Source organism: Mustela putorius, unplaced genomic scaffold (genome assembly GCF_011764305.1).
Source record: "Mustela putorius furo isolate JIRA1106 unplaced genomic scaffold, ASM1176430v1.1 tig00000139_pilon_pilon_pilon, whole genome shotgun sequence".
Classification (NCBI taxonomy): domain Eukaryota; kingdom Metazoa; phylum Chordata; class Mammalia; order Carnivora; family Mustelidae; genus Mustela; species Mustela putorius.
In genome coordinates, this window is record NW_025421293.1 from 7,852,403 (window position 1) to 7,921,305 (window position 68,903).

Consider the following 68,903-nt stretch of genomic DNA (forward strand, 5'->3'; position numbering starts at 1 on the left):
GTTCAGTTTTATGACTTTAAAGTTATCGTCAACCTGTACTTATCAAAGTCCTCTTTATAAATTTCCCTAAAGATGACGTACTTCGGGAGGGACATTATTGCAAAAGCACTTGAGTCAAACAATAACGATCCGTAAATGACCGAAGACAAAAAAATGCCTACTACTGAAGATCGGATGAGAGCTCCTTATAGTGGAATTGACAAGGAAACTTGGTCATTCTTGGGGCACACGACATTTTTAAATGAACTGGAATTATGATGATAACATTATACCAGGACGTATCAGACTTCAGGAATTTCTTATAATTTCTGGAACACTTAAATTCCTGTACAAATGCAACGTAAGGAAGGCTTAGTATTACTTTTTTTTTTTTAAGATTTTATTTATTTATTTGACAGACAAATCGTAAGTAGGCAGAGAGAGAGAGAGGAGGAAGCAGGCTCCCCACTGGGCAGAGAGCCTGAAGCAGGGCTCGATCCCTTAGTATTATTTATTTGATGGTGCTTCCCACGTAATTTAACTTGATGCATACATCTTACTAGTGTAACATCTCTTTCTACAAGGAGAGGAAACAAATCTTTTGAGATGCTCCAGGACCCTTCCTAAAAATCTCAGAGTTAATTTGGGGTCAGAGGGGGCGCCTGGGTGGCTCAGTGGGTTAAAGCCTCTGCCTTTGGCTCAGGTCATGATCTCAGGGTCCTGGGATCGAGCCCTGCACTAGGTTCTCTGCTCAGCGGGGAGCTTCCCACCCCCTCCCCCCCACCCCCGCCTTCCTCTCTGCCCACTTGTGATCTCTGTCTATCAAATAAATAAATAAAATCTTTAAAAAAAAAAACAAAACAAAAACACTTGGTCAAATAGTATCCCGGATTACTCTGAACCAATATTTACCTGTTTAACCATAGTGACAATTGAAGACTTTGCAATCAAATACAGAGAGTTAAATAGTTGTGTCTTTTAATTTTTTTTAAAAGATCTTATTCATTTGACAGAGAGAGAGAGAGACAGCAAGAGAGGAAACACAAGCAGGGGGAGTGGGAGAGGGAGAAGCAGGCTCCCCACCGAGGGACTCTATCCCAGGACTCCGGGATCATGACCTGAGCCGAAGGCCAGTGTTTAATGACTGAACCACACAGGTGCCCTGAATTGTGGTTTAAAAAAAAAAAAAAAACCTCAGCTCTTTTAATAGAGAAGACTCAGTTTTCTTAAGTAATCACCGATGTGATGAGAAAGGTGCCATGATTTGGTGAGTGCTGTGAAGTGTGTAAACCTGGCGATTCACAGACCTGTACCCCTGGGGATTAAAATATATGTTTATAAAAAATAAACAATTAAAAAAAAAAAGAAGGGTGCCATGAAACAGTTAATTGTTTTGGTGGACACAGAATCTTTACTTTCTGTGCACATTTGCTTAAAAGGTAAAGAAACTTTACAGGCTGTTGCCAAAAGCAAACTGAAAGTCCAAGAAAACTGTTTTTTCCGACCGTGAGAAAGCAATTCTAATTTTGCGCTAATGTACTTTTGATATTAAAACTCATCATTCTTTTTACTTAAATTTAATCCAATCTTAGCCATCCTGACTACACATAAAAGTCCTTCTCCAGGGACGCTTAGGTGGCTCAGTTGGTTGGACAACTGCCTTCGGCTCAGGTCATGATCCCGGGATCCCAGGATCGAGTCCCGCATCGGGTTCCCAGCTCCACGGGGAGTCTGCTTCTCGCTCTGCCCGTCTCCTCACTCATGCTCTCTCTCCCTGTCTCTCTCTCTCAAATAAATAAGTAAAATCTTTAAAAAAATAAAATAAAAAGTCCTCCTCCCAAGATTTGTTTTCCAGAGACCTCCTATAGTTTTATTTTTCACATTCAGATTTTTGTCCTGTGTTTCCTCCTTTCCATTCTGAAAAAACCAGCCTCACTTTCAGACAACACTATTCCTTTTTCCCTCAACAAAAATGTGTCTCTGTTTGTCATACCTCCTCTTAACTGAACACACACAGCCTACTTGTCCTGCATACCGAGACTTTTCCTTTGTTATTCCTAGCCGTCATCATTACTTATATGAGAATTCTTAACACTTTTAAAAAATCTTAATTTCAAGTGAAGATTAAGAAGTAAACAACTATGGACGAGCTCTTATGATACGGGAAACAAAGGCAGGAGAAAAAAAAAAATTAAATGTCCTTACCACTCCCAGCCCATTGACGAGTCCTTGAAACAGGCAGAGTGACATTCTTCTAGAAACTGCAATACATAAAAATTCCTTTGGGGGGAGGCCTGGGTCATTCAATCAGTTAAGTGTCCAACTCTTGGTTATGGCTCAGGTCATGATCTCACGGTTCTCGGATCCAACCCTGAGTCAGGCTCCATGCTCCGGGCAGAGTTTGCTTGTCCCTGTCCCTCTGTTCCTCCCCCACTTGCTCTCTGTCTCAAATAAATAAAATCTTTTAAAAAAATCCTTTGGAAACTTCCTTTATGGGCGCCTGGGTGGCTCAGTGGGTTAAGCAGCTGCCTTCGGCTCGGGTCATGATCTCAGGGTCCTGGGATCGAGTCCCGCATCAGGCTCTCTGCTCAGCAGGGAGCCTGCTTCTCTCTCTCTCTCTCTCTCTCTCCCTCTGCCTGCCTCTCTGCCTACTTGTGATCTCTCTCTGTCAAATAAATAAATAAAATCTTTAAAAAAAAAAAAAGAAAGAAAGAAACTTCCTTTATTTGTACCCCCACAAGATACAGGTTGGCAATCAACCTCCAAGCATATGGCCCACGGAGATACATCTGAGGGGTCTCATGACTCAGGTTCTATTAGACAGTAATAAATGACCTTTTCTTAACAACAGCGAGGCCCCCTTGAGGTCCTGGAGACCTTGCTTCCAAAATTCCTTAGAGACGTAGGCTCTCCTTAACCCCTTCCCAACTTGAAAGTATGTAATCAGTCACCCATCACCAGCCCCGTGCCGCTCTTTGGCTCATGGGTCCCGTCCCCAAACTTTAATAAAACCACCTTTTCTTTAAAAAAAAGATTTTATTTATTTATTTGACAGAGAGAGATCACAAGTAGGCAGAGAGGCAGGCAGAGAGAGAGAGAAGGGGAAGCAGGCTCCCTGTTGAGCAGAGAGCCCGATGTGGGACTCGATCCCAGGACCCTGAGATCATGACCTGAGCTGAGATGGAGAGTTATACACTTAAGAGCCATTGTGGGGCCCCAACATTTTATTTTTAAGTGATCTCTACACCCAACATGGGGCTTAAACTTACAACCCTGAGATGAGTCCAGGGTCACACGCTGCACCAACTGAGCCAGCCAGGGGCCCCGCATTTCCCAGCCCCGTAAACTTTTAAATACCCCTCCCCCTCTTCCCCAGAAGCCGGGATCTTAGGAGACTGACCAGCTGCCTACTGAGCTAAGAAGGTGCTAGAAGCCGGAATCTTAAAGGAATGGTCTAGATAAGAGTTCCAGCAAGGTTGAAGTAGAACATTTACATTCAAAGACATTGAGAATGAACGCAAGTTTTTCCGGTTAGGACACTGGTTTCCTAAAGGTAAAATTTTCACCATACTTATGAGACTTTTGAGGTAAATCGAGGAGGTTTGGGGATTGGGGAGTGGGGGGGGGAGAAGAAAATGGACTTTGAATTATTTCTGGAGCTACTTTTGGTCTTGTAAGGATTTGTAAGTTAAGGACAGTTGATTTTAATTCCTCAAGAAATTGGGTTGCAACTTACATGACCTCATAAACTGACCCACCAAAAATCCTTCCAAAGGTTTTTTATTTTCCGAATCCTTTCTGAAGGGCTTCCAAAGATTTGTTTTTGCCCCCCCGCCAAGTACACAGTTTTATTTTAGCTTAGGTGAGAAGGTCTAAAAATAATTTATCAGGTTCTGATTATCAGCTTTGGACCAAAGAGATAGTAACCTTAGCTGACCTTGAAACATTTGGGTAGGGTCTTTGAGGACACTTCCCATCCCCCCCCAGCATCCTAATGGATTACAAATGAAATATTGACCCTTGGGCCAATGTTTTGATGGTGGACCCCCTAGGAGGGTGCGATGTGGGTGCTCAGGAGTTATTTTCGGTGCCTGAACTTGGAGCTGTCGGGCCGTAAGGCCAATAGCTTGGCAAACGCTTGTTTGTAATCTTGTTCCAAAGTCCTTTCAAAGTGCTCAGGGACAGTCACAAGCTGAGTCAGACTGGTGATTTTCTGTTCTATTTTCTGCCTTTTTATCAATCCACTAATCTCAGAAGATAATCAGTTTACAGGAAGAACAGCTAGAGCAGGTTCAGCGACCTTTTTTATTGTATGGGACCTGCGTGCTTTCGGAAGACAATTTCCAGTTGGGTTTATTTGCCACAAATACATCTTTCTTGCGGTTCTGTGTTTAAATAAGAGACCCATACGGATGGGTCAGGGAAGGGAAGGGAAAGGTTTGGGGGGAGGTTTTAGAAGATCAGTTGCTATTTTGCAAGCCTTTTTTTTTTTTTAATCCACAAGGGGACATGTTGAAGGTCGATGATCTTGGATATCTTCCTCAGGGTTATGTCAGCCTGCTTCCTTGCACCATTTTTTTAAAAAAAGATTTTGTTTATTTATTTGAGAGACAGAGCTCACAAGTAGGCAGAGGCAGGTAGAGGGGGGTGGGGAAGCAGGCTCCCCGCTGAGCAGAGAGCCGGATTGGGGACTCGATCCCAGGACCCTGAGATCATGACCCGAGCCAAAAGCAGAGGCCCAACCCGCAAGGCCACCCACTTCCTTGCACCATTTTTGGGGTTCACTGGGTCCCACCAGCTCGTGCACAAGCTGGTAGAGATCTGGCAGCCTGGGGTCAGGGGCTCTGACGAAGACTATAAAGTTTACAGAAAACTTTCGGGGATCTTCCCTGGGTTTAGGAAATTCTTGAACTCCGGCTATTAGCTTGGTCTTTGACCAAGAAGGCAAAGATACCTGAGGAGGGTCTCCTGAAATCTCAGTGGTTTTAGTTGATAAGGTAATTAATTGATCAACAGTCTTTTCAGAATGGGAAGGTAGTTCAGAGACAGGATGAGGAGAATGTGAGTCCTCCGGTAACTGATGGAGGGGACAGACCAGTTTTATCATCTGTTGTTTGAGGTATCTCGTGTGTCTTTAATTTTTCACTAGCCTTGGCAATGAATTGTTTAAATGGAGGAATTTTGGAATCTTGAAGGCTTCTGGAAGCTTGTGCATGCCAGTTAAAACGAATATCCCATTCTGGCGTTGAACTTGGCAATGCTTGCTTTCCTTTCAAGTGCATTTCTTAAATGATCTTGTCTTGCTTGAACGTTCCCCGTAATGGCCATTATGATTCTAGTTAACTTTTGTAAGATTTCGCCACTTTTGTAGTTACTTGGAGCTTCCAGAACCATAGTCGTTGGACAAAAAAATAAGCAGGTGTGCCAAAGGTAGTGTGTGCGCTCCGCTTCGGAATTGGGGGATTACTTACTTACTCACTTACTCAGGCTAAGCCTTCAGGTTTCTCAGAGCCAAACTGATACCTGAAAGGGCTGTGCGGCTGGGCTAGGGATTCTGTGGTGTTTTACAGTGAACCTCATCGCACAGAAATTTTTCTGAGTTTGGTGGGTAACCTAGGGTGCATGTAACCTATTTCATAATCCGCTTATCCTAACAGGAGTCTTTTTTTTTAATTAACATACAATGTATTATTTGCCCCAGGGGTACGGGTCTGTGAATCATCAGTCTTACATAATTCACAGCGCTCACCATGGCACACACCGTCCCCAATGTCCGTCCCCCAGCCACCCCATCCCTCCCCCCCATACCCCCAGCAACCCTCAGTTTGTTTCCTGAGATTGGGTTTCCCTCCTATCTTCTTTAATTCCCCCCCCCACGACCCTCCCCGCCCTGCCTCTCAAATTCCTCATATCCGAGAGATCACACGATCATTGTCTTTCTCTACTTATTTCCCTCAGCATAATACCCTCTAGTTCCATCCACGTCGTTGCAAATGGCAAGATTTTGGTTTTTTGATGGCTGCATAGTATCCCATTGTATACATAGACCACATCTTCTTTGTCCATTTGTCTGCGGACGGACATCTAGGTTCTTTCCATAGTTTGGCTATTGTGGACGTTGCTGCTATAAGCATCCGGGTGCACCTGTCTCTTCGGATCACTGTATTTAGATCTTTAGGGTAAATACCCAGTAATGCGATTGCTGGGTCGTAGGGTAGCTCTATTTTCAACTTTTTGAGGAACCTCCATGCTGTTTTCCAGAGTGGCTGCACCAGCTTGCATTCCCACCAACAGTGGAGGAGGGTTCCCCTTTCTCCGCATCCTCGCCAGCATCTGTCGTTTCCTGACTTGTTGATTTTAGCCCTTCTGACTGGTGTGAGGCGGTATCTCATTGTGGTTTTGATTTGTAGTTCCCTGATGCCCAGTGATGTGGAGCACTTTTTCATGTGTCTCTAACGGGAGTCTTTGGGTTAGGTGATGAGCCCTCTAACAGCTGTGAAATGCTCAACCAGTCCTCACCAATTTTGTGGCTGTTTCCAAGATCCCCATTATCAATAGACTTTGTACAAAGCAACACAAACAAACTTGTGCACCTTAGTATGTCGGCGGTAACCAAGAGATGCTGTGTCCTGGCCCAAAGGAGGCCCAAAGAAGGGCCTGCGTGTGCCCCCACCAATTCCCAGTGTGGAATCTGGGGACAGAACCAGGACTGGGGTTTTCCACTCAAAGCAGGTAAAATACTAGGTAATCGCCGCTTCAATTCTAGCAGCTTCCATCATGGAAGTGACCGCAGAGCCGATTAGTTCAGGAGCCCAAACCAAAGAGAGTGGGGCTCAGAACTGAGAGGAACTTGGCCCGGCCCTTGGAAATGGCAAGAAAAGGAGAGAACTCAGGAAGGTTCGTACGTGCCAGGCTTGTGTTTCCCGTTGTCCTCGAAGCCCTTGGAAGTTCCCATCGCGGCCACTAGGTCTGATAAATCACAAAGCTCAGCCGAATAGATTTAAAGATCTAATTGGCTTTATTCAGCAATTCATGGTCCGGGCAGCCTCCCGGCTGGCAAGCAGAAAGGTGCTCGGAGGAGCTACAAAATGGGAAATTCTGCCTTTTTATAGGCAGAAAGGGGCAGAAAAAGGAAGTTTCTAACAAAGAGTGGATTGTTTTGGCAAGGTCACCCTGGGCTGGGGGAAGGCCAGGGGTCCGTCAGGCAGAGGACCTCACTAGTGCTGACCAGGCAGTTCCAGATGGACGGCTTAAAGGTTATATTCCTGGAAGAAGCCGAAACTGTAGTTCGGCGAGCTAGTGAGTCTGTGTAGTTAGCACAAGTGACTCCATTTTGGGCCTGTTGTCTCTTTTTTTTTAAATTTAACCCTGATCACTGGGTGTTAGACTCATTTTCTCCGGGTTCGCTGCCCTACACACTTCTCTGGGCCCCGGTTCTTGACCTCAGCAAACCCTAGCCTCTGGGCCTCCACCTTCCCACTGGCTGACCCGTCCTTCCTGCCCGCCCCCGCCCTGCCTCCCCCCCCCCCCGCCCTGGGCTCTCTCTAGGAGGCCCCGAGCTAATCAGGCTGATGATCACCCAGGTCCAATTCCACTTTCTCTGGCTACGAGACGCAGTAAATTTCCTTCACTGCTTGGCTCCCCAGCGAGCCCTGCCTCTTGTCAGGCAGCCGCCAGCTCCCCCCGCCTGCTGTATCCTCACAGATGAACCAGGCCTGCCCAGCCCGGGGGTGAGATCTAAGCGCCAGAGTCACACCGCCCTCAGCAGCAAAATGCAACTGTCACGTCTTCCCAAGCCAGTGAAATCTCTGCGGATCTAAATGCCTTAGTGTTTTCCAAACGTCTGTACTAGAATCTGCCTGCAAGAGAGCTGAGCCCTGGAGAATGCCTTGGAAAATTATTTCCAAGGGTGGAATAGTGGCATTAGTCTTAGCTTCTCATCAGGGAATGGCCCTTCCAGTGTCCAGACCCATTTCACACTTGCCCCACCGCCAGGGTCTTTGGATGGCTGGAAGTGACTCGGAAAGACCCAGAGAAGGCCACAGAGAGAGACCGGGATCTCCTATAGATTCCAGAACCCAGGGCCCTCTGCTGCCTTTCTTCCTGTCTTGATCTCCTCCAGAGAGGGAAAGGCTTAGTTAGCCATGACAGGGAAGGAGAAAACCAGGATGTATGAGAGGCCGTGGTGTGCACAGTCTGAGCTAAATTCTCCGGCTCTAGAGTGTGTTTTCCAGGGCACCCGGCTTGCTCAGTCTGAGAGGCATGCAGCCCTTGATCTCAGGGGTCACGAGTTTGAGCCCCACGTTGGGTGGAGAGATTGTCTCTTAAAAAAAAAAAAAAAAAAGGTGCTTTCCATAGGACTAGAAAATGTTTTTTTAAAAAAAAAAATCAGCTGAGTAAATTTGAAGATCTAATTGACTTAAGTCAATGATTCAGAGCTGGGCTGCATCCCATCTGGCAAGCAGAAAGGTGCTTCTGAGGAGCTATTCAAAATGGAAGGCTTCTGTAGGCAGAAGGGGACAGAAAAAGGAAGTTTCTAACAAAGAGTGGATTGTTTCAGGCAAGGTCACCCACACTTGCGGGAAGAACAGGGGTCTGTCCGGCCGATCACCTCCCCAGTGCAGATCAGAGAGTTCCAGATTGGCCAGTTAAAGGTCATAGTCCTGGGAGAGGCTAACACCGCAATTACGCAATTACGGTAGGCGCTAAGTCTTCGTTTGACAGGGGCTTAGCACAAGTGACTCCATTTGGGGCTTGTTTTTCTTTTCTTTTTTTTCCTTTGTCAACAGACATAAGCGTGTACGAAGCAATCAGAGAACATGAATCCCATTATGTCATGTTGACCCGAGCCGGAAGGACAGCTTTGTGAAAATGAGTCTTGATTCGGTTAAGTTTAACGGGCATTAATAGCGTCTTTGATGTGCAAGGCACTGTGTTAGGCACTCGGGGGTGGGGGGGATGGAGGGGAACAAAGCCACATCCTCCCCCTTTGGGGACAGATATGTCGGGAAAATTATGAGGATGACGGAGGTATGCACAACAGTGTGAAGGTGCGATGGACTGTGTCTGTGTCCCCTCGAAATGCGTATGTGGGAGCCCCCCCTCCTTCCCCACCGTGTGACAGTGTTTGGAGGCAGGGAGTCTGGGAGGTAGCAGTTAGGTGAGGCCTTGATGATGGGGCACCGATCTGATGGGATTAGTGCCCTCCTAAGAGGAGACACCAGAGAGCTTGCTTTTTTTGTGACCTGCCCCCTCCCCGGTGTACTGTGTGTGTGTGTGTGTGTGTGTGAACAGAAAAGCACTCATGTGAGCACACAAGAGGTAGGCCGGTCTGCAAACCAAGAAGAGATTCCCTCAGCAGAACATGATCTCGCTGGCACCCGGATCTTGGACTTCCAGCCTCTAGAATGGTGAGAAAATTAGCGTCTGCAGTTTAAGGCACCCAGTGTTGGCATTTTGTTATGGCAACCCACACGGACGAAGACAGGGAGGCACAGATGGGAGAGGTTGTGAAGGGTTCTATCACGGGGGGCTTCCCGGAGGAGGTGAAGTTGGTGTTGCAAGATGAGTCAGGTTCTACAGAGGAAGGTGTGAAAGGGCATTGCAGGCTGAAGCAGCAGCCACAGAGTGGCATTTCATCTGTCCATGCGGTGAGGTCGTAGAGCTCCTGGAGGTGAGGGAGGGATGGTTCTAGGGAACTTGAAGACACTGAGGAGCATGGATCTGGCTTTACTACGAGGGTGGGAGCATCCGGGTTCTTGAGCAGGTGAACAGCACAACTGGGAAGGAGCCGCTGGCTGCGCAGGAGGGAGGAAGGACTGGCAGGAGGGGAGGCCCAGGGGCATCAGCCATGGCGCCGACCAGGCTACGGACTGGGCCAGAGGTGATGCCTAAAGACCCACAAGTCAGGGCAAGAGTGGCCCCCAAGGGTAGTGGTAGGACGTGGAACCATGTAACTGTGGGGGCGATGCCGGCGGCCAAAGATGAGCCTGGAGGGCTGGTTCCCAAGTTCCTTTTTGCCTTTAAGCCCCCAACAGCCCCTCTTCTTCACACCCGGTGTTCCCAGCCCCAGTCTTCTTTCATGCATCTCTGTGCCCTTGTGTTTCTGCAAGATGACAGAGCCTGCGTTTCATCTGCCCCCAGTCCAGCCGATGGCTCTCCTATGGCTGCACGACGAGAGGAAGGGGAGGGAAGGGGCACTGGGGAGAGAACTGTGAGGGCGATGCTGATGGAGCCGTAACCAACGTTCCTTCCTGCCTGCCGAGAAACTTCTATGTGCCAGGCTTTGTTCCACGCACTCTACAGGCATTAATCTGGTTAGTCCCGAGAGTGGCCCCGCAGGGAGGGCGCGTAACTCATGGTCAAGAACACAGGCTTGATGGCCAGACTCCCTGGTCTGTAACTCCTCTTTCACGCTGACTACACGACCTTGGGCAAGTGACGGGGCGTGACCTGGCCTTGACCCCTTCCTCTGTACAATGGGGATAATGACCGTTCCCACTTCATAGGGTCCTAGGAATAAATGCGTTCAAAAGAGTATACAATGGTGACATGGTGATGGGCGCGAAGGGAGTGGTCAGTTTTTTCAGATAAGAGAACTGAGGTCCAGAGAGAAGTTACTTTCCCAGGTTCGCTCAGGCAGTAAGTTGGACCCAGACCAGCCTGCTTGTCCACGAAGCAGATGTGACAAGAGCAGGAAGGAGTTGAGGTGGATAATGTGGTTCTAGATGGGATACAGGGTCTCGGTTCTTTTAAACGGTCCCTCCCATGACCATGGACGCCTTGGCCTGTGTGAAGCAGGAAGCAGGTCTGAAAAGGAAGACAGCTGGATTCTGCCCGGGCTATAAAATGAATGTCTGTGCCCCCACCCAACACCCTCACACAAATTCATAGGTTTAAACCTAATCTCCAAGGTGATGATGCTAGCAGGAGGGCGGGGGAGGGGGACACTTGGGAGTTGATTAGGTTGTGAGGACGGAGCCCTTCTGAGTGGGATCAGTGCCCTTACAGAAGACCCCAGAGAGCTCCCTCACTCCTTTTGCCCTGCCAGGACACAACAAAGAGCTGTCTGTGCATCAGGAACCCAATCTGTCAGCACCTTGATCTTGGCCTCTAGAATTGTGAGAAATAAATGTGTGTTGTTTACAAGCCACCGAGCCAAATGGACTAAGCCCGGTTTTAAGAGCTGGGGATTTCGATGGCTTTCTGATTGGGGGTTGGGGGAGGTGGGGGTGGGGAGGAACCAAGAGGGGGATGGTGGGGGGGTGCCGACTGGTGCCTGCAGCTGCTCCGAGTGACCGTGAGGGGGCAGCAGAGGCTAGGCTCTGTTTTCAGCTTAAGGTTTAAATGGGGTCTCCTGTGGGAGACACCATCCAGAACAAACTAAGTCCTGAGCTGCGTGGCCCGAATCACGATCAAGCACCCTGAACATGTGAAGTGGGACAGCAGTAAGGGGACTTTAGGAAGAACCTAGTCCTTTCGCAGCAAAAGGCGAGTTTGAGTCTGAATGATCAAATATGCTTTTTCCCCAGATTTAACACAGCGCGTGGATTAGAAAGCTGGAAATAAGACCCAGGACTCCATCTCTGCAAATCTACGGGAAGAAACACAAGCCCATTTCCAGAAGAAGAAGCAAATCCACCACACCCTGCATCCTGAGGGAGAGGAGGTGAGAGAGCTTTGCAGGGGAAAAACAGGGGCCAGTGTAGGGTATCAACTGCAGAAAGGACTGGGAACCATGCAAAATTTAATGAATTTGCTTTCACTGTTTTTAGTTATTAGAAATATATATTATTATATTGACTAATAAAAAATCAGAATGGACAGATAAATATTAGAACTTTAAAAATACTTATAATCCTATATTTCAAAGAAACTGAATGGTTTAAAGCATTTTCCATGAAAATGAAGTACAATAAATCCTACAAGACATTCTGTATAATGTAGAGTCCTGTGTTTGAGCTGTCGTTGACGTAAGGGGTGGGTTGGACGCTGTCCTTGGTGCTGAAGTGGGGTGGGCAGGAGGGGTGCCTCGCCTGAGATCATAACAAGCCCATCGGAGTTTCCATGGTTTCCTGTTTGTGAGTTTCCCAGCGCTATACTCTCCCCTCTTCCTCCTTGGTATGGCTTTTGTTTTTCATCCAGTTCCATGAATGCTCTCAATGGGGAAAAGTTCCACCAGGCTTGGCCAAAGTGAGCTCTGCTCACTCTCACACCCCACAGCTCCATGTGGGAGCTGCCTTAAATCGACGTCATCATCACCTGAGGCCTCTGAATTCTGATCTGGAAAGAGAGACAGAACCAGGTGAGGGCTAGGCTTATAAGGAACCTGGGATTTGGAAACATAAGTGTTGGGACTGGGGAAGTGCTCAGCTTAGAGTCTAGAACAAATCAACTGTCTCCCCCCACCACCAACTTAACTCTCAACTTCGGTAGCTTTAAAGGCATTCTAGTGAGGGAGTGTGTCTTTGCCCCAAGGCTTTCCCTAGGGAGTACAGTGCCTGAAGCCAACACACTCCTTCCGAAGTGGGAATACTATGAGCTCATTTCTTCAGCCCTGGAACATTCATCCAGTTGGAATGAAATCAAGGTCGCAACAATGAGTGGTCACCTCTTGCCAAGTGACCAATCTTGGTCTCAGTCCTAGTGAGACATCCTGACTTTATGTACCTCCTGAGGTGGTGCAGTAGCTTTATTTTTCCATGACGGATGTTTAACAGAAACATCTAAGCTGGGGCTAATCAAGCCTCTAGGCCTAACTGCCAGTTCACAGGAAGAACAGAGGCTTGAGGGACAGCATGGGGAAATAATCAGACTCAAAATGTGGGACGTTCCTTAAGACAATCATCCTAGACTCTTAAAAAAAAAAAACAATAAATGTAAAAGGTAGGAATCGGTTCTAGATTAAAAAGACCAACGTGACGCAACAAAAGTCAGTGTGTGAAATTTGTTCATATTCCAAAAACTAGTAATCGCTCTTGGATTCATTGGAAAAATGGATACGGGGTGATACTGTGCAATTATCATCAACTTGTTGGGAATGCTAATGGTATTTGGGGTGTGTACCGAAGTGTTTTATGACTTCTATCATTTTATCAAATGTCATAATGTTTGCAACTGACTGCCAGGTGTTCCAGCAAAGTTTGATGAGAATGTGTATCATAGTTGTACACGCTGTGCCGTAAGACGAAAACGTGGCAGCACGTTAAACACTGGGGATTTAGGTGGGGTGTTCAGTGCACCACTATTCTGACTTTTATGTGGGTTTGAAAAGTAAAACAGTTAAGGGGCGCCTGGGCGGCTCAGTGGGTTAAAGCCTCTGCCTTCGGCTCGGGTCATGATCCCAGGGTCCTGGGATCGAGCCCCACATTGGGCTCTCTGCTCAGCTGGGAGCCTGTTTCCCTCTCTCTGCCTGCCTCTCTGCCTACTTGTGATCGCTGTCTGTCAAATAAATGAATAAAATCTTTAAACTGTTTTCCTTTTCCTTTTTTTTTTTTTTAAATTAACTAAGTTGGCCATCACGACCTACTTGACATGGAAAGAAATTTCTGCACCTAGAGCCCCAGGGGTCTCGGGCAGGTCGACCCCACCTTGCTGCTTAGTTCCTTCTCCTCCCCCTGCTGCCACCCCAAGTTACTGCTCACTTCCCGGCAAGGCACACCTAGATGTCACCTGGACGAGCAAACCGTAAACACAACTTTGCTTTCCTCAAGGGCCCCCCGTGGTAGGAGAGGACACGGGGCCTCAGTGCAGAGGGAGGCGAGCGTCTCACCTGGGTTTCCGAGTCTATGTGGTCCAGGGAGGGCTGGAAGTTGCTATAGATGGAGTCCAAGTGCACGGAGTCGTCTCGATCTGGAGGGAAGGGAGCCCATGGAAGCGGCCGGTTAGAAGACAAGCCCCCGTCTCTCCCTCTGACGTCACCCGCCTCAGGGCCAGAATTTCTTTGTGTACTTCCCCATGCTTTTGCCTTCGTCCTGGCTCTGCCTTCCATGCACAGGAAACCGCCAGTTTTTTTTTTTTTTTTTAATTCCCTCTTTTAGCTGGAGTGTTTAACCCACGTATAATTGTCGTTGTTGATGGGGCAGATTATGGTCTCCCTTATTTTATGCTTCCTGTCTGTCACCCCTTTCCTGATCATCTGTTCCCCCTTTCTTGCTTTTTGGTGGGTTCACGAAAATGGTCTCCTCATTCTACATTTCGCTTCTTTGGAATGTAAAGACTCGATCTGTAGGAATTTTAACACGGACATTTAACCTGACAAAATGTGCAGTTCGCCACTTGGCGGAGAGGGAAATCACTGCTCGGTGAGCCCCCCCACTGCCAGGTGGGGCCTGTGCGTGTCCACACAGGCAGGTTTGAGTGCTGGAGAAATCTAGCCCATCGGCAACCTCGCGTCCCCCCGTGGTCGTGATCCAGGGCCTAACGGAAGCCACGGGTGGAAATAGGGGTACAGATGTGGAACCCACTGTTTTAGAGATGAAAATACTGTTCTCTCTGCTCTTTTACGTCTTCCCATGTCCTCTCATGTGTGTCTCCACACTTTGAGACATTTTGAGCGCACTGAGGACTTCCAGTACCTTCATTGATGTCAAAGCCAATGTTTCGGAAGGTTCCAGGTGTGGGCCGTCCGTCTTCTTCATGCCACATGTACAACTGAGACACTCTAGACTTTTGCCTGTTGACAGAAACACCAGAGAGATTCCACGATGATCAGGGAACCAGGATTTGGGGCCTGGTTGGGTCCCTCTTAGCTCCCCCAGTGTCTACCCCGAGGACCAGTGAGTGAAGGCAGAGGGACCAGAAAAGGAGCGGGAGCTGGAGGCCAGAGGAGGAGGCGGCAGCGGCGACTCACCTTCTCAGCTCCCTCTTGGAACGGAACATGAATATGGAGAGAACACCCAGCACGAGGAGCAGGACGGCGCCGGCTGCCCCCACGAGCCCGTACACCAGGCTCTTCTGGGTGCTGAACTCACAGGTTTCCCCACTGTACCAGTGGGTGTCCGTGGTCAAGCAGCTGAGAGGGACAGAGGGGGCAGATGGAGGGGCATTCTGAGTGAGAGGCAGCCGACAGCCACAGTCTCCCTGCCTCAGATCTGGCCCCGAGCCCGTGGGAGCTTGATGAGGAGAAGGTGAGGGTGACCTCGCTGGGGCGCAGAGCCCGGAGGGGGCAGGCAGAGGCCAAGTCCAGCTTCCACGGCGCAGGCCTCAGAGAGGCCTGGGACTCAGCCCAGTACTTTTAGGTTGTGCGGCCCAGGATCTAGAGCAGTCAGCCCCGCTCTCGTGTTGCCCTGGGCTGTACCCAGGAACTGGAGACCCCAATGGCAACCTTCTTATCCGCCACCAACCGTCATGTTCTCAGCCTCTCCCTTTCCATCGGGAAAAGCAAATCCCTTCCGGGATCCCCAGCACACACTGTGCCTCCGAAACCGCCCTCCCCTCCCTGGAGACACCCTTCCTAAGCCCTGTTCCTCTCCTCCCCACACCAACCCGCAAAAATCCTCCTTCTGGAAACCTGCCCAGGACCTGAACAGCAACTCAGGCCTTTGCACATGGGCCACTCCTTCCCCCTGGTCTCTCTCTGGTTTTGTTTGAGTAGCCAGGGCCTGCGGCTGGTCTTTTACAGGCTTTCTGCCCTCCCCGTGGGGATGGGCTGCCTTCTCATTGCTTTGGCCACGGACTCTCCCCCTGGAAACCGGGCTCTACCTCCCCACCTGACTGGGAGTTTCCCGAAGCTGAGGCTTTCCTTCTGCTTCCCCAGAGCTGGTCCCAGTCCTGACTCCACTGCACAAGCCCCGGGGAGGGCCCCGTCCTGGACCTGGCCTCGGGGTTCCGGCGACACTCAAGGGAGGCCAGGACCCACTAGGTCCCTGGGCCTGGAGGCGGGGTCCCGGAGGGCCGGGGACACTCACAAGCACCGAGGGCCGCTGCGCTCCAGCTGGCACTTCCCGAAGTTGCAGTCCAGGGAGGTGTTGAAGCCGGGCATGCAGCGGGTGATGCAGTACGGCTTCTCCTCCTTGTATGCCAGGAAGAAGTAGGCGGCGTAGTCTTTCCCAGCCCTCTCCTGGCATTCCTCTGCGGGGCGCGGAGGAGTTGCGGTGACCAGGCCGCCAGGCACCTGTGTGCCTCCCCCGACCCACCCGGGAGCGCCACCTCCCCACCCCCCACTCCCTGCCCCTCCCCCGCGCTGGTCACCTACTTTCAGGGTTGTAATCAACTATAAAACTTTGCACCTTGGTGGCAGTGTTGTTGTAACACAGTATACCTGTGGAAGGAAAAACATAGAGCCCGTTGAAGCAAACTCCTTTAGTGGGGGCAGTGGAGCGAGGAGTGAGGCTGTTAGGACAGTCCCGCACATGGGAAGGACAGCCTCGAGCCCTGCTCCCCAGAACAATGACCCTCGAAGGGCCCCCACACCACTGAGCCCCCGAAAGATCCCGCAGGACCCCTTCCAGCCGCTCCCTCCCTCCCTAGGAATTTACTTGAGCAGCTATTATTTCTGCTGATTTGCTCCGTGGTTACTTTCTGGATTTTTTCCGTCACTTGCTCGGTGACCTTCGAGAAAACTTCCTTGTATTCTGGGGTGAAGTTGGTCTTCAGGAGGACTTCATGTTCCACCACAATACTGCCGGCCCTGAGGAGAGAAAAGGATGTCCGTGAGCAGCCTTCCAGGTCATAACAGACACTCGCTTCTCTGACCCCTTGTCCCGGGCACGATATGCCCTTTGCCCCGACGGGAAGGCAGAGCTGGGGGAGGGCGGTTGAAATGACCCCCCCGGGTTCCCTGGGTGAAGGCTCATTCCAGGCACAGTGCTAGGCACTTCCCCATAGGCCTCACACCACGACTTGCGCCTAAGGGGACTGTCTCAAAGGTTAGCGTCTAGGCAGCCCTGTGTGGAAGTCTCAGGAAGGCTCAAGGGCAAAGATGCACAGAGGGACAGGGCCACAGGAGATGGTCCTCACGGTGCCATCAGATGCGTTCCAGCAGGGGACTGGGCCGCTGCTGGCAAGGGGTCCTTAAGACGTAGGAGGACACCGGGGACTCACAGGAGTCACGAGTTGCTGGGGGGAGGGCTGCAGAAGGTCTGTGAGCCTCTTAAGAGTGCACAAATTAAAAAAAAGGAAAGGGTGCACAGATTGGAAGCTCATATGTGCGTATTTTCTACTCATAAACACTTCCATCAATTCTAAAACGAATCTCTGACACCTAGAAAGTTAAAATTTTAGCCAGCAGTCTCTTCCGACTCTCTGCTTAGGAGCTAGGAGCAGCCGGAGGCAAGGCCACCAAGAAAGCGTGGCTTCAGACACGCTCACAGCTTCCAGCGGCTTCTTTCTGTCGTCCCCTCGCTCCACATCCCCGGAGCGGTCCATCTTCTGCGCGTGCAGAGCAGGGTCGGGAATGCCGGGAAGTCGACGAACGTCTAGCCCCTACTCTAGAACGCCAACCGCTCCTCGCGCGCGCGCGTGGGGGTGGGGATCCACGGCACCCCAAGAATGAGCTGTTTGCCTTTAAAAATTCAGCAACAAGTCCAGCTTCCCGTGCTTATAATTCCAGATTCCTAAATCATGGAAGCCAAAAGCACTCTTTTGCCTTTGCTTTCTCCTTTCCACTACATTCAGAGGCTCAAACATAAACAGAAGACTGGGGGAAGGGGGCAATACTCCTGAGCAACGCGAGGGGTAGGACCATCCAGGATAACAGAGTTAAACGAGAGAATGATGATACTCATGTAACATACACGATCGTGGAATTCAAATAGCCTGTAGAGTAACGAGTTAGAGGGGACCAGGGCAACGTGGAGCTCAAGGCCATCTTTCCCTAGAAGGACAAGGGGGTCAAGAAAGCCATGTTGGATGGGACGCCTGGGTGGCTCAGTTGGTTGCACGACTGCCTTCGGCTCAGGTCATGATCCCGGAGTCCCGGGATCGAGTCCCGCATCGGGCTCCCAGCTCCATGGGGAGTCTGCTTCTCCCTCTGACCTCCTCTTTGCTCATGCTCTCTCTCACCGTCTCTCTCTCAAATACATAAATAAATAAAATCTTAAAAAAAAAAAAAGAAAGAAAGCCATGTTGGGGGCGCCTGGGTGGCTCAGTGGGTTAAAGCCTCTGCCTTCGGCTCGGGTCATGATCCCGCGGTCCTGGGATCAAACCCCGCATCGGGCTCTCTGCTCAGCGGGGAGCCTGCTTCCCCTCCCTCTCTCTCTGCCTGCCTCTCTACCTACGTGTGATCTCTGTCTGTCAAATAAATAAATAAAATCTTAAAAAAAAAAAAAAAAAGCCGAGGCTGATAACTGGGCCGAAATTCTGCAGGGCGGGAGGCAGAATCCTGTGGGCGGGGGGGGGGGGCGGTGGAAGTTAACACCGGCCAGCTGTGGTCTCCGACACATTTTCCCTGGGGTTTCCTCCCAGGCTAAGTTACTGGGCTTCATCTCTGAAGACAAGTGCGGTGTCCACCACACAAGCTGTAGCCTGCAGGGCTTCTCGTGTATCAGCGTCTTCAGCGTAAGAGGACCTGGGCGTGAGGCCGCGCCCTCCCACCCCATCAGTGACCCCCCCCAGGCAACCCAGTGCCCGTCTCTGGGTCTCTGTCTCTTCATCTGCTGGCCTCTCCCACAGGGTGGTTAGGAGCTTCCAAATTGGAAAATATACATGAAACCGTAATTGTTGGAGTGTGTTACGGGCTGAATTGTGTTCCCCCAAAATCCGTGTGTTGAGGCCCTAATCCCCGGTCCCTCAGGACGCATCTGTATTTGGGGACAGGGTCTTTACAGATGCAAATAAGTTAAAATGAGCCTGTTGGGGTAGGTCTTAATCCAGTCTGAGTGGTGTCCTTGTAAGAAGAGGAAATTTGGGGTGGGGGGCGCCCGGCTGGATCAGTTGGAAAAGTGTGTGACTCTTGATCTCAGGTCATGAGTTCGAGCCCCATGCTGAGTGAAGAGATTGTCAAAAAAACAAAAACAACAACAACAAAAAAACTTAAAAGAAAAAAGGAGAAGACACGGAAATTCAGTCACACAAAGACACACAAGGCACATGCTTGAATAGAAAAAAAGCTGTAAGGATCCAGCAAGAAGACGGTTGTCTACAGGCAAGAGAGAGACTCAGAAGAAACCCAACCCACCAAACACCTTGATCGTAAACTTCCAGCCTCCAGAACCATGAGAAATAAATTTCCAATGCTTGAGCCACCCAGTCTGCGGCATTTTGTTATGGGAGCCCTAGTCAGCTAACCTAGGGGCAGAGAACAGCCGTCTTTGTGACTGTGACTGCTGCTTCCACTGCAAAGACTTTCTTCCCGGGAGGGGAGCCCTGGATACTTACGACAGCTTTGTGATGTTGACCCCTTGATACTCAGGGATTCCGGAATAAACTTTGTCCATCTGAAAGGCAAAGAGATCACCGTGTCATCGCAGAGGTCCCAACTTGGAGCCCGCCCGTCTTTCCCCAGGAGCTCGGGAAAGCAGACGGCGGGCGGACGTGCTGCACCTCGCACTCCCTGTCCCGTGCTGGCAGTGGCACACGGTCCCGGTGGGTCGGGCCCTCCTCAGAGACCAGCCTCGCCGCGGGGGGCCCCCACTGCCCTTTCATGGAACCTTGCGTTGTCTTCCCACAAGCTCTCTGGCAAGCCCTGAGGAAAGGAGTGAGCTGAGAAACTCACAGACCTCTAACATGGGAACAGCCCTCACCGGCTTTCTTCACCTCCAGAGACGACTCCGGGAGAGCTGAGTGGCCCGCGGGGACCTGCATTCCCAGGCTCACCTCCTTTGTGAATATCGCACTGAAGTTCTGGAATTTTTCAGAATCCCGGTCTTCTAGATCTTTGGAGTACTCCATACTGGTCACTGTCACGGTCATTTCCATCTGGGCAGAGACAGTCTGCGGCGGAGAGTCTAAGGGGGTCGGACAGAAGCACCGCTCACTGAGGATGGAGCCCCCTCCTGCCCTTGAGCGCCCTCCCAAGGAGACCCACACCTCCAGCAATTCTGCCCTGGGCAGGGAAGTGGCCTGGGTCCAGCACCCACGACCCCCACTCAGGTCCCACCAGGGCGCCCCCGGAGGGTGGGGAGCACACAGCACTCCTCATGGCTTTGGGGTTGAGCCCAGGGGATCTCGGGTCCTACATTCTCCATGAGAACGCCACACACTTTTTGTTTTCTCCTCCATCACTCGCTCACTCGTCTCAAGTGTATTTTATGGTAAAATTCTGTATCAGGTTGTGTTTGGTTCCAAACCCATTCTTCTTGCTTTATTCATTTTTTTCCCGTTTCACCTTTCCTACCATTGAGTAAAATGGTTGCCCCCGGAAGAGGCCATGTTCCTGGGCATGTAGAAGGGCAGGAAGAGAGGCCCAGCGCCGGGGAGAGCGGGGCCCTGTGGTCTTACTCACTTATCTCAATGCTCGAGACCACCTCCTCGCACTTCGGCCCCTGGTAGAGGCTGGTGCACACACACTTGATTCCGTCCCACGAGCCGCCATTATAGCACTTTGGGACCTTGGTCTGGCACTGGTCTCCTTGGAAGCCGTTGGGGCAAATACAGGCCTGCCCGTTCCATGTCCCTCCATTTAAGCAGGTCCCTGAAAGGGACAAGGCCCCGGTTACCCACACGTATTTGCACAACACTTCAGGCTCGCAACACATTCTCGCAAGCAACGCCTAGTCTGATACTCTCGTGAGACCCTGGGGTGGACGGGACAGTTAGGGCCATTCCCACTTTAGAGATGGGACAAGTGAAGTGGAGAGAAGCTTAGACACCTCCCCGAGGCTCCGTGTGGAGACCAGACTTGACCTGGTCTTGGAGAATTTCTGTATGATTTCCTTTAGCCCCGGAAAGAAAGGGACAGGAAACCAAGTGTTGTCAGGAGTGAGGGGACAACACAGTCAAGGCTGAGGAATAGAAAAAAAGAAACAGAAACTCGGAGTACCCAGAGGGGCTTGACCAGTCTGGATCCCAGCAAGCCTGAGAACGAGTACGTCATCGTCTCTCCAACACCTGCTTCAGAAGAGCTCATACGGGAAACTGTTGGCCATCCTGACTATTCCTGATTCCTCTTTATTTTCTGGGATGTGGCGTTTGAGGGAGGAGGTGTAACCTCCCTCAACCTGCCTGGAAAAGTGACAGCTCTGCTCCCTTTGGCTTTTCCTTTTCTTTTTCTTTTTTTTCTCTCTCTTTTTTAAAGATTTTATTTACTTATTTGCCAGAGAGGGAGAGCGAGCACAAGCAGGGGGCGGGACAGGCAGGGGGAGAAGCAGGTTCCCCGCTGAGCAAGGAGCCTGAGGCAGGACTCCATCTCAGGACTCGGGGATCATGACCTGAGTGAAGGCAGATGCTCAACTGGCTGAGCACCCCCAGACATCCCTCCCTTTGGCTTTTCTTGAAAAGAGCTATACCTGCACTAACTAGTGTTCCAGGTGTGTTTGATCTAGGGAGCCACATGAGATAAGCACCTACTCTAGCAGACCAGCCCCACCTCGGCCTCCTGGTCTACTCCACTCCTCCCAGATACAGAGTGTGTGGGCCACACCCATGACCCATGACCGTCAGGTCACACAGCCTCTAGTGAACAGGCCTTTGATCCAAGACACTGAGGAAGAATGAAAGAGTCGAGTCAAGAGTGCCCTCCTGGTGACACGATAAAAATCCACGAATCCAAATCAGCCTCTCTCTCACTCTCTCTGATGTGTGATACCGAAGATGTCCGGATCTTTTGTGCTCAGCAGCAAAAGCAACTATTGGGGTGTGTGACTTGTTGCCCAAGGGTCTACGGGGAAAGCCAAACTCCAGGGATTAAGAGGAAGATGAAGGGAGACTGTCTGCCCTCAGACAGGTGATCAGCACCAGCTGTGGACCTGGCGGTCATGCATTCACTACTGGACCCCTGTGGGACTTCCTAGGGATGCAAGGTCCAGACCTCCCCTCCAAGAACGCTCAGTACCTCCCCCTGACAACCAGAGAGTTTAACATGACGATGCCACACTGGAAAGACCAAAGAACGAAGCCACATAAAATAAAGGCCAGGAAAAGAACTCGCCAGAGGAAAAATTCCCAAGTGCTGAGAAAATGCAGTAGCCAGATGCTGAAGAAATTCATCTTCCTTAATTCAAGACAGGATTGCGAAGTGCCCCAGACAGACACAGACCGTATCTCTCTGGGCATATCTATGGTTCATCTAAACAAGTAAATGTCTTCAAGTGTTTTAACTAGTCTGTTTTTCTTAATGTATGGCAAATTTCCTCTCTCGCTTTGATAATACATCTCACAAATACAAAAGAATATTCTATAATATATGTGGTATATTATATATTATATAATGAGAGTATGTTTTTTTAAAGATGTTATTTATTTATTTCACAAATAGATCACAAGTAGGCAGAGAGGCAGGCAGAGAGAGAGAGAGAGGAGGAAGCAGGCTCCCCGCTGAACAGAGAGCCCGACGTGGGGCTCAACCCTAGGACCGTAGGATCATGCCTGAGCCGAAGGCAGAGGCTTTAACCCACTGAGCCACCCAGGCACCCCGTGACAGTATGTTTTAATGGTAGGTATGGACTGGGGCAGGTATCATCCTACCCAGAGCAAAGAAGTTGAGTTGAAGCTATAGAGACAGAGATAGACAGGGAGGCTTCAGGATATGAAAACACTCAAGGACACAGAGCAGAGCTCAGAGCTGATAAAAGTGAAACTACGTGGTTTCTATAGTGCATGAACAGCAAATAAGAAAAAATAAGTGAATGACAGCAGAGAGATAGAGGTTAACAGCACAGGTGAGTACAACTGGTACACCCTCGTCCAAAAAACAAAACAAAACAAAACAAAAATAAAAGAAACTTGGGACTTTAGCATGAGCAAAATATATGAGAAAAACCCTTAAAAAGAAACAAAATTGAAATGAAGATAAAAATTCATGAGATTATGGGATTTAAAACACAGTGGGACAGTTTCCCAGAGTAAAAAATAAAGAAATGGACTGTGCACACACCTCATTGGGGACTCATGGGGTCCAGGTAAAGAGAGGTAAGCATGTTAAATGACAGAGAAAACCTAGCTCAAGAGACAGAGGACACGACAGAGAAGACAGAGAAAGTGTGACAGCCCAGAAGACATCGGATCTCATGGTAAACAATTAATGGCAAAAGAAGAGTATGAAGGGGAAAATTTGAGAACCCAAGCAGGAAACTGAAAAGAAATGACAGCTGTAAGGGTAAAAAGAGACCGTTTACGGGTAGTGGTTGCAGAAGATGTTGAAGTATGGGTGCTTCTCATTGTACCAGTGGATGAGCTAGTGAATACAGTCGAGGTGACGGAGAATATAAGGCTGGAGGTGCTCCCATTAGAGGGAGTCGGAGTGGTGGGGGTACCTGTGGTGGTGGTGGTTCTTGTGGTGCTACTGGCAGTGGGAGTCAGAGTGGTGGTGGTTCCTGTGGTGGTGGTGGTACCCGTGGTGCTACTGGCAGTGGGAGTCGTAGTGGTGGTGGTTTCTGTGGTGGCGGTGGTTCCCGTGGTGCTACTGGCAGTGGGAGTCGGAGTGGTGGTGGTTCCTACGGTGGTGGTGGTTCCCGTGGTGCTACTGGCAGTGGGAGTCGGACCGGTGATGGTTCCTGTGGTGGTGGTGCTGGTGGTTTCTGTGGTGCTACTGGCAGTGGGAGTCGGAGTGGTGGTGGTTCCTGATGTGGTGGTGGTAAACGTGGTGCTACTGGAAGTGGTAGTCGGAGTGGTGGTGGTTCCTGATGTGGTGGTGGTTACCGTGGTGCTACTGGCAGTGGTAGTCGGAGAGGTGGTGGTTCCTGTGGTGGTGGTGGTTTCTGTGGTGCTACTGGCAGTGGGTGTCGGAGTGGTTGTGCTTCCGGTGGAGGTGGTGGTTCCGGTGGTGCTACTGGCAGTGGCAGTCAGAGAGGTGGTGGTTTCAGTGATCGTGGTGGTTCCCGTGGTGCTACTGGCACTGGGAGTCAGAGTGGTTGTGCTTCCAGTGGAGGTGGTGGTTCCAGTGGTGCTACTCGCAGTGGGAGTCGGAGTGGAGGTGGTTCCTGTGGTTGTGGTGGTTCCGGTGGTGCTACTGGAGGTGGGAGTTGGAGCCATGGTGCTTCCGGTGGTCGTGGTGGATCCCGTGGTGCTACTGGCTGTCGGAGGTAGAGTGGTGGTGGTTCCTGTGATTGTGGTGCTGGTGGTTTCTGTGGTGCTACTGGCCGTGGTAGTCGGAGTGGTTTTTGTTCCTGTGGTGGTGGTAGTTACTGTGGTGCTACTGGCAGTGGGAGTCGGACCGGTGGTGGTTCCTGTGGTGGTGGTGCTGGTGGTTTCTGTGGTGCTACTGGCAGTGGGAGTCGGAGTGGTGGTGGTTCCTGATGTGGTGGTGGTAACCGTGGTGCTACTGGCAGTGGGAGTCGGAGTGGTGGTGGTTCCTGATGTGGTGGTGGTTCCTGTGGTGCTACTGGCAGTGGGAGTCAGAGTGGTGGTGGTTCCTGTGGTGGTGGTGGTTCCCGTGGTGGTGGTGGTTCCCGTGGTGCTACTGGGAGTGGGAGTCGGAGTGGTGGTGCTTCCAGTGGTCATGGTGGTTCCCGTGGTGCTACTGGTGGTGGTAGTCAGAGTGGTGGTGGTTCCTGTGGTGGTGGTGCTGGTGGTTCCCGTGGTGCTACTGGCAGTGGGAGTCGGAGTGGTGGTGGTTACTGATGTGGTGGTGGTAAACGTGGTGCTACTGGCAGTGGTAGTCGGAGTGGTGGTGGTTCCTGTGGTGGTGGTGGTTCCCGTGGTGCCACTGGCAGAGGGAGTCGGAGTGGTGGTGGTTCCTGAGGTGGTGGTGGTTCCCGTGGTCGTGGTGGTTCCCGTGGTGGTGGTGGTTCCCGTGGTGCTACTCGCAGTGGGAGTCAGAGTGGTGGTGGTTCCTGTGGTTGTGGTGGTTCCTGTGGTGGTGGTGATTCCCGAGGTGCTACTGGCAGTGGGAGTCAGAGAGGTGGTGGTTCCTGAGGTGGTGGTGGTTCCCGTGGTGCTACCGGCAGTGGGAGTCGGAGAGGTGGTGGTTCCTGAGGTGGTGGTGGTTCCTGTGGTGGTGGAGGTTTCTGTGGTGCTACTGGTAGTGGGAGTCAGAGCGGTGGTGCTTCCGGTGGAGGTGGTGGTTCCCGTGGTGCTACTGGAGGTGGGAGACGGAGTCGTGTTGGATCCTGTGGTGGCGGTGGTTCCCGTGGTGCTGCTGGAGGTGGGAGACGGAGTCGTGTTGGTTCCTGTGGTGGCGGTGGTTCCCGTGGTGCTACTCGCAGTGGGAGTCGGAGTGGTGGTGCTACCAGAGGTGGTGGTGGTTCCCGTGGTGCTACTGGCAGTGGGAGTCGGAGTGGTGGTGGTTGCTGAGGTGGTGGTGGTTCCCGTGGTGCTACTGGCAGTGGTAGTCGGAGAGGTGGTGGTTTCGGTGGTCGTGGTGGTGCTTCCAGTGGGAGTCGGAGTGGTGGTGGTTTCCGATGTGGTGGTGGTTACCGTGGTGCTACTGGCGGTGGTAGTCAGAGTGGTGGTGGTTCCTGTGGTGGTGGTGCTGGTGGTTTCTGTGGTGCTACTGGCAGTGGGAGACGGAGTGGTTGTGGTTCCTCTGGTGGTGGTGGTTCCCGTGGTGCCACTGGCAGTGGGAGAGGGAGTGGTGGTGGTTTCTGTGGTGGCTGTGGTTCCCGTGGTGCTACTCGTAGTGAGAGTCGGAGTGGTTTTGGTTTCTGTGGTGGTGGTGGTTCCCGTGGTGCTAGTGGCAGTGGGAGTCGGAGTGGTGGTGGTTCCTGTGGTTGTGGTGGTTCCCGTGGTGCTACTGGCAGTGGGAGTCGGAGTGGTGGTGGTTCCTGTGATGGCGGTGGTTCCCGTGGTGCTACTGGCAGTGGGAGTTGGAGTGGTGGTGGTTCCAGAGGTGGTGGTAGTTCCCGTGGGGCTACTGGCAGTGGTAGTCGGAGAGGTGGTGGTTTCGAGGTTCGTGGTGGTGCTTCCAGTGGGAGTCGGAGTGGTGGTGGTTTCCGATGTGGTGGTGGGTACCGTGGTGCTACTGGCGGTGGTAGTCGGAGTGGTGGTGGTTCCTGTGGTGGTGGTGCTGGTGGTTTCTGCGGTGCTACTGGCAGTGGGAGTCAGAGTGGTGGTGGTTCCTGTGGTGGTGGTGGTTCCCGAGGTGCTACTGGCAGTGGGAGTCGGAGTGGTGTTTGTTCCTGTGGTGGTGGTAGTTACCATGGTGCTACTGGCAGTGGTAGTCGGGGTACTGGTGGTTCCCGATGTGGGTGTGGTAACCGTGGTGCTACTGGCAGTGGTAGTCGGAGTGGTGGTGGTTCCTGATGTGGAAGTTGTTACCGTGGTGCTACTGGGGGTGGTAGTCGGAGAGGTGGTGGTTCCTGTGGTGGTGGTGGTTTCTGTAGTGCTACTGGTAGTGGGAGTCAGAGTGGTGGTGCTTCCGGTGGAGGTGGTGGTTCCCGTGGTGCTACTCGCCGTGGGAGTCGGAGTGTTGGTGGTTCCTGTGGTGGTTGTGGTTCCCGTGGTGCTACTGGAGGTGGGAGACGGATTGGTGGTGGTTCCTGTGGTGGCGGTGGTTCCCGTGGTGCTACTCGCAGTGGGAGTCGGAGTGGTGGTGCTACCAGAGGTGATGGTGGTTCCCGTGGTGCTACTGGCAGTGGGAGTCGGAGTGGTGGTGGTTCCTGAGTTGGTGGTGGTTCCCATGGTGCTACTGGCAGTGGTAGTCGGGGAGGTGGTGGATTCGGTGGTCGTGGTGGTTCTTCCAGTGGGAGTCGGAGTGCTGGTGGTTTCCGATGTGGTGGTGGTTACCGTGGTGCTACTGGCGGTGGTAGTCAGAGTGGTGGTGGTTCCTATGGTGGTGGTGGTTCCCGTGGTGCTACTTGCAGTGGGATACAGAGTGGTGGTGGTTCCTGTGGTGGTGGGGGTTCCCGTGGTGCTACTGGCAGTGGTAGTCGGAGAGGTGGTGGTTCCTGTGGTGGTTGTGGTTTCTGTGGTGCTACTGGCAGTGGTAGTCGGAGTGGTGGTGCTTCTGGTGGTGGTGGTCGTTCCCGTGGTGGTGGTGGTTCCTGTGGTGCTACTGACAGTGGGAGTCGGAGTGGTGTTTGTTCCTGTGGTGGTGGTGGTTATCATGGTGCTACTGGCAGTGGTAGTCGGAGTAGTGGTGGTTCCTGATGTGGGTGTGGTAACCATGGTGCTACTGGCAGTGGTAGTCGGAGTGGTGGTGGTTCCTGATGTGGGTGTGCTTACCGTGGTGCTACTGGGGGTGGTAGTCGGAGAGGTGGTGGTTCCTGTGGTGGTGGTGGCTTCTGTGGTGCTACTGGTAGTGGGAGTCGGAGTGGTGGTGCTTCCGGTGGAGGTGGTGGTTCCTGTGGTGCTACTGGCAGTGGTAGTCGGAGTGGTGGTGGTTCCTGATGTGGTGGTGGTTACCGTGGTGCTACTGGCAGTGGTAGTCGGAGAGGTGGTGGTTCCTGTGGTGGTGGTGGTTTCTGTGGTGCTACTGGCAGTGGTAGTCGGAGTGGTGGTGGTTTCGGTGGTTGTGGTGGTTCCCGTGGTGCTACTGGCAGTGGTAGTCGGAGATGTGGTGGTTCCTGTGGTGGCGGTCGTTCCCATGGTGCTACTGGCAGTGGTAGTCGGAGTGGTGGTGGTTTCGGTGGTTGTGGTGGTTCCCGTGGTGGTGGTGGCTTCTGTGGTGCTACTGGTAGTGGGAGTCGGAGTGGTGGTGCTTCCGGTGGAGGTGGTGGTTCCTGTGGTGCTACTGGCAGTGGTAGTCGGAGTGGTGGTGGTTCCTGATGTGGTGGTGGTTACCGTGGTGCTACTGGCAGTGGTAGTCGGAGAGGTGGTGGTTCCTGTGGTGGTGGTGGTTCCCGTGGTGCTACTGGAGGTGGGAGACGGATTGGTGGTGGTTCCTGTGGTGGCGGTGGTTCCCGTGGTGCTACTGGCGGTGGTAGTCGGAGTGGTGGTGGTTCCTGTGGTGCTACTGGCAGTGGGAGTCAGAGTGGTGGTGGTTCCTGTGGTGGTGATGCTGGTGGTTTCTGTGGTGCTACTGGCAGTGGTAGTCGGAGTGGTGGTGCTTCCGGTGTTCGTGGTGGTTCCTGTGGTGCTACTGGATGTCGGAGGCAGAGATGTGGTGGTTCCTGTGATGGTGGTGCTGGTGGTTTCTGTGGTGCTACTGGTAGTGGGTGTCGGAGTGGTGGTGGTTCCCGTGGTGCTAATGGCAGTGGGAGTCGGAGTGTTGTTTGTTCCTGTGGTGGTGGTGGTTACCATGGTGCTACTGGCAGTGGTAGTCGGAGTGGTGGTGGTTCCTGATGTGGTGGTGGTTACCATGGTGCTACTGGCAGTGGTAGTCGGAGAGGTGGTTGTTCCTGTGGTCGTTGTGGTTTCTGTGGTGCTACTGGCAGTGGTAGTCGGAGTGGTGGTGGTTCCTGATGTGGTGGTGGTTCCCGTGGTGCTACTGGCAGTGGTAGTTGGAGTGGTGTTTGTTCCTGTGGTGGTGGTGGTTACCATGGTGCTACTGGCAGTGGTAGTCGGAGTGGTGTTTGTTCCTGTGGTGGTGGTGGTTACCATGGTGCTACTGGCAGTGGTAGTCGGAGTAGTGGTGGTTCCTGATGTGGGTGTGGTAACCATGGTGCTACTGGCAGTGGTAGTCGGAGTAGTGGTGGTTCCTGATGTGGTGGTGGTTACCGTGGTGCTACTGGCAGTGGTAGTCGGAGAGGTGGTGGTTCCGGTGGTGGTGGTGGTTTCTGTGGTGCTACTGGCAGTGGTAGTCGGAGTGGTGGTGGTTTCGGTGGTTGTGGTCTTTCCCGTGGTGCTACTGGCAGTTGTAGTCGGAGTGGTGGTGGTTTCGGTGGTTGTGGTGGTTCCCATGGTGCTACTGGCAGTGGTAGTCGGGGAGGTGGTCGTTTCGGTGGTCGTGGTGGTGCTTCCAGTGGGAGTCGGAGTGGTGGTGGTTTCTGATGTGGTGGTGGTTACCGTGGTGCTACTGGCGGTGGTAGTCGGAGTGGTGGTGGTGCTGGTGGTTGCGCTGGTGCTACTGGCAGTGGGAGACGTGGTGGTGGTGGTTCCTGTGGTGGTGGTGGTTCCCGTGGTGCTACTGACAGTGGTAGTCGGAGTGGTGGTGGTTCCTGATGTGGAAGTTGTTACCGTGGTGCTACTGGGGGTGGTATTCGGAGAGATGGTGGTTCCTGTGGTTGTGGTGGTTTCTGTGGTGCTACTGGTAGTGGGAGTCGGAGTGGTGGTGCTTCCGGTGGAGGTGGTGGTTCCCGTGGTGCTACTCGCCATGGGAGTCGGAGTGGTGGTGGTTTCTGTGGTGCTGGTGGTTCCCGTGGTGCTACTGGAGGTGGGAGACGGATTGGTGGTCGTTCCTGTGGTGGCGGTGGTTCCCGTGGTGCTACTGGCGGTGGTAGTCGGAGTGGTGGTGGTTCCTGTGGTGCTACTGGCAGTGGGAGTCAGAGTGGTGGTGGTTCCTGTGGTGGTGATGCTGGTGGTTTCTGTGGTGCTACTGGCAGTGGTAGTCGGAGTGGTGGTGCTTCCAGTGTTCGTGGTGGTTCCTGTGGTGCTACTGGATGTCGGAGGCGGAGATGTGGTGGTTCCTGTGATGGTGGTGCTGGTGGTTTCTGTGGTGCTACTGGTAGTGGGTGTCGGAGTGGTGGTGGTTCCCGTGGTGCTAATGGCAGTGGGAGTCGGAGTGTTGTTTGTTCCTGTGGTGGTGGTGGTTACCATGGTGCTACTGGCAGTGGTAGTCGGAGTAGCGGTGGTTCCCGATGTGGGTGTGGTAACCTTGGTGCTACTGGCAGTGGTAGTCGGAGTGGTGGTGGTTCCTGATGTGGTGGTGGTTACCATGGTGCTACTGGCAGTGGTAGTCGGAGAGGTGGTGGTTCCTGTGGTGGTTGTGGTTTCTGTGGTGCTACTGGCAGTGGTAGTCGGAGTGGTGGTGGTTCCTGATGTGGTGGTGGTTTCTGTGGTGCTACTGGCAGTGGTAGTCGGAGTGGTGGTGGTTTCGGTGGTTGTGGTCTTTCCCGTGGTGCTACTGGCAGTGGTAGTCGGAGTGGTGGTCGTTTCGGTGGTTGTGGTGGTTCCCGTGGTGCTACTGGCAGTGGTAGTCGGGGAGGTGGTCGTTTCGGTGGTCGTGGTGGTGCTTCCAGTGGGAGTCGGAGTGGTGGTGGTTTCTGATGTGGTGGTGGTTACCGTGGTGCTACTGGCGGTGGTAGTCGGAGTGGTGGTGGTGCTGGTGGTTGCGCTGGTGCTACTGGCAGTGGGAGACGGAGTGGTGGTGGTTCCTGTGGTGGTGGTGGTTCCCGTGGTGCTACTGACAGTGGTAGTCGGAGTGGTGGTGGTTCCTGTTGTGGAAGTTGTTACCGTGGTGCTACTGGGGGTGGTAGTCGGAGAGGTGGTGGTTCCTGTGGTTGTGGTGGTTTCTGTGGTGCTACTGGTAGTGGGAGTCGGAGTGGTGGTGCTTCCGGTGGAGGTGGTGGTTCCCGTGGTGCTACTCGCCATGGGAGTCGGAGTGGTGGTGGTTTCTGTGGTGGTGGTGGTTCCTGTGGTGCTACTGGAGGTGGGAGACGGATTGGTGGTGGTTCCTGTGGTGGCGGTGGTTCCCGTGGTGCTACTGGCGGTGGTAGTCGGAGTGGTGGTGGTTCCTGTGGTGCTACTGGTAGTGGGAGTCAGAGTGGTGGTGGTTCCTGTGGTGGTGATGCTGGTGGTTTCTGTGGTGCTACTGGCAGTGGTAGTCGGAGTGGTGGTGCTTCCGGTGTTCGTGGTGGTTCCTGTGGTGCTACTGGATGTCGGAGGCGGAGATGTGGTGGTTCCTGTGATGGTGGTGCTGGTGGTTTCTGTGGTGCTACTGGTAGTGGGTGTCGGAGTGGTGGTGGTTCCCGTGGTGCTAATGGCAGTGGGAGTCGGAGTGTTGTTTGTTCCTGTGGTGGTGGTGGTTACCATGGTGCTACTGGCAGTGGTAGTCGGAGTAGCGGTGGTTCCCAATGTGGGTGTGGTAACCGTGGTGCTACTGGCAGTGGTAGTCGGAGTGGTGGTGGTTCCTGATGTGGTGGTGGTTACCATGGTGCTACTGGCAGTGGTAGTCGGAGAGGTGGTGGTTCCTGTGGTGGTTGTGGTTTCTGTGGTGCTACTGGCAGTGGTAGTCGGAGTGGTGGTGGTTCCTGATGTGGTGGTGGTTCCCGTGGTGCTACTGGCAGTGGTAGTCGGAGTGGTGTTTGTTCCTGTGGTGGTGGTGGTTACCATGGTGCTACTGGCAGTGGTAGTCGGAGTAGTGGTGGTTCCTGATGTGGGTGTGGTAACCATGGTGCTACTGGCAGTGGTAGTCGGAGTAGTGGTGGTTCCTGATGTGGTGGTGGTTACCGTGGTGCTACTGGCAGTGGTAGTCAGAGAGGCGGTGGTTCCGGTGGTGGTGGTGGTTTCTGTGGTGCTACTGGCAGTGGTAGTCGGAGTGGTGGTGGTTTCGGTGGTTGTGGTCTTTCCCGTGGTGCTACTGGCAGTTGTAGTCGGAGTGGTGGTGGTTTCGGTGGTTGTGGTGGTTCCCGTGGTGCTACTGGCAGTGGGAGTCGGAGTGGTGTTTGTTCCTGTGGTGGTGGTGGTTACCATGGTGCTACTGGCAGTGGTAGTCGGAGAGGTGGTGGTTCCGGTGGTGGTGGTGGTTTCTGTGGTGCTACTGGCAGTGGTAGTCGGAGTGGTGGTGGTTTCGGTGGTTGTGGTCTTTCCCGTGGTGCTACTGGCAGTTGTAGTCGGAGTGGTGGTGGTTTCGGTGGTTGTGGTGGTTCCCATGGTGCTACTGGCAGTGGTAGTCGGGGAGGTGGTCGTTTCGGTGGTCGTGGTGGTGCTTCCAGTGGGAGTCGGAGTGGTGGTGGTTTCTGATGTGGTGGTGGTTACCGTGGTGCTACTGGCGGTGGTAGTCGGAGTGGTGGTGGTGCTGGTGGTTGCGCTGGTGCTACTGGCAGTGGGAGACGTGGTGGTGGTGGTTCCTGTGGTGGTGGTGGTTCCCGTGGTGCTACTGACAGTGGTAGTCGGAGTGGTGGTGGTTCCTGATGTGGAAGTTGTTACCGTGGTGCTACTGGGGGTGGTATTCGGAGAGATGGTGGTTCCTGTGGTTGTGGTGGTTTCTGTGGTGCTACTGGTAGTGGGAGTCGGAGTGGTGGTGCTTCCGGTGGAGGTGGTGGTTCCCGTGGTGCTACTCGCCATGGGAGTCGGAGTGGTGGTGGTTTCTGTGGTGCTGGTGGTTCCCGTGGTGCTACTGGAGGTGGGAGACGGATTGGTGGTCGTTCCTGTGGTGGCGGTGGTTCCCGTGGTGCTACTGGCGGTGGTAGTCGGAGTGGTGGTGGTTCCTGTGGTGCTACTGGCAGTGGGAGTCAGAGTGGTGGTGGTTCCTGTGGTGGTGATGCTGGTGGTTTCTGTGGTGCTACTGGCAGTGGTAGTCGGAGTGGTGGTGCTTCCAGTGTTCGTGGTGGTTCCTGTGGTGCTACTGGATGTCGGAGGCGGAGATGTGGTGGTTCCTGTGATGGTGGTGCTGGTGGTTTCTGTGGTGCTACTGGTAGTGGGTGTCGGAGTGGTGGTGGTTCCCGTGGTGCTAATGGCAGTGGGAGTCGGAGTGTTGTTTGTTCCTGTGGTGGTGGTGGTTACCATGGTGCTACTGGCAGTGGTAGTCGGAGTAGCGGTGGTTCCCGATGTGGGTGTGGTAACCTTGGTGCTACTGGCAGTGGTAGTCGGAGTGGTGGGTGGTTCCTGATGTGGTGGTGGTTACCATGGTGCTACTGGCAGTGGTAGTCGGAGAGGTGGTGGTTCCTGTGGTGGTTGTGGTTTCTGTGGTGCTACTGGCAGTGGTAGTCGGAGTGGTGGTGGTTCCTGATGTGGTGGTGGTTTCTGTGGTGCTACTGGCAGTGGTAGTCGGAGTGGTGGTGGTTTCGGTGGTTGTGGTCGTTCCCGTGGTGCTACTGGCAGTGGTAGTCGGAGTGGAGTGGGTCGTTTCGGTGGTTGTGGTGGTTCCCGTGGTGCTACTGGCAGTGGTAGTCGGGGAGGTGGTCGTTTCGGTGGTCGTGGTGGTGCTTCCAGTGGGAGTCGGAGTGGTGGTGGTTTCTGATGTGGTGGTGGTTACCGTGGTGCTACTGGCGGTGGTAGTCGGAGTGGTGGTGGTGCTGGTGGTTGCGCTGGTGCTACTGGCAGTGGGAGACGGAGTGGTGGTGGTTCCTGTGGTGGTGGTGGTTCCCGTGGTGCTACTGACAGTGGTAGTCGAGAGTGGTGGTGGTTCCTGTTGTGGAAGTTGTTACCGTGGTGCTACTGGGGGGTGGTAGTCGGAGAGGTGGTGGTTCCTGTGGTTGTGGTGGTTTCTGTGGTGCTACTGGTAGTGGGAGTCGGAGTGGTGGTGGTGCTTCCGGTGGAGGTGGTGGTTCCCGTGGTGCTACTCGCCATGGGAGTCGGAGTGGTGGTGGTTTCTGTGGTGGTGGTGGTTCCTGTGGTGCTACTGGAGGTGGGAGACGGATTGGTGGTGGTTCCTGTGGTGGCGGTGGTTCCCGTGGTGCTACTGGCGGTGGTAGTCGGAGTGGTGGTGGTTCCTGTGGTGCTACTGGTAGTGGGAGTCAGAGTGGTGGTGGTTCCTGTGGTGGTGATGCTGGTGGTTTCTGTGGTGCTACTGGCAGTGGTAGTCGGAGTGGTGGTGCTTCCGGTGTTCGTGGTGGTTCCTGTGGTGCTACTGGATGTCGGAGGCGGAGATGTGGTGGTTCCTGTGATGGTGGTGCTGGTGGTTTCTGTGGTGCTACTGGTAGTGGGTGTCGGAGTGGTGGTGGTTCCCGTGGTGCTAATGGCAGTGGGAGTCGGAGTGTTGTTTGTTCCTGTGGTGGTGGTGGTTACCATGGTGCTACTGGCAGTGGTAGTCGGAGTAGCGGTGGTTCCCAATGTGGGTGTGGTAACCGTGGTGCTACTGGCAGTGGTAGTCGGAGTGGTGGTGGTTCCTGATGTGGTGGTGGTTACCATGGTGCTACTGGCAGTGGTAGTCGGAGAGGTGGTGGTTCCTGTGGTGGTTGTGGTTTCTGTGGTGCTACTGGCAGTGGTAGTCGGAGTGGTGGTGGTTCCTGATGTGGTGGTGGTTCCCGTGGTGCTACTGGCAGTGGTAGTCGGAGTGGTGTGTTTGTTCCTGTGGTGGTGGTGGTTACCATGGTGCTACTGGCAGTGGTAGTCGGAGTAGTGGTGGTTCCTGATGTGGGTGTGGTAACCATGGTGCTACTGGCAGTGGTAGTCGGAGTAGTGGTGGTTCCTGATGTGGTGGTGGTTACCGTGGTGCTACTGGCAGTGGTAGTCAGAGAGGCGGTGGTTCCGGTGGTGGTGGTGGTTTCTGTGGTGCTACTGGCAGTGGTAGTCGGAGTGGTGGTGGTTTCGGTGGTTGTGGTCTTTCCCGTGGTGCTACTGGCAGTTGTAGTCGGAGTGGTGGTGGTTTCGGTGGTTGTGGTGGTTCCCGTGGTGCTACTGGCAGTGGGAGTCGGAGTGGTGTTTGTTCCTGTGGTGGTGGTGGTTACCATGGTGCTACTGGCAGTGGTAGTCGGAGTGGTGGTGGTACGTGATTTGGGTGTGGTTCCCATGGTGCTACTGGCAGTGGTAGTCAGAGTGGTGGTGGTTACTGATGTGGTGGTGGTTACCGTGGTGCTACTGGCAGTGGGAGTCGGAGAGGTGGTGGTTCCTGTGGTGGTGGTGGTTTCTGTGGTGCTACTGGCAGTGGTAGTCGGAGTGGTGGTGCTTCCGGTGTTCGTGGTGGTTCCTGTAGCATCTGTGGTGCTACTGTCAGTGGGAGTCATAGTGTTGGTGGTTCCTGTGGTGGAGGTGGTGATTCCCGTGGTGCAACCGGCCGTAGTAGTTTGAGTGGTGGTGGTTTCTGTGGTGGTGGCATTTTCCGTGGTGCAAGTGGCATTGGGACTTGGAGTGTTGTTGATTCTTGTGGTGGTGTTGGTTCCCCTCATTTTACTGGCAGTGGCATTGGCAGTCATAGCGATGATGCTTCCTGTGTTATTCTGTTCCCTTTTTCCTGTGGCAGTGGGAGTTGGAGTCCTTTTGGATTGTCCATTTGTTTTAGACATGTTTCTTCTGGCTTCTTCATAGGATCCATGCATTGAAAAGTCTAGGGGGTTGACGGCCTGTGAGGCTTTTTCCAGTCGTTTTGCATGAAGGTGCTCCTTCTCCGCGCTCCAGGGCTGCTGTGCCTCTCCTGTATCATTGATTTGTTCTATCTGCTTGCACTTAGGGTCACGGCGGTTCTCCTGTGACTCACACCCTCCTCCATCCCATACAGCCTTTTGTCCTTGGAGACCTGAATGACAGAACCGGAAATTAGTCTCCTTGATCTATAACTTTCCTTCCCTTTTGAGATCCTTCCTTCTCTCAAACCTCTATGACCGCCGCCCCACACACACTCCAGCCCTGTCTCTTGTGGAATGCACCATCTTGCTTGTTTCAAGATCTTGAGGTCAGGCAAGGCATAGGGGTTGAGGGGATGGAATATTTTGAGACGAAGGGACATCATGTTGTAGAGCAGTAGGAAATGGAGTTTTTGCCCATTTCAGTAGTCAGATTTCAAGAAATTAAGTGTTTCCATGTGACTGAGCCCTTCCAATGGAACATGAGCACAACTGAGCATACCGCTTCCAGACCAGCCCAGAAACTTCTCATCGTGGCCCTCATTACTCTTCTAGCTGGAGGCCAATCGGAAGGAGGCCCAAGAGAAGAGGAAGCCTCAGGAAGAAGGAACCTAGGTCCCTGAGTCACCACATGAAGGAATGTTACCTGCCATACACGAACATCTGCCTCATTTTATTAAATGAGCAAGAAAAAAATCTTTTTTGGTTGTGCAATTACATATTTGGGGCATATCTGTTATAGAAAATACAAAATGAGAAAGAGCCTCATTTAAGCTCTAGGAATGGATATACTTGCTCTCATTATCTTTAAGAAATGTAAACCTTTTGGGATGCCTGGGTGGCTCAGTTGGTTAAGCAGCTGCCTTCGGCTCAGGTCATGATCCCAACATCCTGAGATCGAGTCCCACATCGGGCTCCTTGCTCAGCAGGGAGCCTGCTTCTCCCTCTGCCTCTGCCTGCCATTCTGTCTGCCTGTGCTCGCTCTCTCCCCCCCACCTCTCTGATAAATAAATAAAATCTTTAAAAAAAAAAGAAATGTAAGCCTTTTGTATTAAATAATGCTTCACCCTTGTGATTTAAGATACTTGTAGTGTTAAGAGAATTTGGCCTAAGGTGCCAACCCTGTAGTTTCAATTTGTAACATAATTGAGTGATTGATTTAGACTTGTCATTTTACATTAAAATCTCACTAAGACTATAAACAATACGAAAACATTTAAGAGAAGCTAATATCTACTGTTGGGGTCAATTAACATGTTTAACATGTTAAAACATGTTAAACTCCTAGGGCCTGCCTGGGCCTACTTAGCCATAGTGATTCCTTGTTGCCTGTAGACATTTTGTTGTCTAATAAATGCCTCAACAGTTATTGGTATCAGTCCCAGGTAACTTGCTAAAACACACACCTAAAACAAGGCCATTTTGTTGTTTAATAAATGCCTCAACAGTTACTAGTATCGGTTCCAGGTAACCGTTACTAAAACACACAGGTAGGAGATATCCAATCAGACAAAGCCACATATGTAGATGTCTGCGATTGTGCCCTATAAAAACTAGCCTGTAAGACCAAGGGGCGTCACTCTCTTCGGAGGTGGCCCTGGCGGGTCAGTCTGACTTCCATAGAATAAGGCTTTGCGTAACTTTGTCTCAGTCTCGTTCCTTTGATAACGGACCCAACACTACCACACAGATAATTACAATGTATTAGACTTGAAGGTTTGGGGGGAGTTTTAAAAAAATCTATATTTAATGTACTACATTTGTGGAGTTTCTTCAATACTTGGAAAGGTTTCCTTATTAATCAAACCATGAAAGACTTTCAATAGGAAAAGTGATGTATTCATTTTATAAGTGTAACTTGAAAGGTTGAAAAGTGATTTAATCGGCCAAGTATGTAAAATGATTACGCACCAATCAAAGGTCGTTCTCAAAGTGATACACTTCTGCTTCTGGCCAAGAAGGAGTGTCAGGGATTGGAATTCACCCTCCTCCCTGAGAACACACCCAGCCCCCAGATAACCACATCACCATACAAGAGACGAAATGATAGCTGTCAGTACGAAGGATGTCAGGCAACAGAGGACAGCGGTTCCCGAGAGGCACACGAGGAAACCAACAGGGGGAGCCCTGTGATGGCCCAGGCTTGCAGACAGTAGAGGGCTTCCAGGCAGAGGGCCCGGAGGGACAACCAGCTGGAGCCCAGCCCATCTCCTGGGCTGAGGAGATGCACATCAGTGTCTTGAGAGACCAAAGCAGCTGGAGTTCACAGAACAGACTGACTGGGGAGGCAGACTTGCACAGAGGGGCCCCTGGATATCCGCCACGCGCACTACCGACCAGAGCGTGCTTAGGAAACAACTCCCCAAGATCCAGGAAGTGCCACTGGAAAAGATCAGAAGGAAGCTGACCAGTTCTCATGTAGGGACACAGTGCTGTTCCCACCAGCCAAAGTGGAAAAACCTGTACTTCTCAGGGGATGGGACAGAGAACTCAGGAAGATCTTACTTCGGTCCTAGGAAATACAGCCCTACACACCGTGTGTGTGCCTCTTGCTCTGTCCTCCCCACCCCAACGGCAAGCTGATTCCCATTTTGACCGGACATATTCAGGTGACATTAAGTAGACATGCCAGACTCATTCAAAACAGAACAGCTGAGTTCTCTGCTAGATCCCTTGGAGCAAGCAGCCTTCTTCTATGGACTGTTGAAGCCCTTGAAGGGCACCGCTTCCCCCCCCACCCCATCGCTTCCCACCTCTGCAGCATCACCCAGGCCTGCTGGTGTTCCCTGCAGAGCATATCCCAGATGTGTCTACTTCCTTCCATGGCTCCTGAAGCCACTGGATCAGCACTGCCGTGGACTCCCACCTGGCCTCCTGCCCCGTCTCCACACTTCCCAGCCAGACCTCCACGCTAAGGACTCCTACACGCTGATGCTAGAGGGTTCCTTTCATGACACACGTGTGGGGTTACTTCTGTGCTTTAACCCCCACTGTGGCCCCCTCCCCAGATCTGTATGGTGAAGTCCTAACCCCTAGGACCACAGAACGTTACATCTGGAATTAGGATTGTTGCCGATGTAATTACGTAAGATGGGGTCACCCTGGAATAGAGTGGGCCCTCATCCAAAACGAGGGGTATCCTTCTAAGAAGGACCCGTGTCCGCATTTTGAACACAGGGACATGCGCACAGGGAGATCCCCGGCAAAGCATGAAAGCAGAAACGACGTGCTTGTGAGCCACGGAACCGCCAAGCTTGCCAGCAGCGACCAGATGCCAGAGGAGAGGCCTGGACAGATCCTTCCTTCCCCACCACCTTCAGAGGGAGCACGGTCCTGCTGACATCTTGGTTTTGGACTTCTGACCTCCAGACCCGTAAGTCAGGATTTTCCCTGTTGTTTAAGCCACTCAGGTCGTGCTAATTTGCTGTGGTGGAGCAAAGGGAGCAAGACTCCTTCTGGTCACTTGTGGCTGCAGCCATGGGTTCAAGGGGAGAGAAGTCCGTGGTGAAAACCCAGGAAGGCTTCTTGGAGGAGGCGGACCATGTTGCTGGAGGGGAGGAGGAAGGTAGCCTCTAGACTCGCTCTGGAGGCTGACAGTGGGACAGGTGCTGAGGACGTGAGTAGACAAAACACTCAGGACAGGCAGTCGGGGAGAGGGCATGGGGAGAGGCCTGAGTACCCAGCACTGGACATATTTGTGCTGGCCGTGGGAGGGGAGAGGCACTTGCCACAGTTGGATGCAGGATGTTGTTTAGCTGATAAGCACTATATAACCAGAACGTGCTGGAAGGGGGGACCAGGTGGCCATGAGAGGGTGTGCCTGCCAGGAAGAGCCAGCTGAAGGCCACGAGGCTCTTCCTTGCGGTCCACACCCCACTCAGTCATCCCCAGCCCAGCAGCCTGAGAAGGGTTGCGGCACTGGGTCCCCGGAGAGGGCCCACGGGAGAGTCAGGTGTGCTCAAAGCTGGCCAGAGCTTTACAGACCAGCTGATGCCAGATGCAGAATGGGGACCCCGGGATCCCAGAGAGCAGGAGCAGAGTCTGCAAGGCTCCATTTCACTGAGGGGGAGACTGAGGCTAGAGATGCAATGAGCCACAGCTGTGCAGCCTGTGGGAGAGGCTGGGGGCAGGGAAGAGGAGGGAAAGAAGGCGGCAAAGAGAGGAAGAGGGAGGGGACAGGCGGGCCAGAAAGCCGGAACCGAGCAGAAAGGGGCGGAGGAAGAGGGAGCTAGAAACATGTTCCCCAGCTAAGGCACATCACGGTGCCTCAAATGGCTTTGTTAGAGGGAAGTCACTAAGAATCTGGACAGCGTAGACAGTGCCTGGGAAGACGGTGTCACTCTTTTTTTCCTTTTTAGTTCAATTACCCAACAGATAGCAGATCATTAGTTTTTGATGTAGTGTTCAAGGGTTCGTTAGTTACACAGCCCCCAGTGCTCATGACGTCACGGGCCCTCCTTAACGCCCAGCACCCAGGTACCCCCGCCCCCCTCCAGCAGCCCTCAGTGCGTTTCCCTAGCATCATCCCCTCCGGTTCGGTCACGTCAGTGTAAATGGTAGGTGTTCATCCTTCTGAGGGTGTCGTTCCTGTAATTAATAAGGTGACAGCTCTGGGTGCTGTCACACTGGGAGTCTGTGCCAAGAGATGGCAGGGTTCGGGTCAGTGAACCAGCCCTTTAGACCGAGCCAAGCACTGCCCCACCCTGCCCCGGAATGTCACCCTTCTCATTTGGCCCATCAGCCCTCAGGCTGGTCCCCAGAGAAGGCCCTGCTCCTGTGGGGGCGGTGGAGGGGGGTCCAAAGAGGCCTCAGGCTCCGGGACTGCACTGCCAGGTACCTTCTCCTCTGCTCCCACCTCTTTCTTCCGAAAAGAGCTGCCCAAATTCTGGGGCCGGGGGACCAGGAGCCCCCACTGCTCCCGGTGTAGGGAGCTCACGCAGGACAAGAGCCCAGGCTACGGCAGTCTGAATGCCATCTATCGGCCCAGAATCAGCCTCCCCGCTTTTGCCTCCAAGTCCCCTTCTCACCCCACCCGGAACATCCCAGGAGGACATCTCAAGGGAGGGAGAGCCTGAGGCCGGCAGTTTGGTTCCTGCCTTTTGCCCTTCCTCTTTCTCTGGGGGCAGGCGAGTGGCAGAGGGAACCTGTACAGGGTCTTCTCAGGACCCCCCATCAACCTCTGCCAACCTGAGCCCCGTCCCCATGGCCATGGAACCCATCCAGCATCCAACCCGTATCCTTTAAGAGAAGACCCTGAGGCCAGAGGTGAATGGAGCTGTCCCGTGGTGCACAGCTGTCTCAATGCAGGGTTGGAATCTGGGGCTCCCGAAACCCCATCTTGTACCCATCTGGCTACAGCAGTGGCCCCCTGCCTGGTTCTGGGAGGCCTGACATCCCTGGGATATCCTCAGGATGGGGTGACACAAAAAAGGCTAGGATGTGAGAGCGGAGACTTCAGGCATTTGTCCCCATCATGACAACAAAACCTGGACATTTGGTGGGTTGGAGGGGCAAATCCACAGGGTTAGGACAGATCCCAACGTCGGCCAAGCATCTGCCATATGCCAGGGTCCCTGGCCAGTCTGAGCTCTTATCCTCTTCTTAGAGAGGAAGGAGGCTCCGAGAGACTAACTTGGAGGCACCCCAAAGTCTCAACTCTTCTCCCAAACATAGTTGGGGAGAAAGGAGAGGGCAATGGGCATGAGGCTGAGCTCCAGGCAGAGGGTGCCCCCACCTGTGCCCCCCAGGAAGAAGCCCTCCTTTGGGCCTAGGCAGATCCAGGAGAGGAGGGGAGTCTGGGGTTCACTCACCATGGCCGGTAGCAGCTTGGTATGACAGGACGTGGAGGACGAGAGGCAGCAGGCAGAGCGTTAAGGCTGCCGGTCTTGACATCGGAGCTCGGAGGGCAGCGCACTTGCGATCCACCCTTGGGAGAACGGGCAAAATGACTGTCAGCCAAGGAACCCCAGTAATAAATGAGCCCCAGAGCCCTTTGATCCCTGAGACACTGGCAGACTGGGGCCAGCCCACCTGAGTCAGTGTATGAGTTTCTCCCATGACGAGGGGGGGGGGGTGGTGGGCATGGATTTTATTTCAGGCCAAAGGGCAGAGGGCGGGGAGCCCTTCCCTCTCCGGGCAGCACACGAGCGTATCAGCCGTCAGATTTTTCATCCTAACAGAGGGGCAGGCGCAGGGGCCGGAAGACCTGTGGAGGGAGACCAGGGCGGAAGAGAAGATGCCGGGCCTGAACCACAGAGGAGAAGGGCGCCCGTTGTTCAACTCCCAGTAAAGACACTCCTCCCTTCTTCTCAAGCTCTCTTTACTGGCCCTGTGTGTACCCCACCAGGATGCAAATCATGGCCACACCTGGGCCAGTGCCCAGCTCTGGGATGGCTGCATCCTCGGATGTGCGGGTCCAGAGATCGATCTCTGAGTTCACAGGTGAGCACAAGTTTCCATGGCCAACCGGAGTGACCTTGCCCCCACCCAAGGTCAGCAAAGCCAAGCGCTCACTCCTTCGCGTTCTGTGGGCTGCCATGCCTCACTCCCGGGGACTTAAGCCCCCAAGGGCTGATCCCAGGCTCTTCTGCCACAGTGACCTCAGGCAGAGGTGGACCTGATCCTGCCCCGGCCTGAAGCAGAAAAGGGGGACCACGCTCCCTGCTCACCACGTGGTCACAGGAAGGGGCTGAGCGCGGTGAGTATCCCCTGTGCAGATCTGGTCTCTAATCCTCGCAGGAGTACTCTCCCCAGGAAGGGCCCCCTGGAGCCCCAGGTGGGGAGGCAGACCCCCCGCAGGGAGAGAAGGAAACTACTCACTGCTCTCTGCTTTAAGCTTTGCTCTTTCGTTGGGAGGCAAATTCCAGAGTGGAGAGTCATTGGAGCAAACAAAGAAGCTGGGGTGTCTGGGCAGCCCTGGGGCTCCTGGACGGAGGGCAAGGAAGGAGCTGGGAGCCCACAGCAGGGGTCCGGGCCAAGTCCACCGGCTCTGAGCAGGACCACCTTGGGCCCTGATGCCTGTTTCCTTTTGAGCAGTGGGGGAGGTGGACGAGTAGCACCGTGGTGGGCTCCGTCTGCCGCTGTCTTGTTGTCCAAATCTGGATTTGGGGCGGGGGCCCCGGCTCACTCCCCGCGCCGCTGTCACCACCCTGGGCCTCTGGATGTGGAGCTGGGGGTGGGAGACTGGAGGGGAGGCCAGCGGGCCCTTCAGTTACCTGTCCCTAGACCACGGGTGCCCACCCTCCCCAGGGAGCCCCGGGGTGGTGGGTGGCAGGGGTAGGACGAACGGCACAGCTCCTAGTGCGGATGGGCCCCCGAGTCGCCTCTGTGGTAGGGTCAACGTTCTCCAGGGAGGGCTGGAAGTGGCTGTAGATGTTTTCAAGGCTGATTGGGTCCCGCTTCAGATTCTCACCTGCAGAGAGAGGGGCCGGGCTCAGTGAGGCTGAGGGGAGGCTGGAGAGACACAGAGAGGGGCCCTGTCCCATAAAGGGACAGCTCTGAAGAGCGGCCCCGCATTTTCCCTGAAGTACCTCCTACCACTCATTGTCTGTGGCGGGACTCCGCAGCGCGCCCGCGCCCGGGGAGCTGGCCCAGTGTGACAAGAGGACAGGAGGGAACGGCAGCCCCCTGATTTGCCTCGGGGTCAAAAGTCATGGCCCCAAGCAGGCGCCCTGGCGACCTGGGGAAGGGTAGAAACGGGAGGAAGCCGCTGCTCTGGGGTCACCAGCACACGCTCCCTACAGCAACGGACCGAGAGAGGATGAGGCCAACAGACCAGGTCTCAGAGCAGGATTGGGACATGCAGAGCCCCCAGCAAGGGGAACCTTCCAGACAGTGGTACAGGCTGGCACGGAGGAGGGAAACTGAGCGTGGGCCACACGCAGGCAGGACGGATAGAGAGGAAAGGTGAGGCCTGGCAGCGGCTCTGTGGGGGCTTGTGGGTCAGGAGGCCGCGCAGTGGCTGGCAGAGCCTGGCGGCCCACAGCCACGCTGGGGCTGGCCGTAGCATCTTCTAGGCCTTTCTCCACCCACCAGCTTGCCCCTGGTGAGAAGCACCTTCCCAGATGCCTGTGTTCTGGAAGCTGCCAGGAACATCTCCGTGCCACTCTTGGGCGAGACAAATCGTATTCCCGCCTGCCCACAGAAACACGGGGAACTGCTGGGAGCAGGGAGGTGGAGGAGGGGGCCTAGAGGGCCCTGACCCTGGGCTTCTAGAAAGGGCTATCACAGCCAAGCCCTAGGTCAGGGACGGGCCTGTCCCCAGAGCAGCAGCAGAAAACAAAACAGCGTCACCATGACCCAGCCTGCCCTTCCCTCAGTGGGCCTCCGTTCCCTTATCAATGAGTTGGGAGCACCAGACCCAGCCAGAGCCACTCCCTCTGACGGTCAGAGGGGCTGTGTCCATCGATTTTCCCCCACTTTACAGCTGGGACAGCGACACAGGACAGCTCATCCCCGGTGTCCTGGTGCAACAATGGGGCGCTGTGGCCGCCGAAGGGTTAACCCCAGGTACTGTCGTTAAAGAATCCAATCTCAGACCCCCAGGTTTTGGAGGTATTTCTCTGCGGAACAGATCAGATCCGATCAGCAGGCTGCCTTTTGCTGTTTCCTAGAGCTCAGTGGGGTTGGGTCGCCATCAGGCCCCTGAACGCGGAGCTGAAAGGGACAGAGCCTTGGCAGGTTCCAACTGTGGTCCCCCATCCCTGGGCCTGGCCCCAGAAGCTCACCTGTGCAGTCTTCTCTGGGACCAGCACAGGAAGACGGTGAGGACCGCCACCGTGACCACCAGCCGTGCTCCCACAGCCCCCACACTCCCGGACACCAGGCTCTTGCTGGTACTCAAGGCACAAGTCTCTCCCCAGTACCAGTGCGTGCCTGAGGCCGGGCATCTGGGGACACACACGAGAGCAAGCCAGTCCACTAGCGTCCCTTATACCCAAAAGTCTCCCAAAAGAAAAAAATGAATGCCAAAGCATAGGAAACTGGCTCTCCCTTCCAGGGCAGGCACCAGTTAGGAGGGACCCAGGCAGGGAGGCTCCCCAGCACTTAAGGGGCAGCGAGGGGTGGGGGTCCCCTTACTACAGAGCAGGCTTCAGAGTCAGCGTTGGATGCCTCGTCCCAGACCCTCGACGTCCACCCATCTAAGCTCTGGCTAGCACCTCCTGAACTTCGTGCCCAGCTATAGCTAGAGGTGCTATGCCCTAGCACTGTGCTAGGGTATCGAGAGGAAAAGGAAGCAGAGACAGATCTACAGATACAGATCTGGAAACCGGGGAACTAGAACTGTCTCGGGAAGCGGCTCGCTCAGTCCTAGGATGCCCACGTCTGTAAGCTGCACGTGCTTATCGCGGTGGGGGCGGGGGTTGAAGGGACGGCCAGGGGGGAGAAAGAGGGACAGTGGGGGAGGAAGCCTGACCCCCTCTGCCTCCCCCTCCTCACCCCTGCTCCACGACTGCGGTGGAGAGTGCCGCCCTACCACCGGAGAGGGTGGGGGCCTCCGAGGGGCTGGACACTCACAGGCAGCGGGGGCCACGCGGTCGCAGCTGGCATTCACCCTCATGACAGGTCCGTCGCACCTTCGTCCCTGCGGTGGCCCAGACCAGCTTCCCGTCCAGTTCGTCCACATAGTAGAACTGGGCATGATCTCCTTCTGAGAGCCCGGCTCTGGGTTGTGGGGGAAGGGTGGGGAGCAAGCATCGGGCTGGTTGAAGCGCCCCCAGCCCCCATGCGACGCCCACACTCTGCCCCCCCAACGCCCAGCACTCCTCGGAGCCGCTTACCCTGCAGATCAAAGCCCTGCCCTGTCTTGCTCAGGATGGTGGTGGCCTCCTCGTCATGGCACAGAGGTGACGCCGAGCATGGTGGAAAACACGAAACAGACACTGGCCTCTGCCCCGCCAGGGCTCGGCCCATCCCTAGATGCGGCCGGGTCTGTAAGCAGGCTTGGACCGGGGCTCTAGGGGATCACTTGAGGCCGAGACTGGGAACAGCTGCTGCGCCCACTGCAGGCTGGAGAAGGCACCCAGGCCTGGCTTCCGGATCCCTACAGGGAGGCCTCTGGAGTTCCAGAAAAGGGGAGAGATGCAGGGCAGGGAGAGGCTGAGACCTCCCTCTGGGACCCCTCCCATCCTTTCCCCGCCACCATCAAGGGGTCCTGGGGCGGGCCCGCCTCTGCCCGCTTCAGAATCACCAGAGAGCCTTTTGGTCTCATTCATAATCTTTTTTTTTTTTTCTTAAGATTTGATTTATTTATTTGACAGACAGAAATCACGAGTAGGCAGTGAGAGAGGAGGAAGCAGGCTCCCTGCTGAGCAGAGAGCCCGATGCGGGGCTCGATCCCAGGACCCTGGGATCATGACCTGAGCCGAAGGCAGCGGCTTAACCCACTGAGCCACCCAGGCGCCCTCATTCATAATCTTGACCTTTATGACTTTAGTGAGGCTAGAACGAGGACCCAGTGATGCATCGGTCACCCACCCTCCCAGAAAGTGGGGCCCACAAAGCAAGAGGGGTGTGACCCAGAGCTGTGTGACCCAGAGGCAGGACAGACTCGAAACTCTTCCCTCCACCAGTTAACATCCTAGAGGGAAGCTGCAGGGTCAAATGATCCGAACGTTCCAAAATACCAGTGATCGCAGTAAATGCCACTGGGGGAAGTTCATTTATAAAAATGGAAGTCTTCTGGGTGAAGACGTGGCAAGACTGAACCCTTGGGCGCTGTGGGAATGGCAAAGGGCAGAGCCACTGTGGAAGACAGTACGCTGCTCCCCCCAAAATTAAAGATAGAATTACCCTATGACCCAGCAATTCCACCTGTTGGAATCCACCCAAAAGGACAGACAGCAGGGATCTGGAGACATCGCTGTACACCCATGTTCCTTCATGATGCTTCGAGACCGCTAAAACGCGGAAGCAAATGACGTGAGTGTCCATGGATGGATGAATGGATGCACCAAATGTGGTACACGGTACAGTGCAACGCTATTCCGTCTTACAAAAGCAGCAAATTTTGACACGTACTACGATGTGGATGAACCTTGAGGACACCGTGCTAAGTGAAATAAGCCAGTCACAAACGGACAAATACTGTATTGAGTATTTACATGAGTCCAAATACACAGCGCACAGAGACACAATGTGGAATGGGAGTTGTCCAGGTGGGTTGAGGGGGGGGGGGGACTTGAGAGCTATTGTCTAAAGGGTACAGAGCTTCGGTTTGGGAAGATGAGAAGGTTCTGGAGATGGACTTGATGGTGTGATTGCAGAACAGTGGGAATGTACTTAATGCTACAGAACTGTACACTTAAAATGATTCATCCAATGGTTAATGGCAAATGTTACAGGTATTTTACCACAATAAAAAATATTTTAGGGGCGCCTGGGTGGCTCAGTGGGTTAAGCGTCTGCCTTGGGCTCAGGTCATGGTCTTGGGGTCCTGGGATCGAGTCCCTCATCAGGCTCTCTGCTCAGCAGGAAGCCTGCTTCCCCCTCTCTCTGCCTGTCTCTCTGCCTACTTGTGATCTCTGTCTGTCAAATAAATAAATAAAATCTTCAAGAAAAATTTTTAAGTTAAAATTTTTTAAATAGAGGCTGTTGGATTATATTTTGAAGACCAAATGAGCATGCTTTTAGAAATGAAGAAACATGAGGTCGTTTTAGAAATATAATATTCCAGGGACGCCTGGGTGGCTCAGTGGGTTAAGCTGCTGCCTTCGGCTCAGGTCATGAGATCTCAGGGTCCTGGGATCGAGTCCCGCATCGGGCTCTCTGCTCGGCAGGGAGCCTGCTTCCTGCTTCCTGCTCTCTCTCTGCCTACTTGGGATCTCTCTCTCTCTGTGTCAAATAAATAAAATCTAAAAAGAGAGAGAGAGAGAGAGAGAAATATAACATTCCAACCCAGAAGCTCCTTGTTAGACAACCAACAGAGCACTGAGAGATCTTAAGATAAGGTGCAACACCAGTCACAGCCATTGTGACAGAGAAGTCAGGAACAGGACACAGAAGGACAAAAACAACCAAAACCTTGTGCCACGGGTACTGGGCAGGGGGTGACAGTGGGGTAGAGGACGCTGAGCCACGGAGCCCCATGGGTCCTTGACAGGTTGGATCTCCCACTTTCCCTGCTGGGACAAGACACCCTTCAGGCTCTCCTGCCATGCTTCTGTCTACTTCTTGCCACTCTCCTTTGGAGGCTCTGCTTCTCCTCCCTGTGCCCTAGATGCTGGGGCCTCCCATGAGTCTTTCCTGGGAAATGTTTGCCCCTGTGCTATGACCATTCCCAAGCCATCTGGTCTACTCCCAGGGCTTCCAGCATCTTCCGTCCAGGGAAACCAGCACCAGTGTCTGCCACAGACACTGTCTGTTACACGTTCTACCACACGTCGCTGCGTTCCTCGACCATTCAGTGTGGCCGGGCCCTGGGCACTTGAAACCACACCCCCCACCTAAATCTTCTCTCCCATCCCCCACCTTCTTAACCTCCCTCGTAACAGCAAAGGGCACTCCACACCCCAGTGGCCCAGAAATCTGGTGTCATTCCTCCTTCTCTCCAAACACCCATCAAATCCCTAGGATCGTTGGTCTTGCTTTCTAAAGACCTTTTACACTGGACTACTTTTCTTCTGCACTGTCGCCCCTCTGGTCCAGGTCACTATAGTCTCCAGCCCCTGTCCGCCCACTCCCAGTCCTGTAGCCAGACTGAGCCGTCTCAAGTGAAAATCAGACACTTTCCCAGGGAGCCAAACTACTGAGGTTTAAAGACTGAGTGACTTGGTACGGGGCATCTTTCTACCTCCTCTCCCAGCATGACCTCAAGCTGCCAGCTGTTCTGTATGTCCCTGGAATCCAGCCTCCTCTCTCGCACCTCTAGGCTCCCCGTCAATTCCCTCCACCTCGCTTATTCCCCATCAGGAATCAAACCTCAGCTTAGTTGTCATTTCTTCCAGAAAGATTTCCCCCTACCTCGCCCAGCTTGCATTCAACCTCTCCCCCGGGACCCTGTGTGTCTCTTACCATCAACTCTCACCATATCGCACAGCCATATTGCTGTGTTCTGCCACTCTTTGCTCCACGGAGACCTGGACCACGGTGTACCCTGCACTTAGCACAGGGCAGGCTTTCAGTACAAGCTTGTTCAAAGGATAAATGAATGACTAAAGGAATAGGCTGGGGTCCCCTCTGGGCCAGCTAGGTACTGATACTCATTCAAGACTGGAGAAGACAAGACAGCAGAGAGAGGGGGGCTTCCCACAGTCTATAAATCTGACCTTTCCCCCATATACTCACAACAGTCTCCGTACGAGACCAGAGTGGGGGAAGTTAACATGCCAGGACCAGCTGCGAGGAAGGACTTGCATTACGAGTGGTATAGAAGGCATCTGGGGACTGTTGGATTTGATGCATCTGACTGTGGAGACAGTTGATTCCATAGTGAAGGATGTGGGTGTTTCCTGCTATCCACCCGTAGTGGGGAAAGTTTCACCTGAACTTGAAGGAGAAGCAGAACCCGCGATCTCTTTGGAAAGTCTTGTCCAAAATTACTGTCAATACGGGCATATCGGCGGTGCCAGACAGAAGCCCCATCACTTAGACTTAAGGATGTATGTTGTGAGGCATCTATGGTGGTAAAAAGGTGGCCAGAACCTGAAAAGGATGGAGAACGTCCTTCAAATTTGATAAAGGAAGTTTCAGGGGAAACAGGAGGTTTGGACAAGTCAGAAACACGGTATACACAACTGACTCCTCTGTGAGAATCAGTATGGCTAGTCCCAAGGGTAGACTTGGGTGTGAGAGGTCACTAGGGCTTGATGGGAACCCAGGACTAGTCTCGTCTGGGCTGCAGGAAGGGTGGAAAGATGTTGCTGTGGACGCTGGTGAGATTACTGTGTTCGAGGTGGATCCTGGAGCAAAGGTTGTGTGGTCATCACCGGAAGTGGCAAAAGGTTCAACAGACCGTGATGTGGACACGGAACTGCTATCCTCTTCGGTAACGGTGGCTACAGGTGAGTCTGTGGGTGTAGAGGAATCAGAGACGGTGCTGTGGTCTGTGGGTTTCTGGGTGATACCAGCGGCCATTGTTCCTGAGACAGCTGGGCTGCGGGATGCCTCCCCGGGGCTCCACAGAGCCGCAGAGCTCCCAGTGCCTGTGGCATGCGAAAGTAGGGATGACCCTGGGGGCTCAGATGATGCTGGCACGGTGGCAAGGAAGGTCACCTCCCCCGTGAGAGTTGAGTCCGCTTGGCGGGGGACCAGCATGGGGGTAGAGAGCTCACGGGGGCTCAATGCGGAGGCAGGACTCGCACCATCTGTGCCGTGGGAGGACTGGGTGGTGAACCTTGGTGAGGATGATGCTGAGGGGGCACCGTGGAGAGTGGACCTTGCAGCAAAGGACGCGGCTGTTCATCAGCCATTGGCCGGGGAACTCCAGGAGTCAGCGGTCCCTGACATGGGAGCAGAAATTCCATCTCCTCCGCTAACGGTGCCATCTGACATAACTGTAGGATCTGATGAATGAGGGGTGCCCAGATAAGCACTGGATCCCCCCAAGAGGCCCTTGGTTGTCTGTGCCGAGACAGAGAGGTCAGCAGACAGTAGGCCAGTACTTGAAGGGGGCCCAGCACTTCCGTCATCCTCGGTATGGGAGGTTCCAGAAGTAACAGTCGTTGGGGACCTAATCACACACAGTTGGGGAGACAGAGAGCAAATCCGTGAAAGCTGTGGCGCTGCGTCCCGTGGTCAGGGAAGTAGTGGGAAATCCATCCTAGCGTAAGGGACTTGGAGAACCGGGAGTATAGGAAGACACTGTGTATTCGGGTGACTCTGAGATGCATGAGGACTCCATAGCGCTGGGGGAGGCTGATGGTCCCGACCCTGGAGAGGTGGCTACAGGTTCCGTGGGACCTGATGGAGACCCGGGACTTCTGTCATCCCTGGTATAAGCAAGCGGTTACCGCTGAGTCCAGGGACTGAAGGGAATCAGAGATGGGGCTGTGGTCTGTGGATTTCCAAGTGATCATAGTTGGTCCAGAACCAACGGGGCAGGTACAGAAGTCTCCAGGCCTCAATGCGGCTGCAGAACTCTCTAGGTCTGCCGTGTGGGAAGGCTCAGATGAAACGGGTGAAATCAGAGATGGTGGTAGAGGTGGTTATCGCCTCTGTGAGAGGTGTGGCCGTCTGTTCCCCATATGTGGTGAGCGTGTAGATTTCACCGGGGCTTGTCGGGGAAGCCGGACCTGCCTTGTCTGTGCTATGGGAACGGTGCATAGGAAATGTCAGTGGGGAAACCCCTGAGGTCCCGTCCTGAGACAAAGATGGGGTCATCTGCCCGTGATCACTGCGGGTGGGCAGAGTCCAGGGGCCCTAATGAGGAAGTGGGCATCCCACCCCCTGTGCTCAGGGCGCTGTCTGAGGGGATTGTAGGCTTGGTGCCTGCACACACAGTGGGTCCTTCTGTGAGGCCTGAGTCTGCAAGGGGGGTAGGTGGATGGCCAGGCCTTGAATGGAACGCACTTCTGTCTTCCCAGGGAGGGGAGGTAAAGGCTGATTTGGACAATTCAGGACTGGTTGCGAAGACAGAGGTCAGTTCAGTAAAAGCTGTCATGCTGTGACCAGTGTTGATGGTTGTGGTAGGAAATCCAGCGGGGCTCAAGGAATTAGAAGAACTTGTAGAATGAACAGAGACTGTAGAATCTGGTGACGACAATCTGTCCTGGATAGCTGGTCAACCTACGATATTAGAGCACAACTTCTCCCTTCAGAGGTACTGGAAATATCAGAGGAAACTCTGTATTTGGACAATTTTCCAGCAACGCTCTAGTTTGTCTAGAGGGCAACGATCTAGCCTTCTGTCCCTTCTGGAATATACTACTTTGTCGCTAGATAAGGTTCTGGATGTGGCCTGAGATTTATGACTTGGATCGTTGGTTGTAAGGTTACAGATGCTGACAAATCCATATGGCCGCTCAGAAACACAGGGATGCCGCCCCAAACTGCCTGCCCCATCCTCCCTTAGCACTCTGGGACGTATTTATTTACTTGGGCACTCTGGCATAAATCTGAAAGGACATTTGCACTCACGCAAATGACGCATGGACTTTTGTTCCCCACATTCTGTGATTTGCAGGCCACACAGTCACCTTGAGTCATCTGGCTGTTACTCAGTCCGACAAGAGTCTCTTTGCCATCTCTCAGGTGGGAGACGATGCCCACACACACTCTGGCCTAGCAGTTCTCACAGAGCCAGGAGGCCCAGGGGAGCTAAGGGACATTTCCGTGGATAATTCGCCACCTGCGTTTCTCTCCAGACACACTTACTGGAGAGCTAGCCCCACCACCACCTCTACCCGGCCACCATCCTGCGGCCCAAGTGAGCTCCTCCTACTCCTCGGCCCCAGAGCCAACTCTACAGTCTACAGCTGTCGGAGGGGAAGAGTGCTGGGACGGTGCCCTGCACCTGGAGGTCTCCTCCTGTCATCCCCTCGCCACTTAGAACATGGGGTTGCATGTGTAGGACTCTATTCTCCTATGTAAGGTGGGACTTTAATCCTGGCTCCTCTTTTCAGCCGATGAGATGAAGATCAAAGATGAAAAGAATCTTTGTGACAACAGTGCTGTAAAGGTAGGGAGTACTAGGAATTCTACAGGATCGCACAAGGGGACTTCCTTGAAAGGGCAGGGCACACGGCTTCTTGTCCCTCCTGCCAGGACCCCAACCCTCCCCAAAGAGGCCTGGAGCCGCCTCTTCCTCAGCTCTCATGAGGATGGACCTTTGCCACTGCCAGAAAGTACCACGGAGGCCTTCAGAGCAGAGTCACCCTCTGTCATTCCAGACGCTTCCCTTTTCATAAGGTCCTGACAGACAGTCCCAGGGAGAGACCAGGAGTTGGACAAGGACTGGAAACCAGGGTAAACAGGGAGTGGACAATGAGCCAAGGCAGATCATTCACACCAACAGTTCCAGATCTCTGGTTTGGCAGACCACCGTTGGAACACTTAAGGAACAGCACTACCAAGTCACAGATCAATGAGTTCAGGTCAAAGGTGTAAAAACCCCTAAGACTTTTGGGAATTCTACATTAATGAGAAAGACGGAAAAGATCGCTTGGCTGATTTTTTTAAGTCAGTAAACACGTTTGCTTCATCCAATCGTCTTGCCTCTGAATTCGGTTTTGTCTGATGGGGCATGGTGGGAGTAGAGGGGCTGAGCTGGGGAGGCTGCCGAGGCGGGGAGCATCCCTGAGTCATGGGTATGAGGAGGATCAGAGGGAGGCAGCGCTCAGGGGCTCTGGTCGACACGAAGCACAGGGTGGCATGGCTCAGAGTAAAGCCAGGCCTGGCTATAGGACCTCAGAGCTGCCTACTCTTTTTTTTTCACCTTTCCCTTGAGTGGTGGGCCATTCTGCCCTCCTGGTCTCAGAGGGTGCCTCCTCCACTCACCTCTCTGAAGCCCTCTGTGTATGGGGTGACCACAGTCCTCAGCCTCCCTACCTTCATGTGCCCATGGGAGAGCCACTTCTCAGCTCTGCCCCACCCCTGTCCTTGTAACTGCTGAGACCATACCGGGCCCTGGGATGGCTGACCACTCGGCCCTCTGCCCTTGCTGGGACTCCCGGCCCCTCCAGGGCAAGGTGGGGGTGGTCGAGGTCCACATGGCGGGACGTGGGAGCAACCCCAGAGGGCGGTGTGGGGAGGGAGGGAACAGCCAGGAAGTAATATCTGAGCTGCCGTTCCCCCCCTCTTTAAAAAAACGGTTTTGTGGATTTAGGCATTATAAATTTTATTGGACTTTTAAACTCACAAAAGTAGACTGTTTATTTTGACAAGTCAAACAACGAGCGGACACGAAAAGGCAGTTTATGGTCGTGTGTCTAACTGAATCACAACGAATGAACAGGGGTGGGGACGGCTGGCACTGACTGGCCACCTATCAGCGTCCCATACGAGCCTTATCACAACTGTAACCCAGGGGCTCTGTGGGGACAGCCCACACAATCCCAACAGCCCCCTCCCCCACTCAGAGCAGAGTCTCCACGACCTCGGAAACCCAGAGCAGGTGCTCAGGGGGCACTTCTGAAGCAAATGAGTGAATGAGTAGTGAAAAGTCCCCCAGACTCTTTCCTAATGTTTCAATGTTACCCTGCAAGGCAGGCGTTACTGTTTCTGTCTCACACACACCCTGGAGTTCCCAGGGTAAACTCTCTCTCCAAGTTCAACCAGCTGGTAGGCTAGAATCCAAGAGGGTAGAGAGACAAGTGTTCTGTTTTAAACAGAACAAAAGAAGAGGCAGAAAATATTTGCATATAACAAATCCTAGCTTATAAATGTAGTTTTTTGTGATGATGTCTCTAATCAGTCTTCAGGGATTTTTTTTTTTTTTAATTTGCTTCACTGTGTCTTGAGAAGCTGAGCTTTTAAAAGAAAAGCACAGCCATTCTCCAAGGAAAGAAACCCAAATGGTCAACAAGCCTGTAAGAGAAGTAAATAACCTTCACCAGTAAGCAAAGAAATTCAAAACAAAGCAAGATGCTACTGATCTTTACCTACCAAACTGTACCCCCCCCCAATAATAAATGATGATGATAGCAGCAGCTGGCTGGGGGCATTTGCACAGGATGCCCACGGACTGCACCTGGTATCAGATTTCCAAAGGAGAATTTGAAAACACGCGCCAGGGACCATGGGCAGACGCGTACCATTCTCAATGATCTCATTTCTAGACACTGATTCTAAAATAAAGCAACCTGTGGCAGACTTTTTTTTAAGCTTTTATACAAGAATGTTTATTATGTCATTATTTATTATAACGAAAAATAGGCTAAAGGTGGCCAAGAATAGAAGAATAAGAAACTGATTAAAAGACTTAGGACTATGATCCTCCATAGAACGGAATACTGAACATAAACTAAGCAGGGGCACGTGGGTGGCTCAGTCCGTTAGGCATCTGACTTTGGCTCAGATCATGACCTCAGGGGCCCAAGACCTGAGTCAGGCTCTACGCTCAGTGGGGAGTCAGCTTGAGATTCTCTCCCTCTGCCCTGACCACCACCACCCCTCCCCGGCTCAAGCATTCTCTTTCTCTCTCTAAAATAAATAAATAAATCTTCCTTAAAAAATACATTGCCCCCACTATGCAGCCATCAAAAAAAAACCCAAATCTTGCCATGTGCAAGGACATGGACGGAACTAGAGGATATTATGCTAAGCGAAGTAAGTCAATCAGAGGAAGACAATTATCATACGCTCTCTCTGATATAAGGAATTTGAGAGTCAGGGCGGGGGGGGTGTCCCTTGGGGGAAGGGAGGGGGAAATAATGAAATAAGATGGGACCAGGGAGGGAAACAAATTATAAGAAACTCTTAATCTCAGGAAACAAACTGAGGGTTGCCAGGGAGTGGCAGGGTAGGGTTAGGGTGACTGGGTGATGGACACTGGGGAGGGTATGTGTTCTGGTGAGTGCGGTGGAATGTGTAAGACTGATGATTCACAGACCTGCACCCCTGGGGCAAAGAATACACTATATGTTAATAAAAAAAATACATTGCCCACAGAATAAATCTAAATATGTATTCAGAAATGAGAAAAATTTTCAGTGTTTCTCTGACCAGTAAGATTAAGTGAAATTTTCTTCTTTTTGTTTGCCTATACTTTCTCAATGTTTCTCAACAAAAATGTATCCGTGTTCTGATGTGTAAAACATACAAGCCACAAAAGCCAAAGGTTAGATGTAGCCCAAGCCTTAGAAAATGCAGGGAAAATCACTCACGGCTAATGATTCCCAAGCTAGGATTCCCCAAACCCTCGCCGTCAAAATGCTCAAGAAAAATGATCTAGGGGAGCCTGGGTGGCTCAGTGGGTTGAGCCGCTGCCTTTGGCTCAGGTCATGATCTCAGGGTCCTGGGATTGAGCCCCACATCGGGCTCTCTGCTCAGCAGGGAGCCTGCTTCCTCCTCTCTCTCTCTCTCTCTGCCTGCCTCTCTGCCTGCTTGTGATCTCTCTCTGTCAAATAAATAAATAAAATCTTTTTTAAAAAATGATCTAAAGGTGACTCTTGAATAACATAGGTTTAAATTGTGCGGGTCCGCTTGCATGCATATTTTTTTTCAGGACAGCACTGTAAATGTATCTTCTCTTATGATTTTTCTTAACCACACCGTGCTTTCTCTGGCTTACGTTTTTGTATAATACAGATGACAGCCAAAATATGTGTCAATCGACTGTTTATGTTCTTGGTAAGACTTCCTTCCGGTCAACAGTAAGGCTACGGGTAGATATGTTTTGGGGAAATCAAGAGTTATATGCAGATTTTCGACAGCACGGAGGTCAGCGCCCCTAACCCCTCTGTTGTTCAAGGGTCAACTGTATTTGCCTATGTTATAGCCACGTACTCATCATCAAAGACAGAGGCTCTCCTGCCTAACAAGCCAAATTCCCTACTTTCCTGCCCTGTTGATGGTTTTTACTGCTTCTTCACAAAACGTGTATTTAGATTTTTTCTAAAATCTAAATTGGAGTGAGGCAGCCAGTTTGCTGGACAAGGCTTTCACTTGGTGACATCCTTGGGGAAAAGCTCTAGAAAGCAAGTCTGAAGACGACCACTGCGAGATGAGGCTCTTTCCTCCTGCCACCTCCAAAACACATTTGTGCTTGTGGTGAACTCAGTCAGTGGGGTCCCTGGGAAAGGCCCAGAATGCTGGGGTGTCAGTGGGGCCCAAGAGCGCCTCCAAGTCATCGCACAACCGAAGGATCTAGTGTGTTCCATTTCTCCCTGGAAAATGGGGACCAATGATGCTTGCCATGACCACACTGCTCACTCTAGAATATTCTGTAAGAGAAGCAGTGTGGGGGCCACTGGGATGTGCTTCGGCCCCCCAGGCCCCGGTGCACTTTCAGCCCTGCCACACAAGAGCTCAGTGGTGTGGGCCTGTCTCCATTTCTGTAAGGCCATTTCTACCTGGGAGAGTGGCCACAGAGCTGACGCCAGGCTCTCTCCCTTTCCCTGCTGCACATACCTACCAATATTCCAATTCTCTCCATAGTTATATACGACTTTTTCGGTTCAGAATTGATCTAAGGCCATTGAGTATCTATTAATACTTCCTTCTAGGGTGTCTGGGTGGCTCAGGCTGTTAGGCATCTGCCTCCAGCTCAGGTCATGATCCCAGGATCCTGGGCTCGAGCCCCGTACTGGGGCTCCCTGTTGTTCCCCTTGCTTATGCTCTCTCTCTGTCAAATATATACATGAAATATTTTTTAAAAATAAAAGAAAGAAGGAAAGAAGAGAAAAAGAAAGGAAAAGAAAAGAAATGAAATACTTCCTTCTGGCCCAACTCCTCAACAGCCACCAAACTGCAATGCCACCACCTCTCCCTGCGGCCTCCCCAAAAGGCAGGATGGGGGGGGGGGCTGAAGCAGACTCTGAGGCCCCGCCTTCTCTCCTCCATCATTGGCCCCTCTCAGAGCTCCAACACCCACTTGGGTTCTAGTACTTCCTGTACTGTTCCCATGGTTCCACACAGTAAACTTGACTATCAACTGATTTATTCAGCATTCTTCATCCAGAGTACCAAACACCTGCCCAGGAGGAGTCAGGCCTGCCGTGTTTGCTGAATGAGTAAGTTTATTACTTTCCGTGTAAAACAGCACTTCCTTTTAATTGCTCTAAATTTATACTCTGCAAGTTTCAAAGGTTGTCCCTTTGTCTATTGTGAACAAATCACTCTCGTCTTCACCACACTCTTCTTGATTTTGCGCTGGAGCCTTTTCCACTTCCGCCTCCCCCTTGCTCAGCCCCAGAGCTCTGAACCCTCGGGCCCCTGGACCAGCCCCTCCGGGGCAGACACTGCTACCCTGTCGCCCTGCCATCCTGAGAAGCTCCCCTCCCCCTCCCCACCCATGAACTCTTTAGAACTTCATGCACACAAAACAGGACACAGGCCCCAGTCCTTGTGTTGACCCACAGCAGTGTCTGGTCTTTGTGGCCCCTGTAGCACATGGAGAATGGAGAATTCAAGCCTGTGCCCTATTCACATCCACCCCCAAGCCCCAGGCCTGCAGGACTGTTGCACCCAGAAACTCCATGGTCCCCTCAAATGCAACAGGTCTCCCAGAAGGCCGCCATCAACCACCAGAAGGATGTTCCTGCCCTACCACTCATACATGGTCTAGGATGGTGTATCCTGGTGACCACACAACTCATCATCAAGGAAAGTGGGGCTCCCGGCTAGAGCCACACACCAGGATGGCTCCCAGGGCAACATAAGGGTCTGCCCTGGCAGGTCAATCCACCCCTGCTCAGTCCCCAAGGTCCTCTGAGGTCTCCAAGCCTCCACCTGGATCTAATGCCTTGGTCTCCCAGGGGCGCTCCCTTACATGCCCCCTGACCTTTGGGGCATTCCTATAGGTCATCTCCCCAACACAGCCCTGCCCGTGATTTCCTACCTCCTCAGGTTGGCATTCTTTCCCCCTACTGTTTGCTTGTCCAAAACCTCATCAGTCCTCACAGAATACCAAGACAAGAGTGCCAATTAGAAAGAAAATCACAGATGTCACCCGGGGTCCCTGAACCTTCATCTGAACCCCTCCCCGAAGACCCAGAATACAAACGGGGGGGGGGGGGGAGGGTGTTGCAGAGGGCTGAGGTCCTCCAGTGCAGGGATGGGGCAGTTCAAACCTTCTGTCAAAGGGGGACACCATATTAATTATTTGCTGTGTGGCCACAGGTATGTCACTCACCCTCTCTGAACCTCAATCTCCTGTCTGCCTACATCTCCTTACACAGTGTGAGCTACCTGCTGTGAAATGAGTTTGTGAAAAGCATAGCCCTCTGTGGGTAGGAGGTGGGGGGCCCTCTGGGTACCATCAGACCTTCTGGAGTCTTCTAGAATTGCCCTACTTGCCTGATCTCTCCACTTCTGATAGATGCTTTCTGACTCTGGCATGCTAATGGGCTCACAGGTGTCAGTGTTCTTTTTCACAAAAATACCAAGCACCTTAGGAAGAGGGGTGTCTGCTTGTACTGGCGGTTCTGTCTACCTCACAGCAAGGCGCACGGTGCCAACACTTGGCTGTCAGTGGGGCCCTTCATCCCCATCATCACCAACCCCCTTCCCTCTCCCGTGACAGCCTGACCAGAGAGGGGCCCGGAGTCTGCCTGGGGACAGGGACAGGCTGGACCCCCCCAAGGCTGAACCCAGCCACAGCTTCCTAGTCTCTGTATTTGACCTTAAAGCTAAATTATCTAGAATTTCTTTCTTCATGCCCTAAGTCCACATAGTTCCCCCATAGCCCCTCACCCTTTCCCATCAGCCCCTCCCGGGCTGCGCTGCTGGGCCTTGAACGTGTCTGGGTAGAGAAGAAGGCGGTACGTGAGGGCAAGATGGTGGGCTCAGGTGGCACCTGAGGACCCGCCTTCATGACTGGGGTCTCAGAACTCCCTGCGTGGGTCATCTCACTGCCGCCCTGCAGGGCACCAAAACTCCCTTCCCCACCCTCCTGCCCCCTCAACCCCCCTCCCCCACGACCCTATGGGGCCTTCAAGGGTCCCCTCTTCTACCGGGGACCTTGGTCTCACTCCCCTAGCACCCCTCACTCCAGTGACTGTCCTGCCCACACCTTCCCTCCGGTTTTTCCTGGTCTCCAGCGCTGGGGATGACAAAGTCAGCTCCGAGTGAGGGAACCCACAGGAAATCAGCTTGTAACTGGTTGCTTCCCAGAGAAATGGCCGTGACAGGTTCAACAAGAGGCTGCGTCTCCCCCTCAGCCTTTCAGCTGTTACTAACCAGAGGGTTTCCCCAGGCACCCCTGAGCTCTCCCCATGCAAGAACAAAGCTGCTGGATGCCCGGTCCTTTCCTCCCCAGGCCAGGGCTGATAGCCCTTACGGTGCGCCTGTGAGGTGTGGAAAGACGGGCCTTCTGAGCAGATCCAGCCCTCAGGACTGTCCCTCCAGGGGGAAGGCAGGCAGAGGCCACCATCTAGGTGAGGAAAGAGTCCCTGCTCCTCCAAGGAGAAGGCTGGAGAGTGGGAGCTGGGGGACACCAGCCCCTCTCAGCTCTGGGCCAGGGGCTTCGTGTAAGCCATCAACGGCACAACCACACGCCATACCCCTTGCCCTGCTCCCACACATCTCCAGGCACCCCCAAAGTCAGAATGAGGTGTCCAGCTCCTTGACAGCCCCCTCCCCTGCAAAGGGAGTGGGGGAATAGAAGAAGGAGCCCTGCCTGAGGCTGGGACACAAGGGACCTCCAGAGAGGGTCCGCCCCGGCCCCACTCACCCTGAGTCACTGTAGCAGGTGCCCAGAGCCAGAGACCCAGTGTCAGGAGACCCAGACCACCGGCATCTTCAGATAGGACACTGGCTGTCGGGTCTCCCCTTGTCAGGAGGGACCCAGAAATGAGAGCTCCCGGGAAGGGCTCGGCTATATAAAGGACCCCAGAGACATGTGCCTTGGGTGAGGGGTGCGGTGATGGGGCTGGGTGGATGTGTGTGGTCACCACCGGGAGCTGGCCAAAGGGCAGCCCGTCAACCCTCCCCTCTAACTCCACTAAAGCTGACCGCACACAGCCAGGGTCCCCCCAACGGAAGCCAGAGCCATGGGTGCAGCGGGACAAGAGGGAGGGGACAGGAGGCTGGAGACGTGAGAGTGGGTGGTGGTTAGCAAGGGACGGGGGCCCAGAAAATGCCAGGGAGCGGGTAACAACGAAGGGAGGGGGGACAGTCCTGGAGGGAGCAGCCAGCCACAGGCCGGGCTGAGTGAAGGACCCTGCACCCCCACCCCTGAAAGACCCCTCTTTCTCCCAGCCTTCCCTCCACCTCAGCTACCTCGAGCTGGCCCCTCGCAAATTGCCAGTGCCTTCCCCCAGGCTTGCTGCTGACCAGGGGTTTCCCTGCCACCACTCGCTCCGTAACAAAACGGCCCCAGTCTCTAGGAGGACAGTCATGGCCCTGTGGGCTTCCCACAGACCCCTTCCTTCCCTGCTGGGACACAGCGGTGCCCCCAGGCCCTCCCACACACCCTCTGGAAGCCCCTGTTCTCCAGGCAGAGATGCCATGAGATGAAGAGAAGCAACGTCTCCTACAATAAATGTAGGGAGAACCGGAGGAGGAAGGCTGGGGACTTCTGGCCTCTGAGGTTACTGCGGGGGTGGGGGTGCGGCCAGAGAGGAAAGGGGCTCAGTGGGGAAGTTTGTGGGGAAGGTGAGGCAGTAGCGGGCCGGGGAGAGACAATGAGGACAAAGGGCTGAGGGAGCTTCTCCACCCCACCCTGCTTCTGCTCCTGCGTGGGGCCCCGGAACACTGGAAGCCTGGGCCTTTGGGATGGAGAGGAAGGAGTGGAACCCAACAATGTGGGGACCAGGGCCTAGGAAGCACCAGTTGGGGGATTTAAGAGGCAGAGGACATCAATACCTGGCTGGGAATGGGGTGTGGAGGGAGGAGGGAGGATTTAAGACGGGGGCCCAGGGGTGCCTGTGTGGCTCAGTGGGTTGAGGCCTCTGCCTTCAGCTCCGGTCATGATCTCAGGGTCCTGGGATCGAGCCCTGCGTTGGGCTCTCTGCTCAGCAGGGAGCCTGCTTCCTCCCCTCTCTCTGCCTGCCTCTCTGCCTACTTGTGACCTCTGTCAAATGAATGAATAAAATCTTTAAAAAAAAAAAAAAAAGATGGGGGCCCAGGGATGGGGCAGGTGGTAGGGATTTAGGGCTGAGATTATAAGGATGGGGGAGGGGACAAACTGGGGGAGACTTGGGGCTGGGTGCTGGGGTGGGAAGTGATTTAAGAAGCTCCTTATAGGGCGCCTGGGTGGCTCAGTGGGTTGAGCCACTGCCTTCGGCTCAGGTCATGATCTCAGGGTCCTGGGATCGAGTCCCGCATCGGGCTCTCTGCTCAGCAGGGAGCCTGCTTCCTCCCCTCTCTCTGCCTGCCTCTCCGTCTACTTGTGATTTCTCTCTGTCAAATAAATAAATAAAATCTTTTTTTTTAAAAAAAAAAAAAAGCTCCTTATGGGGGCGCCTGGGTGGCTCAGTGGGTTAAAGCCTCTGCCTTCGGCTCAGGTCATGATCCTGGAGTCCTGGGATCGAGCCCGACATCGGGTTCTCTGCTCAGCAGGGAGCCTGCTTCCTCCTCTCTCTCTGCCTGCCTCTCTGCCTACTTGTGATCTCTGTCTGTCAAATAAATAAATAAAATCTTAAAAAAAAAAAAAGACACTGCTTATGGGGGGAGATTTAATAGTGGGAGCAAGAATGCAGCAAGGAGTTACATAAGGAGCAGGTAGGAGAATGGTTACAGGGCAGGTGGGGAATGGGTGTCAGGATGAGCACAGGAGACCAGGGACTGAGGTCCGAGACCCCCCAAAGGAAGTAGAGACGGGGATCTGCGAGAGACCACATAAGCACAAAGGCTGACACAGGAAGGTGCACGGGGACAGAGGTCTGACAGACAGTGTCTGGGTTTCACAGCAACCACACAAGGTATCGGGACTAGTATGCTCTACTCATCGTACAGGGTTCAGAGAAGTTATTGACTTGGCCAGATTCCCACAGTGCAAGAGCCTGGATTTGAATTGGTTGAAACTGGTGTCTGAAACTGGTGAAGTTTCACCCAGAGGGTCGGGCAGGTGGTCTGAGTTTGCTCCAGGAAACCAGGAGAGAGAGCTGCCCAAGTCCTCGAGCCATTCCCTGAAATGGATGCGGTTCAGAGGGTTTCTTCCCACGGTCTGGGGCAGGCTGGTGGGGGAAGGGCAGGGCTCACAGCAAGGCCAACCTCGGGTCTCTGGATATGCACCTGCCACAGAGTGTGTGTGTCAAAGAGGGAGTGAGAACCCACAGCCACCCGGCCCAGGCTGGCTGGAAGGTCGCTGCCTCCTGGTCCTAGCCCAGCCCCCTGCCCTAGCGGGTGGAGAGAGGGCATCAGGACCTGGATTCGGGAGAGTTCCTTACTCTCCCCCTTTGCCCCCTCACCCTAACACTGGTGTCCACATTCTCCAAGGCCACCTGGACGTGTTCACCCTTGACTAGAGAGAGAGGGGAAAAGAGGAGGGGAGGAGACAACAGGTGGAAAGAGAGATTCCGAAGGGCGGGAAAGGTGGGGAAGGCAAGGCCTGGCGTGGGGGCTCCTGTGCCCCAGTGTCTGCCCTACAGGAATGGCCGGCGCAGGACCTTCACCTTTCTCAGGAGGTGCCCACGGAAGCGGAGACTCAAGCTTCCCCACACGAGGTATGCAAGGTACGTGTCTGCCCTGGGCAAGGGAGGACGCTGGGTCCTTCCCAGGCTCCGGTGGTGCCCAGGAAAGCCCCCGCCCCCTTCCCCAGGAGGCAGGACTCACCTGTCCACGGTCGTCCTCCGAGCCCAAGTTTGAAAAAGTCCCCATAGTGTCCTCATCCCAGATCTCGAACCATTTCTGTCGTCGCAGGACCTGAGTCGGGGCAACGCACCGCACGGTCCGAGCACGGCCGCCCCAGCTGGGACCCCTTTGCCGCGCTTCCCCGCACCTCTACGGTGCCCATCGGCCTCCAGCTTGGCCATCTCTCCGCGAGCGGGAGCGCGCGACGACGAAGAGGCCCAGGGACGCCAGCAGCAGCGGCAGCCGAGCTAAGCCCCCCACCAGGCGCCCGACCAGCGCCCTCCAAGCGACGGCCACCTGGCAGCGCGGGCGCGAGAGCCAGAGCGTGTCCGTGGAGAAGCAGCTGGAGCAGGAGGTCACAAGTCACAGACCCTCACACCTTCCGCCCCGGGTCCGCTCGCATCGACGTACGCCGAAGTGCGCCGACGTGTGCCCACGTGAGCCGACGTGGGCCAACGTGGGCCGCGGTGGGCGGGGCCACGAGGGACCGCCCAGCGGGAAGGCCTGGCGGGTCGTGGGCGGGACTTCTCCTGCGCGTGCGCAGAGTCTCACCCGCCGGCAGGACCGCTCTTTTCCACGAGGCACTGGACGCGCTGACAGTCGACGGCGCCCGAAGCGCATTGGGTGACCCAGCCAAGGCGGTTCTCCTCCACCAAGGGGAAGTAGAAATCCCCATAGCCTTTGGCAGTGGCGTGGCGACAGATGGCTGGGTTGGGTAAAGGGTTGCAGAAAAACAGGAACCTCATCCACTCTACTCAGGGGCCTGGTCATAAATGGCTCCGAAAATGGGGGAAACAGCTTTTCCAAGGGCAAGGTGTCGTGGAGTAGATCCTAGGATTAGATGAGGGGAGGGCAGGCCCCCAAGACCCCCCACCCTCTCCCCACCTTCCCTGCTGGTCCTCCAGCAGGGGAAGCTCCTAACAAAGGCCAGGAAGGGCAGCCCTGCCTGGGGCCACATCACTCACCTCCCTGAAAGGTCTCCTCCTCGTTTCCAGGGAATTTCAAGAGGCAGATGTTCCTGGTGGGAGGGTCATGGCCTCTGGGGCCACGCAGCCCTTTGTCCATCCTTATCTTCCACGGTCAGCTCCTTCCTGGTGTTATTGTTCGCCTTGATGGAGTCAGGCTTCAAACACAGGGCTGAGGGGACACAGGCACAGGTGGAACTGTGTGGAACTGTGTTCCACAGGTGGAACACAAGGGGAGGTTAAAGGCTCGGGGACAGGTGATCAGAGCGGGGAAGCCCAGGGAGGGGCAGAGAGGGCTCTGTCACTAAGGGGGAGATGAGGAGGGGCCACAGGGAAGGCTCTTCTTGCCTCCTTCACCCCCCAACCTCCCTACATCCCCACCTTCCTCCACCCCCTGCCAAATAAGCAAGGGTCCTCAGCCGTCCTGAAAACTTGGAGCAGAACTGTCAAGGGGTCTTCCCCAGCACCCAGTCTCTGGCAGGCCCCTCCCTAGCCCCATTCTTGACCCAGTTGGCTATAAACCTACGCCCCCAATTTGCTGGAAGGACCTCAGGGCTGACATCTGAGCCCAGAGGCTCCCATCACAGCTAGTAGCTCTGGCCCTGACCCCTCCCTCCAGCTCTGGCTCACTCCGGGTATGCTGGCAGCTGTCCCCGTTATGGCTGACATTCTGGAGCTTCTCCTTCAGCACTGTCTTCACCTTCACATGCTCGCTCTCCAGCTGGAGGCTAAAGGGCAACTCCAGCGGGACCAAGTAGCTCACCACAATGCTGCCACTCCTGAGGGGATCAAGAGGGTTGGGGGTCTTACAGGGTGCTCAGGCCTGGGGCATGTAAGTCTTTAGGAGGGCACCTCCAGGACCAACCACAAGTGCGCTGGTATTGGGAGGAAGGCAGAAGCCATGACTTGGAAATCCAGGAATATTATTCTCAGGAGCCACCAGCATCCCTAATTTAGTCAGCCCAGAAGGCAGGACAAGGAATGATTGACATGCTCTTGCCTTTCATTAAGCCATTACCAAACCAGGCCCCCCTGTGCTCTCTGCCTCACTCATGCTGACCCACTCAGGAGGCCAGGAGCCACTGTCCAGACACCATGCTTCCCACAGCCTTCATATGCACCTCCCTGCGTGTCCCATGTGATCTCTCCTTCCAATCTTGTTTAAAAAGGAGGGTGGCATCTCTACTACAGAGAAATAACCACAGAAAATGATTGGGGAAAAAAAATCCCCCATGAAGTGATTGGTTCCCCTATCTCCTTCCTCCACCTCTCTCTTTCTAAAATCTGATGATTTCAAAAGGAAAAGATGGCTTCTCCAGCTTTTCTTTGTGCCCCCTGCCCCCACCTAACACTGCCTCCACAGCCCCATAAGGGTCTCCTTCCTCAATGACAGGATCTACACATCCTTGAACCCCTTCCCATTTTGGTAAATCTTCTGCATCTGAAATGCCGAGATCCTTGGGATCTCACCTGAACCTTGTGACCTGTGCATACCCAGGGGCCCAAGCTCAGCTTCAGGGAAGGACTCTTGAGTTCCCTCCCTTTCCCTGTCACCTGATCCCAGAAGGTGTCACTGAAATCCTTATAGGCTGTGGAAGTGTTGTCATTGAGGTCTGGGGAGAACTCCTGGTCAACAGAGACCTCCATGCCCACTTCAGACTCCAGTCTACAGAACTGTAAGGCAATACATTTGCATTATTTCAACTGCTAAGTTTATGGTGATTTGTTACAGCAGCATTTAGAAGCTAATACAGCTTCTAGCAGCCCAGACCGGGAAGGAGACCACCTCCTGGGGGTGATGGTAGAAAGGAGGCATGACATGGGGTAAAGGAAAGCATGGGAGAGAAGGCAGGGATGGAGCAATTAGGCAAAAGGACATGAGTGCTGACAGGCAAACCCTGGGGCTGGACCCAGGGAGAGTCAGTGGCATCTCCCAGGAGAAAGTGCAGAAGGCAGGGTCCTGGCAACTCACCCAGATTCACCTATTCCACCACAAACTCACAACGGGAGCTATAGAAGGTGCTAAGGCAGTGGCACTTGGGGCCATCCCTTTTACCCCCATGCTGGCTCCTGATATCCTGGAGCTCACAGTGGGGCTCAGAGAACCCCAAGGGCAAGTGGCAGAGGCCTCGTATCCAGGTGCCACCATTGTCACAGCACAAGAAAAAAAAAAAAGGAAGTTCAGGATAGGGCTTGCCCTTGGTGACAGAGAAATTTATCAGAGGAGAGAGAAGAGGAAACAGGGAAGCAGGAGGCCCAACCTGGGACAGTGGTCCAAGTGAGTGGTGGTTGAAGTTGTTCTGGATGATGTAAGGATGATAGCACTCTAAGAGGTGAATGCTGGTGTTTCTGGAGTCTTGATCGTGGCTGGGGTGGGACAAGTCAACTTGATTGAAGTCAACATCACAGTTGGAACGCTGCTGCTTATTTTTGTGGTCAGTGGGAGGCTAGTGAATCCAGGCATATGTGGGATGGTTACAGAATTGGTGCCTATCCGGTTTCCACTGGTGGGTCTTCGAGTGCTTGTCAAAACTGTGTGACTGGGGGTAGTCCCAGTGCTGACAGAACTAGGAGCATCTGTTATGCTGTTAGTAGGATGAGTTTCCAGAACAGTAGAAGTGTCCATATGTATAGGAAACACAGTTGTCATACTGGTGAAACTAGGAGGTGGCCATCTCAGCAGTGGAAGTAAACACTGACATTGGGATGGTGGGCAGAGAAGAAACTTCACTACTTAGACCCATTCCCGCAAATGAAGTAGTGGGAGAGGCAGGTGCTATGGTAACGGATACAGATTCTGGACATGGGGCAGCAGAAGAAATAAAACAGCGTGATGGTTGTTTCAGTAGCAAAGGTCTTCAGAGAAGATGTGGCTGAAGAAGTTCTTGCAGTTTCCGATGAAAAAGGAGCATGGAAAGCAGTAGCAAAAGAGCCTATCTTTTCCACACCAGAGAGAAGTGAGGATGTAGAAAGAGAGTTAGGGGTGGTAGTAAGCATTGAATTTGCACTAGTGGAGGATAGAGAAGAGGACATTATTGTTGTGGATATTGAATAAGAGAGAACAGTACCAAGAGAAGTAGTTAGTGCATTTGTAGATGTACTCAGACTAGGGAAAGATGATGTTGGAGAAACACAAGAAGTCCTGAGTGGTATTGTGGGGGTGGGTGTTGTTACCAACATTGTAGTCACAGTCATGGCTGTTTCTGGGGTAGAGGGAGTAGGCAGAGTGGCTGTGATGGAGGTAGACATTGAAATATTGGTGGGAGTGGTGATGTCAGTTGTGGCTGTGGTGACCACAGGGGTGGATGCAGCATTGGTACTAAGCAGTGTAGTAATCAATGTGGATGAAAGGGTTTGTGGTCAAGGTGGAGACTGATTCTGTGGTTGGGGAAGGTGGAGAAGACAGACACATCCTCATGGCTGATGTGAAGGTATTGGTGGGGACTGGAGTAGAGGTAGTCAATGTCAGAGAATCAGCCGTATTGGTGGGATGATTGATGATGTGGTTGCAAGACGAGATGTAATCTCCATGGTGAGAGACAGCATCCAGACATCCCCAGTATTAGTGTGGTTTTCCAGGGGTATGGGGCATGAGAAGGTGTGACAGATTGCATGTGTATGCAGTAAGTGTAGTAGAGGTGGTCAGGGGTATTATGTGTGTGTCAGTGGTAGTGGATGCTGGGGTGGGGTCAGCATTTGTGGGCCACATATTTGTGCCTGTTGCATATGAGGTGGTATTGGCTGTCTATGTGGTCCCAGTACTGCTGGAAGACATGGAAGGAGCCTACAGATGTAACTGGAGTGTTGGTGGCAAGGGTAGGATGTGGCGTGGTGTGGGTACTTGGGTACATGGGTGCCACAGCAGGCATTGTGGTCGAGGTTGTAATGACATCGGATGATAAGTCTATATTTTGGACAATGTGGGGGGGGGCAATATGATGGAAGCCATGATTGTGGAGGTGAGGTCAATAATGGTAGTCAGCAAACCAGTGGTGCCCCTGGATGTAGGGATGATGGTTGACAGTGTTGAGTTAGTCACGCCTGTACTAACAGAGGATGAGTTTATGCTGGTGGTTAATGTCAGGACACCAGAGGTGGAGGGAGTTGGGGTCATTGCTGACATAGTTGTGCTTCCTTTAGAGTAGATGTTTGAATAAGTGACTTCTTCTTCTTCTTCTTCTTCTTCTTCTGTGTGGCATTGTGGGCATGGGTGTTGTTACCACAATCATGGTGGTAGTTTCTGGAGTGGAGGAAGGGGGCAGAGAGGCTGTGTTCAAGGTGACAGTGGTTGAAACGTTGGGGGGAGTGGTGATTTCAGTGGTGGCCATGGTGCCAGGACTCGTGGGAGATATAGGGGTAGATGTGTCATGGGTTGTAGGGAGTGTAGTAATCAAGGTGGATGTAGGGGTAGTGTTTGTGCTCCAAGTGGAGACTGATTCTGTGTTTGGGGCAGGTGGAGAAGACGGACGCATCCTCATCGCCAATGTAAAGGTATTGTGGTGACTGGAAGAAAAGAGGCTGGTGTTGGAGAATTGACTGTGTTCCCAGGCCTAGTTAAGGATGTAATTGTGGGAGGAGAAGTCATCTCTGTCATGAGAGACACTGGGGAAATGTCTTTTGAGGACTAAGTGTAGTTTTCCAGGTATGGCATGAGAAGGGGTGACAGCCATCTTGCCTGGGCAGGTAGCAGCTGCCGTGGAGGAGTGTGGTTCTGTGGCTGTGAAAGTTGTGTAAATATTGGTGGTGGTGGATTCCAGAGTGGTTTCGGAGGCAGCAGACGTGGCGGAGACCATTGTGTTTGTTGGAGTGATGGATGATGGGGTTGGAGAAATCGAAGTAATTCCTGCTGTGAGAGTTTCTCTAGGGCTGTCATTCCCCAGAATAAGCTTTGTTTTCATCAAACTCGTTGTTTTCAAAGTAATTGTTGGTGCACTGAGCATGGCCGTGGCTTCAGTAGGAGCAGATGTACTTCGTGTTGTAGGTGTTGTTAATGTATTTGTTGATGTGGGATCGTGAGTGGGGGCGGTTGCTGTTTTGAATGTACTGGCGGTGGGAGGAAACGAAGCTGTGGTTGTGATCGAGAAATTGGTGACGGGCGAAGAGTTGTTATTGGTTACGGTTGCTGAGATGTTCGTGGCAGTTAGAGAAAGGGTAATAGAGGTGGAAGTGATTACTGGGCTAAGAGGCCTGGGTGTGTGACTGCTTGCTTGGGGTCAGGCGAGGCCTTTCTGTGATACCAGTTGTAGAGGATGTCGGGGGATGGAGGTTGTGTGGGGGGCTGAGACAGAGAAGAGAGGAGGGCCATGGTTGGGTGAGTTTTCCCCCACAGTGCTGGTGGTAGCGGCGGGAGGGGAGGTCATGGCTGAGGTGAGTCTCTCCGTGGTGGTCAGGGTCGTGCAGGGGGTGGGCTAAGTGGTAGTGATGTTAAGGCTGGTGGGGGTGGGGGTTGATGCCCTTTGCGGTGCTCGTGTAGACAATGAGGGTGGGTGGGGTGGTTTTGACCTTGAGGACAAGCTTGGCCATTGGGATCGTTGAGGTGTTGGACTTGACTGTA

At 53.4% G+C, this 68,903-nt stretch overlaps 3 protein-coding genes, 1 long non-coding RNA gene and 1 pseudogene across 4 annotated transcripts; 1 reads left to right on the forward strand and 4 right to left on the reverse strand.

Moving 5' to 3' along the window:
• Nucleotides 1-11,812: 11,812 nt before the first annotated feature.
• On the reverse strand, nt 11,813-33,115 carry MUC17 (mucin 17, cell surface associated; the record flags this gene model as incomplete). Its single annotated transcript, XM_045074869.1, has 14 exons — nt 11,813-12,261; nt 13,751-13,830; nt 14,556-14,653; nt 14,831-14,992; nt 15,888-16,050; nt 16,175-16,240; nt 16,458-16,609; nt 19,297-19,355; nt 19,735-19,865; nt 20,363-20,551; nt 23,331-29,793; nt 29,908-31,014; nt 31,063-32,658; nt 32,873-33,115. Coding segments are annotated over 14 exons (10,551 nt in total), but the record flags the coding sequence as incomplete, so codon positions are not given.
• Nucleotides 33,116-33,787: 672 nt separating this feature from the next.
• Nucleotides 33,788-35,196, reverse strand: LOC123390676 (salivary glue protein Sgs-3-like). Its single transcript, XM_045074870.1, has 2 exons — nt 34,032-35,196; nt 33,788-33,847 (listed from the first exon to the last, which is right to left on the reverse strand). Exons 1-2 carry the CDS (start codon nt 35,028-35,030, stop codon nt 33,788-33,790), a joined length of 1,059 nt encoding a protein of 352 aa, XP_044930805.1. The 5' UTR covers nt 35,031-35,196.
• Nucleotides 35,197-41,198: 6,002 nt separating this feature from the next.
• LOC123390695 lies at nt 41,199-45,346 on the forward strand. Its single transcript, XR_006605242.1, has 3 exons — nt 41,199-41,495; nt 41,650-41,751; nt 43,480-45,346. It is a non-coding gene; the product is annotated as an uncharacterized LOC123390695 (long non-coding RNA).
• Nucleotides 45,347-61,178: 15,832 nt separating this feature from the next.
• On the reverse strand, nt 61,179-67,218 carry LOC101678794 (mucin-3B-like). The gene is given in 8 exon segments (XM_045074871.1): nt 61,179-62,743; nt 62,935-63,093; nt 63,459-63,521; nt 63,980-64,125; nt 64,729-64,790; nt 64,904-65,015; nt 65,318-65,796; nt 67,138-67,218. Coding segments are annotated over 8 exon segments (1,800 nt in total). The 3' UTR covers nt 61,179-62,045.
• The window catches only part of LOC101684842, a 3,957-nt pseudogene continuing 844 nt past the window's right edge, over nt 65,791-68,903 (reverse strand).

Bases quoted from the DNA above. Each gene is read 5' to 3' on its own strand.
- LOC123390676 (XM_045074870.1), bottom strand. From the start codon at position 35,030: ATGCATGGATCCTATGAAGAAGCCAGAAGAAACATGTCTAAAACAAAT. The intron at 33,848-34,031 runs GTAGCACCACGG...CACTGCCAGTAG, and splicing joins CACTCCGACTACCACTGCCA to CACCACGGTTACCACACCCA.